The sequence below is a fragment of the Pleurodeles waltl genome, chromosome 8, assembly GCF_031143425.1.
Source record: "Pleurodeles waltl isolate 20211129_DDA chromosome 8, aPleWal1.hap1.20221129, whole genome shotgun sequence".
NCBI classification, from domain to species: Eukaryota; Metazoa; Chordata; class Amphibia; order Caudata; family Salamandridae; genus Pleurodeles; species Pleurodeles waltl.
This window is the reverse complement of record NC_090447.1, coordinates 1447024973-1447097061: the sequence shown is the minus strand read 5'-3', so window position 1 is coordinate 1447097061 and position 72089 is coordinate 1447024973. Positions and strand designations below refer to the sequence as shown.

At 45.1% G+C, this 72089-nt stretch overlaps 1 protein-coding gene across 1 annotated transcript; it reads left to right on the top strand.

The window, feature by feature from the left end:
• Nucleotides 1-16487: 16487 nt before the first annotated feature.
• LOC138248748 (putative gastrointestinal growth factor xP1) lies at nucleotides 16488-35479 on the top strand. The gene is made up of 4 exons (XM_069202608.1): nucleotides 16488-16629; nucleotides 17766-17897; nucleotides 30146-30247; nucleotides 35382-35479. The coding sequence occupies exons 1-3, from the start codon at nucleotides 16551-16553 to the stop codon at nucleotides 30211-30213; spliced, it is 279 nt and encodes a 92-aa protein (XP_069058709.1). The 5' UTR covers nucleotides 16488-16550; the 3' UTR covers nucleotides 30214-30247; nucleotides 35382-35479.
• Nucleotides 35480-72089: the final 36610 nt, after the last annotated feature.

Below are 72089 nucleotides of genomic sequence, written 5' to 3'. Positions count from 1 at the left end.
CCATATTTAAACAGCAGGAGAAACCCTGCAGGGGAAAGATTGCCCTGGTAAATTACTCTTCCCAAACTGAAGCCGGGTAATGAGAACACATCTTAACTGTGATTCAAACAAATATACATGAACATCCTACATGTTCAAATGAATAAGCTACCCTGAATATACCCAATGCTAGTATGCTCCCAAATCCATACCAGTTATTCAAAACTGAAGATCAACCATACTCAGTTCTTATTTTTGCCCAACAGGACAAGGACAACTCCTAGAGAAATGTATATTATATGAGATGCCGCTTCATGCTCACTAATCCTATTCAAAATCTGCTTGAATACTGGTGGAAAAACCAAAACTTACTACCACACATGCAACCAAGATCGAGAGCCAATCAATAGCATTCTAATGGAGCCACCTCACAAACAAGCTACAGGTGAGCCCTTTTTACGAACTGCCGTAAACTGATCCAGGCCTCTACGTGAACATGAATAGGAAAATGTAATTAAACATAAAAAGAAGATGGGAAGTACAACAAGTGAGGAGTGAAACCAACCAAAAACACCATAATTCTGAACACCTCAATAAAAAGATATTGAACCAGTGAATTAAGAAAAGAAAAATATTTGCGCACAGTAATCTAATCCCAGCTATTAAATCCACTATAAAATATCATCCAGATGACCTTCTGTCATGTGCTCAAAAGAAATACAACGCTGATGACTGAAACTAGCCTGGAAGGACAGGAAACGTAACCAGAGCTGCAAACAAGTAAAACGAAAAATAACAAATATGTCATAAAGGAACAATTGCATGTAACTTTGAAGGAACAGACAATTCACGTTACATAGCTTTGGTGGTCAGTACAACCCTGGCGGTCGGTGTTAAAGCGGCGGTAAGACCGCCAACAGGCCGGCGGTAAAACATTTGCAATTACGACCGTGGCGGAAACTGCCAACAAAGACAGCCACTTTAACACTCCGACCGCCACGGCGGTACAAACACACAGCGCAGCGGTCACCGGCAACAGAAAGGCGGGAGACAAAGTACCGCCCACACTATTATAACAGCCAATCAGCCACCTTTTCCGGGGCTGATTCTCCGCGGAAAAGGTGGCGGAAACAGGAATCCCGAAGGGAAAATGCTCACCTCTACACACCCCACGAGGAACGAGGACACAATGGACCCGGAACTCCAAATTCTACCTGCAATAGTCTTCCTGCTCGTCTACCAGGAGCACGAACGCCAGCGGCGAAGACCACGGTGAGTACTGCACCTATGACACAGGGGAGGGGGGAGGCAAAAAACAGGGACACACACACGCAACACCCCCACCCCCACCCACTACAACACACACACTAATGCATATCAATACATCACAGTTACACCCCTCAAACCCCCGCGGAAGAATGCAAAGACAATAGAAAATGAGTGTAACCATTGCAATATATTAAAAGCACGTAGGCAGAAATATATATATATATACACCATGTACATAATATATAACAAGCATAGTAGTCCAGGAAGTGCTCTAAAAAAGTCACTGGAACACTGGGACCACACGGTATGGGCGAGGCCCACACAAGATCCCCGACCATGACGGAGAGAACACTGCAGGGGCATCAGAGAGCAACTAAACAGGCACCTCAGGGGGAGGGAAAGGGAGGGCACCTCAGCCGCTTGAGTGCACGATGCCAAATCCACGAGGGGGCCACATGCCCACTGCTTTATCCTGGGGAGTGCAAAGCCACAGTCTCTCAAATCTCTACAGTGGGTGGGTTGCCCACTGCTTTATCCTGGGGAGTGCAAAGCCACAGTCTCTCAAGTCTCTACAGTGGGTGGGTTGCCCACTGTTCCATCCTGGGGAGTGCAAAGCCACAGTCTCTCAAGTCTCTACAGTGGGTGGGTTGCCCACTGCTTTATCCTGGGGAGTGCAAAGCCACAGTCTCTCAAGTCTCTACAGTGGGTGGGTTGCCCACTGCTTTATCCTGGGGAGTGCAAAGCCACAGTCTCTCAAGTCTCTACAGTGGGTGGGTTGCCCACTGTTCCATCCTGGGGAGTGCAATGCCACAGTCTCTCAAGTCTCTACAGTGGGTGAGTTGCCCACTGCTTTATCCTGGGGAGTGCAAAGCCACAGTCTCTCAAGTCTCTACAGTGGGTGGGTTGCCAACTGCTTTATCCTGGGGAGTACAAAGCCACAGTCTCTCAAGTGGATAACAGTCACCACTGGTCCTGGAGGGGGCATGGTGCCCAGAGTGCTTCATTCTGCTAAAGACAGAGGTAGTGGATGAATCTCTCCACTGGTTCTGGAAGGGGCATGGTGCCCAGAGTGCTTCATCCTGCTAAGGACAGAGGTAGTGGATGGATCTCTCCACTGGTTCTGGAGGGGGCATGGTGCCCAGAGTGCTTCATCCTGCTAAGGACAGAGGTAGTGGATGGATCTCTCCACTGGTTCTGGAGGGGGCATGGTGCCCAGAGTGCATCATTCACCCTGTGATGGACTCAGTTTCGTCAGTGCCCTTGGCGCTCATGGGCCAGCGGTGCTTGAGTTTGCGGTGCCCTGTTCAGCGGTGCTTGAGATGGCGGTGCCCTGTGCAGTGGTGCTTGAGTTGGCGGTGCCCTGTTCAGCGGTGCTTGAGTTGGCAGTGCCCTGTTCAGCGGTGCTTGAGATGGCGGTGCCCTGTTCAGCGGTGCTTGATATGGCGGTGCCCTGTGCAGCGGTGCTTGAGTTGGCGGTGCCCTGTTCAGCGGTGCTTGAGATGGTGGTCTCAATTGCAGGCGCTCAGCTGCTGGCGGTCCTTCATGGCCCAGCGGGGCTTTTGCTGGCGGTCCTTCATGGCCCAGCGGGGCTAGTGCTGGCGGTCCTTCATGGCCCAGTGGGGCTTTTGCTGGCGGTCCTTCATGGCCCAGCGTGGCTTTTGCTGGCGGTCCTTCATGGCCCAGCGGGGCTAGTGCTGGTGGTCCTTCATGGCCCAGCGGGGCTTTCGCTGGCGGCGGCCTCCAGGGCAGCTGGGCTGTGGCTGGCGGTGGCCTCCTGGGAAGCTGGGCTCGGGCTGGCGGTGGCCTCCTGGGCAGCTGGGCTGGTGGCAGTGGACTCCAGGCAGGTGGGCTGGTGCTGGCGGTGGCCTCCTGGGCAGCTGGTCTGTGGCTGGCGGTGGCCTCCTAGGCAGCTGGGCTGGTGGCGGTGGCCTCCTGGCCAGGTGGGCTGGTGCTGGCAGTGGCCTCCTGGGCAGCTGGGCTGGGGCTGGCGGTCCTGTCCTGGGCAGCGGGGATGATGGCGGTCTTCTCCACTGTGCTGCTCTTCCCAGACTTGCCTGGTTTCTTGTGGCCGTTCCCCACCTTGGAAGGTGTCACAGCTGACTGCACACTCCCACCGGGAACCATGGGAGCGGTTTTTGTGGCTGGAGTATTCCCCCTCTTCCGCCGGGCACTGGCCAACTCCTGATCCTTCACAGGTGGGGGACTGTCTGTGCTGTGGCTCCGTGCCACACTGGCTGCCCTGGTGGCCGGTGCACTCCAGATTCCGGTGACTACAGGCACCACTGGTCCCGGAGATGTTGTGGCTGAGGTGCTAGTTCTGGACCTAGGAGACAGACGGGGTGGGGGAGGTGTGGGAAAGAGGTCAAGGGTGGACAGGCAATCTTTTTGGACACACTGGGACGGGTAGCTGGAGGGGGTTTGGGAGTGGCGGAAGAGGTTGTGGTTGTAGGAGGTGTTCGTTTGGTGACTTTGGGTGAAGGTGCATGCGCTGGAGGCTGTCGTGAGGTGGATGGCTGTTGGGTGGGTGTGTGCCTGCGTTTGTGTATCTTGGGAGGGGGCGTCACAGACACACTGGGAGAGAACACAGGGGACGTGTGAATGGTAGTGGGGGTGGTGACTGCACGTGAGCGCTGTGTGGTGGTGGTTGTCCTGGAGAGGGACGTAGTAGCTGTAGAGGTAGTGCATGCAGGTGTGAGTGTAGACGAGACTGGGAGGGAGGAGGGAGAGTAGGAGGGGGACACAGTGGAGGCAGTGGATGTTGGTGTGTCTGCATGTGTGTGATGCTTGCGTGAGTGCCTGGGGGATGTGTGGTGCTTATGTTTGCCTGAGCTTCCCTTGTGTGTTGCCGTGTGCGCATGCTGGTCCGTAGGTGTGTTTGGGATAGGCTGCGGTACAGGGGATTGGGTCGGGGTGGAGGAAGTTGGATGGGGGAGGCTAGAGACAGGGACAATGGCTGCCAACAGTGCTGAGGCCAGAGTCTGAAAAGCTCGCTGAAGGGCCGCCTGACCAGAATGAATGGCCTCCAGGAATTTATTTGTTTGTTGCAACTGCCTCTCTACACCTTGGATGGCATTCAAAATGGTAGACTGCCCAACAGTGAGGTACCTGAGGAGGTCAATGGCCACCTCACTGAGGGCAGCAAGGGCGACTGGGGCAGGGCCTGAGGTGCCTTGGGCAAAGGTGATGCTCACCCTCCTGGGTGAGTGGGCAAGGGGCAAAGGCTGAGGGGCTGCTGGGAGGGTGGTGCTGGTGGGGGGGTGGCGGCTGTACCTGTAGATGCGGGGGACACAGGTGTTGCTGCCACCACAAGGGAGCTCCCATCAGAGGACGAGTCCATGTCGCTGGTGTCAGCTCCTGTCCCCGCCGTGGAGCTCCCCTCGCCCTCCGTCCCACTGGTGAACTCTGAGTCCGTAGTCTCGCCCTCCAGGGCCATGTGGGATGCAGCTCCCTCATGCTCCAGTGCCACTGCTCCTCCGCCTGATGATGCTAATGCACACAAGAACAGGGAGACCACAAAAAGGGGGGGACAACAGAAGAAAGACATGTTGAGTACATGCATTACCGCTACCGTTGGCCGACACGACAGACACAGAAGCCCCCTGCACTACGCCGCGCACGTGGGCTCCACTATTCAATTCCTGGGAAATGGCCTACAAGGCTATGGATGACATCTGCACACATAGATGAAACAGGGGCATGACTAGGTGCACTTGGCACTCTACAGATGTGGGGTGAGGTGCCATATGACCTGCTTTACGAAGGGGCCTTGCCTACGGAACTCGCCCTGGCCTAGGGAACCCCACAGCCCACCTAACCCACCCAGACACCTCCACTGAGCACAAAGTCAGCAGAATGAGAGTGTACTCATCCCCTTGTGTCTGCTGTGATGCCCTTAAGTGCCCATCCAACTCCGGGTAGGCCACCGCCAGGATCCTGAACATCAGGGGGGTCATGGTGCTCCGTCTGTGGTAGACCCCCAGGGTCCGGACGTCCTTGGCGATGGCACGCCAAATATCTTTTTTCTGGTGGGCGCTGACCTACATGAAATTTACATGGGAAACAGAGAAGTTATTACCAACTGCACAGTCAAAGTGATTGGCCCCCATCCCTACCCTTGCCATGTGGCACATGCATTCACCGTCTTTCATGCACGCAGCACTCTCCCCCCTTCCTTCTTACATCGAGCCCTCTCCGCACAGGCATAGCCCAAACAACATGCTTCCTGTGTACTTACCTGTTTGTGTGGAGGACCGTAGAGTAGCGTGTACTGGGGGCGGACCCGATCCACGAGCTTCTCCAGCTCCTCCGATGTGAAGGCAGGGGCCCTTTCCCCAGACACTCGAGCCATTGTCTTTTCCAGACCGAGGTCACAGCAGCACGTGCAGTGTAGGTCCTCTCCTGTCGAAGATCAGGTATCGAGTGATTGAACAGACAGAAAATGGCGGTCACGTCCACGGCGGTGCGTACCGTCACTGCCGGCGAACATTGTCATTGGCTCCTGGGACCCATAGGGTCCAATGTAAACAAATGCAGCATTGCGCCGCGGTCTTCGACCGCCTACCGCGATGGTGTACAACGCCAGCGCAGTTACCTCACATCCCATTGTCCCACTTTACAGGTCAGGCAGCCGACATTTCAGGGGCCCACACGGCTTCATTTTCAACTGCGTCACACATACCTAGGCCTAGACTCTACACACATACAGGCCATCTTTGTGTAGGAATTGTGTTTGGTGTAAACTGTGGGTACGTACCTCTGAGTTGGTTGACTCTGTGCTCGCTGTTGTCCTTCATAGGCACCGTCCACTGGGACATGTGAGGAGATGGCGGCATCCTCTGGTGTACCGACCGTTGGTGGACCTGTCGACAATGGAGGAGTGACATGTGATATTCACATACAGGCTTGACCCTGCCACAATCCAGGAACTGTATACCCAGTTGGAGCCAGACCTGATGTCAGCGATCCGCCATCCCACAGGAATCCCCCCTCAAGTGCAGGTGCTGTCAGTGCTCCATTTCCTTGCAAGTGGGTCTTTTCAAACAACAGTGGCCATAGCATCAGGGATGTCCCAGCCTATGTATTCCAACGTATTGTCCAGAGTGTTGTCTGCCCTTCTGAAACACAAGCGGAGCTACATCGTTTTTCCTCAGGTGGATGATTTGCCTACAGTGAAAGGTGATTTCTATGCCCTGGGCCACATCCCCAACATCATAGGTGCCATTAATGGGATCCATGTGGCTTTGGTCCCCCCCACAGGAGTGAACAGGTGTACAGAAACCGGAAGAGTTATCATTCGATGAATGTACAAATGGTATGTTTGGCCGACCAGTACATCTCCCATGTGAATGCCATGTTCCCTGGCTCAGTGCATGACGCCTACATCCTGCGGAATAGCAGCATCCCTTATGTGATGGGTCAACTCCAGAGGCACAGTGTGTGGCTATTAGGTGAGCACCTGGAAGCAAGTCAGTGGGAATGGTTGTCTGGGGATATCCCTACAGGTTAGTGTGTGTCTAAAAGCTGTCCCTCGCCATTTGCAGGTGACTCTGGTTACCCCAACCTGTCATGGCTACTGACCCCAGTGAGGAATCCCAGTACAAGGGCAGAGGAATGCTACAATGAGGCCCATGGGCGAACTAGGAGGGTGATCGAGCGCACCTTCGGCCTCCTGAAGGCCATGTTCAGGTGCCTCCATATGACAGGTGGATCCCTATTTTACTAACCAAAGAAGGTGTGCCAGATCATCGTGGCCTGCTGTATGCTTCACAACTTGGCTTTGCGACGACAGGTGCCTTTTCTGCAGGAGGGTGGTCCAGATGGCGGTGTTGTGGCAGCTGTGGAGCCTGTGGACAGTGAAGACGAGGAAGCAGAGGAAGAAGACATGAACAACAGGGACTCAGTGATCCAGAAATATTTCCAGTGAGACACTGGTAAGAGTACAGACCTGCCTACTACATGTACTTAAAAACTACTACCTCTCTACTGTCTGTCGTTTTCACCCAGTGTATGGTCACTGAGTTGTCACTTTCCCTTACGATTTCACAGATGTGGGTCCCACTGTGTGACATCTGCTTAGATTCCTCATGGACTAGACCGGTGTGACATAGGTATGTTGACATTACAAATGAAAGAGCATTTTGTCACTGTAATTGCCAATACACTATTTCGAAATCACAGACAGACTCCAGATTGTTTAGTGCTTTAAGGGTGTTTATTTAAGTGCTCAATATTGGAGGGGATTTTAAAATGGTGAGGGGTGATGGCGGAGGAATGTCCATGGCAGAGTCCAGTCTATTAGTCTCACAGGTACATTGCCCATATGGGCATAGGAAGTGGAGCTGTGGCAGTTTAAGTATGGACAGGGTGACAAAGTGGGACAGTAGGATGACAATCAGGGTGGTCCCATTTCTTGACGGGGGTCTTGGCATCGTGCTCTGTCTTTGTCCTGGATCTCAGGGACAGTTTGCGGGGTGGTTCTCCCTCTGCAGGGGGTGGGGTGCTGGTGTGGTGGTCCTGTGGCGGGGCGTCCTGTCCACTAGCGCCAGCGGAGGTGGTGGGCAGTTCATCGTCCATGCTCGTGTCAGGGGCCCCGTGTAGTGCCACAGTGTCCCTCCTGGTGTTGAGTACTTCTTTCAGCACCCCTACGATGGTGCCCAGGGTGGAGCTGATAGTTCTGAGTTCCTCCTTGAAGCCCATACCCTGTTCCTCCTGCAGGCGCTGGGTCTCCGTTGCCATCGTCTCCTGGGAGTGGTGGTAGGCTCCCATGATGGAGGAGAGGGCCTTGTGGAGAGTGGGTTCCTTTAGCCTGTCCACCCCCTGTCGCACTGCAGCCCTCCCAGTTCCCCTGTGTTCCTGGGCCTCCGTCCCCTGGACCGTGTGCCCACTACCACTGCCGCCAGGTCCCTGTTGTTGTTGGGGTGGTGAGTTATCCTGGGTTCCCTGTAGAGGTGGACACACAGCTGATTGACGTGTCCTGGGGACGGAGGTATGGGCCCGCTGGGTGGGTCCTGTGCTGGTGTTTCCAGATGGGGGAAGGTCTGTGGTGGCCTGTGACTGGGTGAGGGAAACCGACTGTCCCGAGGTCCCCGATGGGCCGGGCTGGTCATCTAGATCCAGTTGGACAGAGGTGCTGTCATCACTGTGGGCCTCTTCTGTTGGTGGTGTGGACATGTGTGGACCCTCCTGTCCGGTGACGTTGGGTAGGGGTCCTGCAGGGGTATAAAAGGATGGTTATTACATCTGTGTGTGTCATGGTGTGCAATGGGTGGGTGACCGTGTACCCCAGTGCTTGCATTCCTGTGTGGGACCTTGTGTGATGATGTTTTAGTGGGGTGTATGGGTATGTGCAGGGGACATGCTTTAGTGATGGGTGTCCATGCTTTGTTGTTACATGCAGGGCTTGGTGTTGGGATGGGTGGTTTGTGATGTTGGGACATATGTGAGGAATTGGGGTGCTGGAGGTGAGGGTGAGGGTGAGGATTTGGGTATGTGCTGGCATGCAGGTAGGGTGGGGGATGTAATAATTAAGATTTGACTTACCAGAGACCATTCCTCCACCTACTCCTGCGAGGCCCTCAGGATGCAGAATCGCCAAGACCTGCTCCTCCCATGTTGTTAGTTGTGGGGGAGGAGGTGGGGGTCCGCCACCAGTCCACTGAACCGCCTGGTGGTATCTTGAGACCACGGAACGCACCTTCCCCCGTAGGTCGTTCCACCTCTTCCTGATGTCCTCCCGATTTCTTGGGTGCTGTCCCACTGCGTTGACCCTGTCCACTATTCTTCACCATAGCTCCATCTTCCTTGCAATTGAGGTGTGCTGAACCTGTGCTCCGAATAGCTGTGCCTCTATCCGGACGATTTCCTCCACCATGACCCTAAGCTCCTCCTCCGAGAACCTAGGGTGTCTTTGCCATGCCATGGGTTGGTGTAGGTGATGTGTGTGGTGATAAGTGTGCTGATATGTAGTGGTGCGTTGTGTGAGGTGCGTGGAAGTTCTGTGGGTGATGGTGTTGTGTGCCTGTGGATGCAGTTGTTCTTGCTGGTGCTGTCTGTCTCTGGCCTTCTTTCGGAATTTTTTGTCGTAGGGGTTTGTGGGTGATGTGGGTGTGTGTTTTATATTGTAATGGGTGTGTGGGAGTGGTGTGTGTATGTGTATCAGGTGTGAATTGTCCAATGTGGCTGTGTGTAGTAAGAGTGTGTGTATTTTGAGCGTGACGGTTTGTACCGCCAATGGAATACCGCGGTTGAAAGACCGCCACGTGGATTCGTGTGTCGTGATAGTGTAGGCGTATTTCTGATGACGTGATGGTGGAGGTTTTGTTTTCGCCAGTTTATCACTGACCTTTGGGGTGGCGGACTTGTGTGGGTGTCTGAATTTTGGCAGATTTCGAAATGTGGGTCATAATACCTGTGGCGGAATTCCGTGGACGCGGCGGTGTGTTGGCGGTCTTTTGCACGGCGGTAAGCGGCTTTTACCGCCAATGTTGTAATGAGGGCCTTTGTGTCTGTATCAATCTGACATGAATTGTGGTGTTCTTGGAAATGTTATGTTGGCACTTTGGTCTTGATAATCATTGTTTTGAGAAATCAAAAATATGTTTGAAATGCTATTTTTTGTTTTAGCATTTGTTAAATTTGGAGAAAATGCATTTACAGCTGTGCACACTGTATCCAAGTGTTGTGGGGTTGGCAGAGCACACTACAGTGCGGTAGGCAATATTTTGTGAATTGAGTTGTTGCATGATAAAAAGTTGTGATTGTTGATACTGGTGTACATTATACATTCATTTAAAAATAAACCTATTGTCAGGCCTAAACCTCCCTTTCTAGTACATATATGTCACCCCTAGGTAAGGCCCTGGACAGTGCAGAGGGCAAGGTGCAATGTATTTAAAAAGTATGACATGTATTTTTGAGTTTCACAGGTCCTGGTGGTGAAAAGATTTTCAATTTGTTTTTCACCAGTTTAAGGCCTATCTCTTCCTGAGGTTAACATTGGAATTGCCTTATTACACTTAATGCGCATATGCTCCAAATGTGAAGAGATGACCCTTTGAGGTTTGGTGTCTCTAGAATCACAATTTCAAATCCTAACTTATATGAAGTTGGATTTTAAATTGCAATTCTGAAATGCCACATTTAAAAGGTTTTTTGCCTTATCCATTTGGTACGTGCAGCCTCTCTCTGTTCATATGACTGGGTGTAGTTGGCAATTGGTCATGTGTATTCCTCCTAGACAGCCATACAAAATGGGAGCTTAGGTGTGACTTGATGGGCCACCCTGGGAAGGATAGGAGGGAGGAGCTGGACTCAGCCTCACTTACATCTGAATAAGCTGTATCTTGTTCCCACTCAAAGGGCTGCATACCCCCTGTAGTTAGTCTGGAGCCAGGGCAAGAAGGACAGGAGATCTGTGCACTTAAAAAGCATCTATTGGAAGCCTCCCCCACATCAAAGGCACCACTGGGTATAAGAACTGGGTCTCAGACACCACCACTTCAGTACACGTCTAGATCTGTGGATACTTTGCCATGAAGAAGGACTGCTGTGCTGCTGCAGGACTGCTACTCTGCTGGACTCCTGCTTTGCTGTGCTGACCTGTTGCCTGCTGCCTCTTGCCTGGAAGTGAGAAGGACTGGACCTGCATCTTTCAACCCAGAGTGAGTCCATGGGTTAGTTGGCTGGCCTCCAGATCTAAAGTCTGAGGGACACAAAAGACTTCCAACCACTCTGCTTCTGCACCTGGACTCCGCCATCTGTGAGTCCACTCTGCCAAGTGGTGCCACCCCAGTCCTGGAACCTTGGAAGTGGGCCTGAGATGCTTCCCAGTGTAAGAGACACATCCTCTCTGCTGAGCGGCACATCCTTGAGTAGAACCAATGCATCTTCTCAGTGGGACAACGCATCCTCGAGCAAACTGATGCTTCACTGCTGCACAAATAGGAACTGGCACAAATGACTTGCAACGCCGCCGCATCCTGCATCTTGGGTTCAGTGCATTGCCTTCACAACAGCAGGTGAAAAGGGATTCCCCAGAGCAGGCTCTCGTGTCTCTTCTGGACGGCAGCTTCGTCGACGACACCGAAGTGCTGCATCGCCGCCTCATCAATCATCAGGCCGAACGCATTGCCTCGGCTGCACAACACATCCCTAAAACCCGCCTTCACATTGCAAGCACCATTGAAGGGATCCTCGACATCGACACAACAGGACCTCCCACTGCAGCCTTGCTACGTCTCAAAACCGATGCATCACCTCAGCTGTGTGACACATCTTTAACTTTGATCCATGCAATGCTCTGTTGCAAGGATTTAAGATACTTTGTTCTGCAAGCGTAATAGGGTTTCTGTAGACGGCCTGTGCTCCATTGGTTTGGCCTAAACCTTTGACTTTATACCAGTCTGGTGCGACCAGGAATCCCCAGTTGACACTTTTTGCTTTTAGGCAGAATTCCACAGTTTATTCATTAACTCAAGTCCTACTGATTGAATTTTTGTCTTTTTGGTCTTGTTTGATTTATTAAATTAAGTTATATTGCTCTAAACTGGTGTGGGATCCTTTTTGTATGTTTTTTTCACTCTGACACTGTTTAAAGTGTTGCACAAACATGGGAGGCTCCTCCACTACGGCAGAGGAACGTCTCCCCCCGCCAGCAGCAGCTGCTGCAAACCCTTTAATGCAAAACAATAATAAACTATGTTTATTATTGTTTTGTATTAAAAGGGGAGGGGTGGGATGATGGACTGTGACGAGCAGTGAGGGGAGTGCACTGTGCACTCCCCTCAGAGCGCATGTGTGTTTGGCCAGGTGTCTCGGGCCGACCAAACACACATGTGTGGTGTGCTCTCTCCAGGCTCAGGCTCAGTCTGCCTGGGAGCACCTTGGCTGGGCGCTACCAGCCAATCCTTATGCTGCTCTGAGCAGCGTCACGATTGGCTGCAGAGCAGGCTGGGAGCTTGTGCCTGCACTCGATTCGAGGACGGAGGAGTGGCGCAGTGCGGCATTAAGGTACGTTCTTTTATTATTAATATTATATTTTATTTCTCCCCCGCCATGCGCTGTCCCACGCCTTTTCACTCCCACAAGCCTCCACCTTGCACAAATACTTTATACATTGCCTTCAAGTTAAGGCCTGAATCCACCCAAGGGTGAGCACAGGTTACTTTGGAGTTTGCCTGTGCCTTACCCTGACAAGAATTGTGGTTGCTGCTTAACCAGGGCTCACACCACAGTCAACCAACAACCCAATTTCTCACATCCTGTTTGCTCTTGTGTTTGTTCCTCACCTGAAGCATAGCTTCTTTGCCATCCATTTGATAGGGTGACTATCATTCCACTGCTTACGTTCAGGAAACTTCTATTTTCTTTTGCTGTTAGCACTAATGGAAGTGCCTGGGTATTCTTATTCTCTCCTCTATCTTTCCGCCTTCCGATTCTTCCTTCCGTTTTACATTTTCCTCTCCTATGCACCAGCTCACCCTGTCATGTTCAGCTTTTTTATTTACCTTCCCACCCCTCAGCTATGAATTTCTTTTTCTCCTCGCTCCTCTGTTAATCCACTGTTTCTCACTGTCCTATTTTTCTTTTAATTTTTTAGGACGGCCCATCCGATGCAATTTGCTACTGGAATGCCCTTTCTGTAACTGTGCTTTTGTGCTCCCTTTTTATAAATGTACTGTTCCAAGACGTGCATGTGACATCTTGGAGCAGTAAGTAAAACAAAAGCCAAAACAGCCACCTTTTCATAAAGTTTGCACCCACACAATAGCATTTTAGTTTTGTTCTAAATTGTTTTTGAGTGTGTTCAGGCAAGTGGATAACTTTGCGTTAGCTGGCAATTTGCTGGAACACTGCTTGGAGCTGTCATAAATGTGTGTTTATATATATATATATATATATATATATATATATATATATATATATATATATATATTTATATAAATTTATAAATTGTTCTCACCCAATCGGAAAGAAAATCCAGACACAATCGGTCAGTTTCAAACTATATTAAATAAAGAGAAAAAATGTACTTCCTCCCAACGCGTTTCAGCCGTAGCCTTGTTCACGGATGGGGGTATATTACACATTACAAGAATAAATACCTTTTACAAATATACAAACATAGACAAAGGACTCACACCATAGTGCTCATATGTATCACCCTAAAAAACATAGGTGCCATCTTGTAAAGGTATATAGAACAACATGCTTCAAGGAAGATACCACAAATATAGTTTCTTCTGCTATCTAATTATCAGTTTGCCTAATATATTTATCTCAACATCATTATTTATTTCTAAATGTATAACAATATATTGCAAATTACATATTCAACACTTGAGCAAGTGGCCTTCTATTGCATGTTAATATTTCCCATTAATTCAATACCTTTATCAAGATAAAGTGCTGTACACATAAAAACAACCCCAAAGAGAATTACAATTTCCAATAGAGATTAATAAAAAATTTAACGCATTTTTAAAAAGAATTTTTCTCAACCTCTAATCATAGAAGCTCGAAGGTTCCAAAACGATAATCAATTAGCTGCCAAGGTGAGTATTCATTTCTTCGCTCAAATTTAACCCATTCGGAAACAGAGTCATAAATTTGATAATATATTTAGATTAGAGAACACGTAACATTCTCTGTCTGTCTCCACCTCGTGCATTGAGTTTAATTTGATCACAAACCACATATGAAAGTAGTTTTTCATCACCTTGATGTACTTCATGAAAATGTCGTGCCACCGGGTAATTACGGTCAAAATTACGAATGGCTCTCACATGTTCTAACATTCTCTTTTTTGCTTTATGAATCGTACTTCCCACGTATATCTTATCACAGGGGCATCGTAAACAATACACACAAAAATCAGTATTGCATGTAAAAAATCCCTTTATGATGTGTTCCTTTTGGCCAGCGCCCCATATTACAGTTTTACAGTCTTTACTGTGTCTACAGGCCTTGCACTTATGACAGCAGAAAAACCCTGAGATCTCAGATCTCTTGTTGTCAAAATTGGTGCTGCTCAGCAACATATTGGGGCTGAGATTGTCTCTAAGCGACCTACCCTTCCGGAAGGTTAATGCCGGGGTGTTACTAACAAAATCATGTAAGTCTGGATCTGTCTGAAGGATGTGCCAGCTCCTAGTAAGTGCTCGTCTCAGATTAAACGTTTGATTGGAGTAGGTCGTAATAAACCTAATCTTCTCATCGGTAGTAGTGTGTTGGTGCGTACGATACAGTATTTCTGACCTTGTGGTACCCTCAACTTTCCTGACAGCCTGCCTGATAATATTAGTACTGTATCCCCTTTCGGTGAACCTTGAACACATAATCTCGCACTCTTGTTGGTATTTTTCTTCTGTACTACATATTCGTCTTGCTCTCAAGAGTTCCCCATATGGTATACTCCTAATCAGGTTGGGGGGATGAGCACTCTTTGCATTCAACAGGCTGTTCCCTGCTGTTGTTTTCCTATAGAGCCTGGTATGTACCAGGTTATTTTGAATATTTAATTCAACATCTAGAAACTGAATAGAAGTACTACTGTGTTGTTCACTAAATTTAAGATTGCACTGATTGTTGTTCAAAGTTGTCACAAAACTAAGTGCCGAATCTACATCACCTTTCCAGATGATAAAAATATCATCTATATACCGACACCATAACACTACATTGTCCTCATAGTTAGTTATATTGGAGGCTGCTTGCTCCTCCCACCAGCCCATAAATAGATTTGCGTAGCTGGGGGCTAAGCATGTACCCATCGCGGTTCCCTGGGTTTGCTTGTATATTTGACCATCAAATAGAAAATAGTTGTTTGTGAGACAGTACCAAATCATATCGCAGATCATTTCAGTATGCATAAGATACGATAATGATCTGGCTCGTAGGTAGTGTCTAACTGCTTTGAGACCCAATTCGTGTTGGATGCAGGTATAAAGGCTGGTGACATCTAAAGTCAAAAAAAGAAAATCATCTATAAATATATATATATATATTCAATGTTGCAGGGACGTTATAATTAGGTTGAATTATTACTGATAAAAGACCATGGAAATTCAGCATTTATAGCTATACCTATAGGTATACTTTGTGATAAGAAACCATAACTTGTATCCCAAAGTTACTTTCCAGCACAACTTATAGTTTCTTTAGATAATTGTAACTATAACTCCTGAATTTCTCTGGTTTTGTATGGGTAAAACGTCATCCTAACTATAACGTCCCTGTAAACTTTGTTTTTTTCAGTGAATTTCTATGGTTATTTTAACACACATTTTAATATTTCTGTCCTGCGACAGTTGCAGCCAACCAATTAGGGCCTTTATTTTCTTACAGATCCAAGGAGGATTCGAGGAGGATCGTCAAATCCACCGATCAGACAAAAAAAAGAATTTTTTGGCCCATGAGAGCTCCATAAGGGACACCTCCATCTGCCCTATGGGGTCAGGATAGCTGTGTCCTGACCTCTTTTATGTTTTTACACAGCATTTTTCCCACCCAAGAAACAAAATGGTAGCCACAACTTTTGTGTCAGCTTGTGGCCAGCCAATCAGGGCCTTGCTTTTCCTCTGAATCCGAGAAGGATCCCCGTCCCTATATTAAGACATTTGGTTTTCATTTAATAACTAGAAAACTACTGAATGGATTTACACCAAATCATGTAAAGGGCACTTTCTAGAACAAGAGCTAGCTTTTGGCCTAATTAGGTGTAAGTCCGTCCAGCAGAACGGGCTGTAGTTGTGTTCAATGTCCCTATGGTAATTAACATGGGGAAAATGCGTTTTGGGATGCCCCTTTTTTCTCAGCCCCCACTTGACGGATCACCCCAAAACTTTCCAGACAGCAGCTGAAATGAAAGTCACATTTTTTTTAGAAAAGTTGGTGAAGATTCATCAACTGGCACCAAAGATATAGGCAAGTCAAAAAACGCTTTTTCAATAGAAACTATGTACTAACTATACCTACAGGTGGACCACCAGTAGGAAATAATGCAGCAACGTGAATGCTTTGTACGCCACAATTGATTCTGAACCAAGGTAAAAAATTGCAGCATGATCCAGTATCCTCATTATACAGCAAAAAACATTAGCCTGTTTGTTGTTTGTTTATGTATCATGTAACTGCTGACTTGTTTTAATAAATTATGTGGCTGACGCGAAAGAGACGCTACTTATGTAAAGAAATTAAACTATATAGCAAACAGATCTGAGGATATAAAGGTTGCAGAAACTTCTCAAACAGCAATCCATATTCTGAATTTGACCAAACAGATTGAATTCAGGCTACACTAAACCATGGCTCACAAGATGTTCCATGTTCTTGCCCTGGCCCTTATTATAGGAGTCATCATGACGAATGTACAAGCTGATGAAGGTAATGTATGATTCCTTTATCCATTTTCTATGGATCAACTAATTTTGAAATAGATTAAATGAGCTGAAAAACGTTTTGAAAATCAAGGCTGATTGATGTGGTTTTTAAATACCACTACATAATATTTTATTTTTATTTTCACATACCTTTCAGAAAAGATATTGTCTTACATTATTATGTTGTGGTCTAAAGGGATCTTTTCACATATATTTGTAAACAGCCAGAATTCTTTGAAGTCCCACTTACTTCTAGGTTGTAATTTTTCAAGATAGGAGACTGAAGGAATGTGTTTGGCTTAAAATGTCATTAAAAGGCAAAGCAAAAACTGAATAAAGTATTAAGGTCATGTTTGGAAAATACAAACACATATGAACAATCGAATAAATGGTTTACCTCTAAAAGTTCTGTTATGTTCCAAAAGTGAAATCTATAACATAACTGTATAAACGTTTCATGGATTGTGACATATATTCACAGTACATATTTTTTTAAAAATCACAGAGACTGATTCATAAAAATGGTTTCACTTGTGCAAATACAAATATCAAATTGAGTTATAAAAAAAAAAAAGGATCAAAATACCCAAGTGTGGATTTCACAATAGGCACTTGTGGTGACACAAGAGATGCATGCCCATAAGTGTGATGAGATATGCGCTTGAATTTGTGCAGGCAGTGATCTGACTGCAGAGTAGAGTAGACAAATAGAAATAAATCTATATGTTACGTGCATCCGTATTCATTATAAAAAGTGTTAATTCAGGACTATTAAGTGAAACTCCATATCCATCACAGAAAATCCTAGTTTTTCTTGTTATTAGGATTTGGTTACAACAAATATCCACATTTTAAGCCCTTTTATACCCAGGGAAGCACTACAGCTTTTTTTGTACTTTTTTAGATGTGAGCATGTCCGCTGGTTGTACATTGTACAAAACATTTATTTTCGACTTCCTCTGAATGACAGCCTTAATATTCAAAGTAGTTGTACACTTTATAAAAATATCTTGGACATTCTCCTTTGAATGTTTGCAATAGAACTATGTTTAATTCAACATTCACACTTTGAAGCTGAATGTCTTCTAGAACAGGAGATTAGGGATGTTCTCTACTTGCTGCTTTCTTTCTTTCTTTCAGAATGCAATGTTGAGCCGAAAAAACGAGTTCAATGCGGAAGTAGCCAAGATCTCAGTGAAGAGGACTGCTTGAGTATAAAGTGTTGCTATGATAAAAGTGTTCCTGATGCAATTTCTTGCTTTAAAAACATTGGTAATGTATTCGGCCTTCCCACCTCTATGTCATAGTCACAGACCCAGTGTTTTGGGGAATGTTATAAAAAAATCTTGCTTTAAAGGTCACATAATAGACGTACTTTTGGGTCCCAGGGACCATTGCCTGCTCTGAAATTTGTTTAAAAAAACGACTTTTCATTTTTTTTGTTTGAAATGCACCTGTTTTCCCTAAAGGAAACAGGCTACATTTCCAAAAAAAAAAGCTGCTTTATTTAACCCCTTCGCTCCCAGGCCTTTTCAGGTGCCAGGACATTTTTTTTAGCTATTTGGGGCAGTTCGCATTTAGGCCCTCAGAAATGTTTGTCCACATAAGCTACCCACGCCAAATTTGCGTCCTTTTTTCCAACATCCTAGGGATTCTAGAGGTACCCAGAATTTGTGGGTTCCCCTGGAGGAGACCAAGAAATTAGCAAAAAAACAGCAAACATTTCGTTTTTTTCAAAACAATGGGAAAAAAGGGCTGCAGAAGAAGGCTTGTGTTTTTTCCCCTGAAGATGGCATCAACAAAGGGCTTATCGTGCTAAAATCACCATCTTCCCAGCTTTAAGGAACAGGCGGACTTGAATCAGAAAAAGACATCTTTCAACACAACTTTGGCATTTTACTGGGACATACCCCATTTTTACTATTTTTTGTGCTTTTAGCCTCCTTCCAGTTAGTGACAGAAAGGGGCGTGAAACCAATGCTGGATCCCAGACAGCTAAACATTTCTAAAAGGTAGACAAAATTGAGAATTTAGCAAGGGGTCATTTGCGTAGATCTCACAAGGTTTTCCTATAGAAAATAACAGCTGAAATAAAAAATATTGAAATTGAGGTGAAAAATACAGCCATTTTCTCCACGTTTACCTCTGTAGCTATTTCCTGCAATGTTAGATTTTCTAAAGCAATATACCATTACGTCTGCTGGACTCTTCTGGTAGCAGGGATATATAGGACTTGTAGGTTCATCAAGTACTCTAGGTACGCAGAGGCAATAAAGGAGCTGCACCTTGAAATGGGTGTTCATTGTATACTAGGTTATAGAGCAATTAATTTGCTGAATTATAAAGAGTGAAAAATAGGTATCAAGGAAACCTTTGTATTTCCAAAATGGGCACGAGATAAGATGATGAGAAGCAGTGGTTATTCACACATCTCCGAATTCCGGGGTTCACATACTAGCATGTGAATTATAGGGCATTTCTCAAATAGACGTCTTTTTTACACACTGTCTTGCATTTGGAAGGAAACAATGTGGAGAAAGACAAAGGGCCAATAACACTTGTTCTGCTATTCTGTGTTCCCCCAAGTCTCCCGATAAAAATGGTACTTCACTTGTGTGGGCAGGCCTAATACCCGCGACAGGAAACGCAACATGGACACATCACATTTTTACATTGAAATCTGACGTGTTTTTTGGAAAATTCCTAGCTGTGGATTTTAGTCTCGAGCTTAGCCGGCATCTATGGAAACCTACCAAAGCTGTGCATTTTTTTCAACTAGACACCTAGGGGAATTCAGGATGGGGTGACTTGTGGGGCTCTCACCAGGTTCTGTTACCTAGAATCCTTTTTCCTCACATTTCGGTGCTGCAAAGTTCTGGAATCTGAGGGGAGCCGCAAACTTCTGTCTACCCAGTGTTCCCCCAGGTCTCCCAATAAAAATGGTACCTCACTTGTTTGGGTAGGCCTAGTGCCCACGGCAGGAAATGCCCCAAAACACTATGTGGACACATCAACATTATCAAATACAAAGCTACCTGTTTTTGCAGGAGGCACATGTGTTTTTGGTCCTGGGCTCAGCAGCCATCTAGGGAAACCTACCAAACCCAGACATTTCTGAAAACTAGACACCCGAGGAAGTCCAGGGAGGTGTGACTTGAGTGGATCCCCCAGTGTTTTCCTAGCCAGAATCCTCAGCAAACCTCAAATTTAGCAAAATAAATCAAATTTTCCCCGCATGTCTGTGTGGGATCACCACACCGGCACAAATTGCCTACCACCCAATGTTCCCCTCAGTCTCCTGATAAAAATGATACCTCATTTGCATAGGTGGGCGAAGTGCTTGTGACAGGCAAGAGCCAAAAATATGTAGAAAATAAGGGGGAACCAAAGAGGGCCCAAAAGGACAGTTTGAGAAAAAAACGTTTTTGGGCTGACAAGTGGAGCAGACCTTTTATCGGTATATATGCGACAATGCTGGGGGGTAGGAATTTTGTGAATTCCTGCAGATTCCGGAAGGCTCCATCACAAAAATGTGGGAAAAATGTGTGATTTCAAGCAAAGTTGGAGGTTTGCATGGCATTGTGGGTAAGAACATGGTGCGGGGTGCATGTGAAGCACACCACCCCGGACTCACCCAGATGTTTAGTTTTCAGATGTGTCTAGGTCTCATAGATTTTTCTACAAGGCAGCGTCCCAAAGTCCAAAAAGTGCAGCCCTCACCATTCCAAGTGGGACGATTTTGAGAGTTCAACAAGCTCTCATGGCCCGAATGTAAAACCAAAACCCCAAAAGTATCAAATGTCCTCTTGCTTTCCGTGGGTTGCCTAAGGGGTCGCTCCCCTTATGTGAAACTAACCGAAAAAAAAAAATCCCTGGTGTCTAGTGGTTTCTGCCCCTCTTGGGGGCAGATTGGCATAACAAAAATAGGCCGATCTGCCCCCAAGGGGGCAGAAATGGCCTAAAGACAATTTGCCCCCCAGGGGAGCGACCCTTGCCTAAGGGGTCGCTCCCCACATGTAAAAAACCGACAACAAACACAAAAAAAGATCCCTGGCATCTAGAGGTTTCTGCCCCCTCTGGGAGCAGATCGGCCTAACAATAATAGGCTGATATGCCCCCAGGGGGGACAGAAAAGGCCGTAAAAAAAAATTGCCCCCCTAGGGATCGACCCTTGCCCAAGGGGTCGCTCCCCTTATAAGTATAAACAAAAAACAACAAAATCCCTGGTGTCTAGTGGGCATTTCTGCTGCCCGATAGCTTCACGATCAGGCAGCAGAAATGCTCAGAGAGACATCAAAGGAAAAGGAAAGACCTTTCCTTTCCTTTGAAGCCTCTCCCACCCAGCACGAGATTGGAAGAAAAATGCTTTTACATTTCTCTTCCGATGGAAGCTGAGCTTCGAGTGCGGTGGGGGCAGCCTCTGATGAGGTCAGCGCGCAATCGCACGCTGACGTCATCAGACGTCCCTGGGGAGTTCGGGTGGGGGCGGTGGAAGGGGAAGCGATTCCCCTTCCACTGCTGCCCATGGGACAGTGGTGCTTGGCCAGTGGGGGCGCGCTAGCGCTGCCCCAAAGGGCCCATAGCAGGACATAACGGTTACATCCTCGCCAGCCAAGCGGTGCAAATGAGGAAGGAACCGTTATGTCCTCGGCACCCAAGGGGTTAGAAGCAGTCACAGGCATGGTGGTCTGCGGTCCCCTGCAGGCCACTATCCCTGTGAGTGCAGTCATTCCCAATGGGGTCGCAAATTCCTACCTACCACATGAATATTGATGCAGTAGGTCATCTGCGACCCCATTGGGAATTCCAAACAGTGTGAGTTACACTGTTGTACATTTGGTTTTGCGACTCGCAATTTGCAGCTCGCAAAGGAGTCACGAATTGTTACAAAACTCACGGTCATACATCTGGCCTTCCACGTTAACATTAAAATTAGGTGCAATAAGCATTTCTGTGAAATTTTAAATCAAAGGTTTTGTGTAAATTGCACATTTCCATTGATTTTGCCCTGTGACATACATTCCTGGTGATTCTAATTAAATTAAGTGGACTAACCAGTGTGGTAATGGAAATACTTTGTGAAAATACCAGTCACATATACATATCTATTTTCTGCAAGTTATTTCTCTTACACTGGAATCGGACACAAAAAAACAATCCAGTATCATTTGCAAATGGTATTATATTATCTGGGTTTGCAGTTAACCCCATCATGACACTCAGAAAGAGATGGTTAGTAATATTTTAGAGGCCCTGAACAAAACAATGCAATAAATCATCATATTGCATTAAAGTAGGATTTTTTTAAAAGGTGATTTGACCTGATCGCTACAATCTGAGGCAAATGCACCCTGTGCAAATTGAACTTGTGGCAAGTGCTTCCAGAGTTTTTAAACTTGATTCACAGACCAGGACATAAACCTGGGAGGCAGTATTTCCGCTAGTTTTACATTCAGTATAAGCAGCAAAGCCCGCACTTTGCGGCTGATAGCTGCATTTCCCAGCCCCATTGGAATTATGAGCTCTCAGGGAACACCTCAGGAGATTCTGGCTGCAAAAAGCAACCAAAATGTGTGGGTGAAAGGATTTTCCAAAATGAGGCATTACTGGGAGAGTCTGGCCCATAATTATTAACTGCCCTGGTAATTCCTCACTTCTAGTTCAGCCTTCATAATCCTATTAGTAATTCCCAATCCCCCAACTCCAGCACTGCAGATTTACCAGCACCTCTAGTATGGGTAATTCTGGGAGGCCAAGTTACTGGGATAAATAGCACGCTGGCCATAATGAGAGCCCAGGTAACATTTGATTCTCAAACACGTGCAAAAGTGCAATTTGCAGTTATTGTGAGAGGAGGCCTCTTTTTGCATAGTTAGCCCCCACTTTTTGCCTGATGTTGATGTGTTCTAGAAATTGGTAGTACCCAGGGCCCCTGCTAAACAGGTTCCCTGTGCCCGAGCTCTTTCCCTAAAACTGTTGTCATGCTTGGCACAATTGGTTACACTCTTAAATACCGCTATAAGTCCTTGGGTAAATGGGTACCCCAGTACCCAGGGCAAGAGATATTAAGAGTAGGCCCCTGGGGGCAGCAGCACTGATTGTGGCACCTCCAAGGGCCCTGCCCCCAGATGCACCTAGCACTGCCATGGCAGGCTGAGTGCACTGGGGGAACCCTAAAAGGACAAACTCAACATGGCACACTTTCTGTGTGCCCTGTCCACCATATACTGCATATGTTATGGATAAGTCACCCCCTAGCAGTACTTTCAGCCCTAAGGCAGGATACACCATACTATATGTGAGGGCATAAATGCATGAGCAATATGCCCCACCGTGTCCTTGCCAAACCTAGGACATAGTGAGTGAACAGAGCTGTCATTTTTCATGTATGTGCTGGGCACTGGTCCAAAACATGAGTTACCCAGCTACATAATGGCCACTCTGCACCCTGGGTTGTTTGGTATCAAACAACTCATAATATTAAATCCAAACTGGTGCCAGTATTGGATTTAACCCTAAATGTACCCACAGGCCACCTTAGAGGTGCCCCCTGCAAAAGCTAACCCTAACTGGCAGAGTTGCTGGCTGATTCCATCCAGCTGCCGCTCCAGACTGCCAATATACAAAACCTGGGGGAGAGCCTTGGCTCTCTGGTTTTGTAAGACAATTCCCTTCCTGGGTGGATGAGCTAACACCCTCCCCTCAAGAATGTGCAACACCCTGGTGGTGAGCTTCAGAGGGCTACAGCCCCTGAAACATGAGCCTCCGGGACTGCTACTAGCAGCAGAGGGCTTCCCCCTTTACAAACACCCATTTTTGGCGGGAGCAAAGGCGGGAAACCAGACAAAGGGTAGGAGGACTGGCCTCACTGACCATGCACCACCTCTAAGGGCTTGCATGCGAAGTGAACCCTCTAATTCAGTTTCTTGGAATGGAGAAAAACAGCCAATGAGGTTTAGGAAAGTGACCCTTCCCACAGGAAGTGGTCACTGTAGTGGGTGTAGCCACCCAAGGGTAAGTGTCTCATGAAACACTACCAGGTTCCCCCTAAAACGTCCACTAAATTCAGTATTTAGTGGGCTCCCTTAGACCAAGAAATAAGATTCGAAAAGGACTCCAAGAAGAAAAGAAGACCAGCACCAAAGAAGCCGCCAGGACGAAAACTGAGGACCTGCTGCAATAGAAGAGGCGCCAAGACCCCTACTTGCTGCACAAAAGTCCAGACAATTGTGACAGCTGAGGAGCTGAACACTGGACTGATCCCAAGAACCCCCAGGGACATCCAGGCTTCGAAGAGCATCCAAGATCTTCCTCCTGAGTGGAGGCACCACTCAAGAAAAGCAGGAAAACTGCAAAGAACAAAGAAACCAGTGAGGGTCATTTCACTGAATCGCTGATATCTCTGCGACTGAAAGTTACAGCCAGACCCAACAACACACTGCTACCAACAACAGCTACCCAGAAGTGCCCCCCAACTGACCCAAGTTTGGTGGCCGAAATAGAGCAATACCCTGGGTCCTGGTCAGTTGACATCGGACCATGTGAAAACCAGCTCCCCCCGAGCTGAAAGAGGATCAGGAGGAAGCCCCAGTTGAGGGACGTCAGGAACACCCTGGACCTCCGACCAGAGTGCCCCCGTTGTCCTGTAAGCTGCCTTCCAAGAGACTCACCTCCAATTCCAGTGAACTCCGTTGCGAACAGCCCTCCAAAACCTCCAAGACGTCCTGCGCCTGGCCGCCCTGGACCTTGCATCGCGGGATCTGCTGTGTGCCACGGGTCCCCAGCCCCTTGCGACCTCAACAGCCCAAGGGGACCCCCAGGCACCACTTTGATTTTGCAAACCAGCTCCTTTTCCAAGTGGCCCATCCAGGTGGCCCTTTGCCTGTGTCAAGAACTTCTCCAACGCTGCTCCCGCCGAAACCAGGAGCCGTCCGAGGCTCTACAGCTGACACGAGGTGCCCACTGACTACTGCAACCACCCTGCAAAAGAAGAGACTGCTAACTCAACTGTGCGATTTTTAGTGCATTTCTAAAAGTGACAGCCTATTGATTCCTATAGTGCGTAAGTACGCACAGAAATACAAACATTATTAAAACTTCGAAAATTCATAACATAAAAAGTACTTCACGTATTCTAAAGATTTTGGTCTTAAAAATTATATAAAAGTCCAAAGTATTTTTTTTAATTCTGCTCTCTAGTTATTCATTGAGTGTGTGTGGTGCATGATTGGATTTGTGAGTGCAGCAAATACTTGGCACATCTCATGGATTAGCCTTACTGCTCGACCAGCTACCTTAAAAATTAGAGCATTAGGTGGTCTGATTTTTACCCCTGTGAACTAACGTGGTTGTTCGGACCCTCTCCATAGTGTGCTTGGTTTTGTACACTACATAGAGGGCCAGCCTCCAACATTTGGCAGCAGCGATGGGATAAAGACTTTGTGCCATATTTATACTTTTTTTGCGCCGCATTTATGTCGTTTTTTGACACAAAATCGGCGCAAAAGTACAAAATACAATTATACTTTGTAAATTTGCACTGCTTTTGTGTAAAAAAATGACGCAAGTGCGGCGCTAAAAAAGTATAAATATGGGCCTTCGTGTTTTTGCTGATACCACGTTTACAATTGTGTTAACACATGAATAACTGTCCAAACTGTCTTTTGCATAATTGTTTTTGATTTTTCTAATTGACTATGATTTTTTACAAATTCCTAAAATAGCTATTAGGGCCTTAGCTAGGTCCCTACAACTTAGTAAAATTGTTTTAACGTTTTGCTTTAGTTGGTTATCCAAAAAGGGGAGTTCTTAATACCAAGAAGGTCCCAACTTTAGTCAATTAAAAATGTCTGATTCAGAGTCCAGAAACCAGGAGCTCAACCTGGAGCCTTATGAGGCATATACGTATGACCAATTAAGGGGACTCTGCAAACTATACAAACTTCAAACTGGAAAAAGCCTAAAAACAGAGAAACTTAGGTTTCTGGTGGCCCAGTATGAAGAAGATCATTACCCAGCTAATGATGATGACTATGAGGTGCATGAAGATCCTGTGGAAAATGGAGATGAGGGTAACTCCTCTTCTCACACAAGCTCTATAGCACCCACAAATAAAGACCTGGAAATTGCCAGGCTGGCCAAAAGAGTGGCTTTAGAAAGTCAGCTTTTGGAGATAGAATAAAAAAGAAAAGAGTTGGGCTTGGCACCCATCTCTAGTGGCAGCATACAAGTGTTGAAAGAAAAGACTTTCAACATTAAACTCCCAAAAAGAGTTGTCCCTCCCTTCACTGAAGGGGATGATATAGTGAAATGGTTTTCTGCCTTTGAAAGAGCCTGTATTGGGTGGGAAATTGAAAAGAACCACTGGGGCACACTGATGTGGGAGTTATTCTCAGGAAAGCTCAGGGACAGGCTCCTGACACTGAATGAGGCAGATTCTAAATCCTATGACCTCATGAGGAGTACCCTAATTGAGGCCTTTGGATTTACAACTGAAGAGTACAGGATAAAATTCAGGGAAGCTCGAAAATCCCTAAGCCAAACCTGGGTTGACTTTGTGGATTATGCAGTAAAAATGCTGGGTGGTTGGTTAGCTGGGAACAAGGTAACAGATTATGATGGGCTGTATAATTTATTTATGAAAGAACATCTGTTGAGTAATTGTTCCAATTATAGACTACATCAACATTTATTAGACCTGGGCCCACTTTCCCCTCAGGCGATGGGGAGGAAGGCAAACCAATGGGTCAAAACAAGGATTACCAAAACTACCACTGGTGGGGGAGACCAAAAGAAAGAGGCCAAAAAGCCCCCCCAAGGGAAAGATGGGAGCCAGGGCAAAAATAACAAAGAGTCTTCTCAAGGCCCCCAGAAATCTTCACAGGAGGGTGGGCCCAGAGACTACTCACAGTCCAGGGGAAGATACAAAGTGAAACACTTTGACGGAAGCAAGGCTTGGTGCCAACACTGTAAGACAAAAGGGCACCGAACTGGAGACTCTGGCTGTAAAAACAAAACGAATGCCTCTAGTCAACCTGCAGTAAATGCAGTTGCCAATAACCAGATGGGGTCAGAGGTGTGGCCAGACCATGTCAGTGTCCCCACAGAAGCAACATTTGTCACTGAGGGTGGGGTAGATCTATCCTGTCCTGCCTGGCCAAGTAATATGACCAAATACAGACAGCACCCTGTGATTAATGGGGTGGAAATAGAAGCTTTGAGGGATACAGTGGCTAGCATCACTATGGTGTCTCAGCACCTGGTCCCCACAACCCAGTTCCTAGTAGGGAGGTCTTTATCCTGTCACCAATGCTGACAATGAGACCAAGTTTCATCCCATGGCTATGGCAAACTTTGAATGGGGAGGAGTAGCAGGGCAGAAATAAGTGGTTATGTCCTCATCCATCCCTGTAGATTGCCTACTTGGTAATGATCTGGAGCATTCCCCCTGGGCTGAGGTAGAGCTAAAGACCCAATCAGCAATGCTTGGAATCCCTAAATGGACTTGTGTCAAGACTAGGGCACAGAGCAAACTTCAGAGAGAAAAAGGAGAGCTGGATCCTGAAATAGTGGATTGCCTCCCAAGGGAAAAGGACAGAAGACTGGAGGACCAGCTTCACAACAGATCCCAAGACAGGACCCCTCTCCTCAGGAGGAGAAGGAGTCACCCACCTTAGAGGGAACTCAGCCTGAGGAGCTTGGGCCTTGCCCCCAGAGCTATTGGGCCCAGGGGGATCTGTTCCAGGGACAAAGAGAGTGTCCCACTCTTGAAGGCCTGAGACAGCAAGCTGCTCAGGAGGAGCTAGGACATGTCAGTGGTACCCACAGGGTCTACTGGGAGGAGGGGCTCCTGTTCACTGAGGCCAGAGACCTCAAACCTGATGCAACCAGGAGGGTGGTAGTGCCCCAGAAGTTCAGAGACTTCCTTACCACTTTAGCCCATGACATCCCCCTAGCAGGGCATCTAGGTCAGAACAAGACATGGAGTAGGTTGGTTAACCACTTCTACTGGCCAGGTATGTCCCAAAAAGTGAAGGACTTTTGCCAGTTCTGTCCCTCCTGCCAAGCCAGTGGCAAAGCAGGTGGGCACTTAAAGGTCCCTTTAATTTCACTGCCTTTGGTTGGGGTTCCCTTTGAGAGAGTAGGGGTTGACATTGTTAGCCCCCTTGACCCTCCAACAGCATCAGGACATAGATACATCCTAGTGGTAGTGGATCATGCCACTAGGTATCCTGAGGCTATTCCCCTTTGGATCATCACTGCACCTGCAGTGGCCAAAGCCCTCCTGGGTGTCTTTACCAGGCTGGGGTTCCCTAAGGAGGTAGAATCAGACAGGGGGTCAAACTTCATGTCTGCATACTTAAAACATATGTGGCAGGAATGTGGAGTGACCTATACGATCACTACCCCATACCATCCACAGACCAATGGGCTGGTAGAAAGGTTCAACCAGACCCTAAAAGGCATTAATGGAGGACTCCCTGAAAATCTCAGAAGGAGATGGGATGTCCTACTTCATTGCCTGCTGTTTGCCTACAGAGAAGTGCCACAAAAGGGAATGGGTTTTTCACCCTTTGAACTTTTTTTTGGGCATCCTGTTAGGGGACCACTGAGTCTTGTAAGGGAACGCTGGGAGGGACCTCTCAAAGAGCCCAAACCGGACATTGTGGACTATGTGATTGACCTACGTTCCAGAATGACTGAGTACATGGAGAAAGCCAGCAAAAATCTTCAGGCCAGCCAAAAGCTTCAAAAGCTTTGGTATGACTGTAAAACGGCTATAGTGGAGTTCCAACCAGGGCAGAAAGTTTGGGTGTTGGAGCCTGTTGCTCCAAGGGCCCTACATGACAAATGATCTGGGCCCTAACCCATTCTCAAAAGGAAAGGAGGGGTCACTTAACTAGTGGACCTAGGCAGTTGTAAAAACCCCAAAAGAATCATTCATGTCTACCGCCTAAAACCTTTCTTTGACAGAGCTGATGTAACCATGGTCACATAGTCACTCATGGTCACAGATGAGGGACAGGAAGATGAGAGTGAACCTCTCCCTGAGCTCCTCTCCAGCAATCCTTAAGATGGTTCTGTGGATGGAGTGATCTTGTCAGACACCCTCTCAGGACAACAGCAGACTGCAGAAAAGTGCTCAAAGAGTATGATCGGCTTTTTTCTCTGACCCCTGGAGAGACAAACTGGTGTACCCATAATGTGGACACTGGTGACAGCCTGCCTGTCAAAAACAAAATTTACAGACAGTCTGACCATGTCAGAGAAAGCATAGAAGCTGAAGTTAAAAAAAATATGGACTTGGGTGCCATTGAACCATCTGAGAGCCCCTGGGCCAGCCCAGATGTGATAGTCCCCAAACCTCGCTCCATTGGTGACAAGAAAGAAATGAGGTTTTATGTGGACTACAGGGGCCTCAACTCAGTAACCAAAACTGATGCACACCCAATTCCAAGAGCTGATGAGCTCATAGACAGACTAGGGCAGCCAAATATCTGAGTACTTTTGATTTAACATCAGGGTACTGGCAGATTGGCCTGACCCCAGGAGCAAGACAGAGGTCATCATTTTCTACTCCTAGTGGGCATTATCAGTTCACTGTTATGCCCTTTGGACTAAAAAATGCACCTGCCCCTTTCCAGAGGTTGGTGAACCAAGTCCTTGCTGGACTGGGAACTTTTAGTGCAGCTTACTTAGATGCTATAGCTGTCTATAGTTCCACCTGGCAGGTTCACCTGATCCACCTGGGAAAGGTCCTTGAGGCTCTGAAAAAGGCAGGCCTCACTATCAAGGCCAGTAAGTGCCAGATAGGGCAGGGAAACATTGTGTACCTAGGCCACCTGGTTGGTGGAGGCCAAGTACAACCTCTACAATCCAAGATTCAGACTATTCTGGCTTGGGAAGCTCCTACAAACCAGACCCAAGTCAGGGCATTCCTTGGCTTGACTGGATATTACAGGAGGTTTGTGAAGGAGTATGGCACAATAGTTGCCCCCTTCACAGAACTCACCCAGAAAGATTAACTGGACAATGAGTTATCAAGATTCCTTTGACACTCCGAAGAAAGCCATGTGCTCTGATCCAGTACTTCAAGCACCAGACTACTCAAGGGAATTCATAGTCCAGACAGATGCTTCAGAGTTGGGAATAGGAGCAGTCCTCTCCCAAAGGAATGATGATGGACATGTTGCTTTTATTAGCAAAAAGCTACTCCCTAGGGAACAAAAATGGAGTGCCATAGAGAGGGAAGACTTTGCTGTGGTTTGGGCCCTGAAACGGGACATAGGCCACACCGCCACACTCGTTATACGGCGGTCTCACCGCCCCCTGTCGGTTTGTCAAAAGACCGTCGCCGGCGTGGTGGTTCAGTTCCCGCCATGGACGGAATGACCCGTGAATCTTTTCCTGTCTCGCCATTTCTACTTGAAATTCCTATGACTTAGTTTCACTCTACCTGCTTTTCATAAGAGCCACAAAACATGCTATAACCTATTCAAAGCTTTTATTTCTGTCTATAGACACATTCTTTGGAAGCCGTCGCACTACGATCAGGAGAAGAACCACCAGGAGAAGAAGGCCTGGCTAAATGTGTGGCTTCTTGGATCACTCGTTTCAGCCTGGTAAGAATGGGTTAACTCCATAAAGCATTAAGTAGACATACATGATTATATTGAATATACAGTATCAAGCCATGTACATCTCTCTATGCGGTGTTATATTCACATTTCTAGAGAATGACGTTGTAAAAATGATTTTAGTCTGAAAGAAGCTGTAAGGCTAGGATTACTCTCATGTGATTTAGATTTCTAACTTTGGCACGATTTACAAAAGAAACAGCAGTAAATAGGACAATTTGTAAAAGTCCTTAATGCAGATTTTATTGGTTGCTCTATCCTTAGGGACTGCACAGGTAATTCTGCACCTGAAACTAACGATACATTGCTTTTTGGACATTCTTGGGTGCAGAATTAACACACTCTTACGTGTTTTCCGCTGATGAATCGAAAACTATTGCAGAAAATAGTGTTTCTGTGGTAATATCGATATGCAATTCCAAAGCTGTGGGTTGTTGTCTGTTACTCTACATCTCGTGAAATGGTTTCACAGAAAACTGTGAGGGTGTGGTTTTGCCACACATCCCGGAATCACGATTCAGATGCAAACTTCTCTTGCTTTCCCAATCATAAATTCAAAAGTCTCATAATGGCGGCAGAAACGGGAAATCTTCATGAATGAGTCATGCAGAGTTGTGACTTTGCACAATTAACCTTTTTCAAACATACACATTTTTTTTACCTAGAAACACATTCTCCAATGTCCCCTTTGATTTTGGAGTATTTTCTTCTGTTTCAAACACTAGAGCGGCATTTACTCCTGCTTTTCTCAGGGTGGGAAATCACCTGACATGTACAGGATGGCCCACTCTAAAACTGCTCTACCCATAACTTTACAGCAATTAAACATCCTCTTTGAAGATTAGTGTTGAAATATTCATTTCAAACACCTGTTTAGCAACCCAACATATACCTTGGCCAGATAATGCACTGATCACACACAACAAAAGCTAGCATCCTCCTCACCCACTCTTAAAAAACCTGAACTCCAAGGCCCCAGTGCCATACACACAATCTACAGAAGCTATCACAACCCTCGCTCAGGGAGTCCTTTGCACAATTCTGCTTCTAGGTTCCAACAGAAACAAGCATTTACAATGCAACGGGTCTCGCGTTTGCTCATGTTAGAGCTGATCGCGTTGTAAACTCATAACACGACTTTTCACCTATCGGGCAAAAGTGCATTTATGTACAAAACCCGAAAAAGTTAAAATAACTATGTAAAGCGCTCAACTTCTGCCAAGCGAGATCGCGCTAGGAAATTTAGAGAAAAAGAAGTCCACAAGCCCGATGGAAAACAGCGAACCTCGCATGTTTTCTGTACTTGGTCGTTGCGCTCGAGGAGGGCTAGCCACTGGAAAAGGCATGACATATGCCTGCCTTCGACTAATGAAAGCAAGCAGATTTTATTAGCTAAGCCCACGAACCAATAAAAAACACTGATGTGAAGTTGACAGGGCTCCAAGCCCTTTTCTAAATACTAAAGCGTCTCGCTGCGATACGCATGCGCGAGCGCATGCAACGCAGACTCGAGCCTAAAAAGTGTCGATCAGCTGTTAAAGACTGTGTGCACCACCGTTACGAGAACACTTGGCACAGCAGTTTTACAGAAACAAGTCATATTTCTTGGGACAGCTAATAGGTGATAACACTTCGATTTTAGAACAGGAAAAGGTGAGAAATGCTCCTGGAGTGCAGATAGAGGATATTGTGGCATATCAGAGGGAACCTCAAGTTCTATAAAAGGAGCTACATATTTTTTTTATCAAATCCAAACCAGCCACTATGCCACTTATTTTAATTGGCAAATAATGTATTCAGCTGGCAATACAATATTGCATGAGGATGATGTAACTGAAAGAAATAGGTACTATCTACAAGCCGCCCATTCATTTACTTCTCAAAACTTACCATATCCCAAGTACTATACTGAGGAAATTAAAGAATCTATTCTCATGGTTGCACCAAGCGTGGCAGAAACCATTAAAGACCTCCACATTACATTAGTACCTGACATATTGGAAATAAATAATGCATCTTTTTAGTAGGCCAAAGCATTTTAGGAACAAATGTATGCCTTGCTGAAGAAACAAAAATTGGTTTCAAAATGTTTAGCAAAAAAGCTCATCTCCATAATGCTGTTCTTGCGAGCAATTAGGCAAGACAAGGTAATATGGCAGCTCTGACACTAAGTGGAAACTTAGTCTGAGACTGTCAGTTAAATGTATAGTCCCTTACATGTGCCAATTCTGCTTTTACGGACCTTAAAGATAATTTCTTGGTGTCTCTTGCTATTGGACAATCTGATGTTTTACTCTTTCTGACCAATTGGACGCATTTGACATAGTGGGCAATGAGCTTCTTTTGAAGCAGCATTCAAAATGCTTTTGAATTTCAGAGACTGCCCTAAGATGGATTTGATCCTTCCTGTCACACCCCTGTCAACTACCAATTGCCAATGGCTACCTCATTGATTAAATACATTCTATGTCGTCCTTCTTTTTGGTTGCGTCATTCCCAAAAAGTGAAAAATGTTGCAATCCACATTGATATCACCTCTTCTGCCTCAAAACAAATTGCAGCTGCCTTGATTAGTACCAACTTTCAAATCATGTTGCAAAGAATGGTGCTCTCAAGCCTGCAAATGGACAACAATGTGAACTTTAATAATACTCTTGTATATCCCAGACAGGAATATTGCAACACAGTTTATGGGGGGAACGAAAAAATGAAGTACAAACCTACATGGTTGGGGAGTTTTTTTTAGAGCAGGGGTGATATGACCTGAATACTTCAGTTTAAATTGAGCCTAGGCACGTATTTCTGGAATCTCTGGAGTTTAGATTTTTTTTTTCCATACCATGTAAAGGCTATGGTGCAATATTCCAACCTAGGTACACAAGAGCCTTATTACATGCCAGGACGTTCTTGAATGATGACAGGTTGTGTAATGTTCTCATGAAAGTGGACTTGCTTCCCACTACATTTGCAGCAATAGTCATGGTTTATACATTCTGAACTAGCACTCAATTCAGAGAGTGCAAGCAATATGGAGGCGAAATTCTAAGGGGGTAATGCCCACATTTAATGAATATACAGTTCTTTCACCTGAAACTACTACACAGCCCGCACCCCTGGATGACACCTCTGTTTCTTTCACCCCTACGTGTCCTAGATCCCCCTGCCAACTTTCCCATTCCTTTTGCCAGAACATTTTGCCTACCGCTGCCGCTGCCCCCGATTTCCGTATTTCACGATCTCTTTTGAATCAACACAACCCTCTCTTGTTGTAGTGCTCTCTTTTCTTCACAGATCTCTCTTTGTCTCCTTTGGTTTGTTGCTAGCTTTGTGCCATGCTATGTAATTCTACTTACATACATACTTATATACATTCAACAATCCCCAGAAGACTGCCACTCACACTGAAGACTTGGACACCCTTTTAGACTTCACCAACCTCAACTCTCCTCTCCTCTTCTGCAGCCTGAGCCCTACTAATTGCACAATACGAGCCCTATGCGGAGATGGAAGGGATTTGCCCTCTCCATGTGGAGAGATTGGGAGTGGCACAATGGCAGGATGCAAGATGTGCAACACAGCAGCCTCGTGGTCACTACGTCATAGCTTGAATTGTACAGCCTTCAAGAGACCTTATCAATCTCTTCACAGTGTGCAGTGAGAAGACCAACACCCACCCTGGTACAGGAAGTTAAGGGAGGCATATTTGGGAGCAGACATGGTGAGGTCAGAGCCGTTAACAAATACTATTAGTGTTGGATTAGTGCCTGGAGGCAGGCTGAAAGAAACAGCTCAGAATAAAGAGGTGGAGAGATGGGAAGGTTAGGGTAAGAGCAGTACAAACAATGACATGATTGAAGATGGAGATGAGGCAGTCTGGCTCTGGTGCGGGCACCCGTGAAAGAAGGGGAGGACAGTCAAATGTTGAATTGGTGAAGTTAAAGTGGGTAGTAGGATATGCTTTAAGAATGTGGACATTAATAAAAGGGGGTGGGGGTCTGGAGTTCCTGTAGGGGCAGGAACTGTTTAGTGCAGTGGTTCCCAACTTGTGTTCCGGGGACCCATGGGGTCCTAAAGCACCCTCAGGGGGTCAAACACTGCTTAGTAAATTAAATATTAACAGATTAATAAAGGGTATACAGTATAAGTGTTTATGAATAAAGTGGCTCAATGTACAACTGAAAATTTTAAGCATACTATAAATGTCAAGGAATTTAAAATTGAAGGCTAAAAATTAAATTAGTATCCTCAGATTAAGTCATGGGAGCACTGTAGGTGCATCAAACAGAAAATGGCATGGATGTGTTGTGGTTTCAATTAAATTTAGAAAAGCTCCAACCTTCCTATTAAATGTACATTTTTGTAATTTATATTTGCGAATTAAATAAAATGTTTTATCATTGTGTATGTGTTTGATGAATATTTGTTTCGATATTTTTTGTGTATTGTTTTGTGTTTGCATTTGCGTTTTACCAACAGTGTTTACGCTGGGGTACCTGGCTTCCAGTAATGACTCAGTGGGTGTCCCCGGACTCCAATAATGATTAAGAGGGGGTTGCCAGGTTCCAGTAATGATAAAGTGGGGGTCCACAGAAGTTAAAGGGTTGTGAACCACTGGTTTAGTGGAAGGTGAGATTAGAAATCTTTTTAGGGGATTAGAATGCGCTGCTAAACTGAAGGTTTGTAGAAATTGTGGCTGCTGCTTGCTTCCAATAAAGCAGCTTTTTCCACATAAGACTAGCAGGTATCTCAAAGACTCCAATAAGACTGATTGTTGATAAAATGAATAGTTGCAAACCTTTGCCTCATTAGCGTCCTTAACATTACCTGGCATCGCAATTATGGTCCAGAAATCAAACAGAGCAATAGAGCTGCAACTCACTTTAGAAGTATTTTACATATTTAAAATCAGACATCAGTGACACTATGTTTAAGTCCAATTTTCCGCTAATTGCATTAATACAGCAGTTAAACCGCATCCACACAGCTATCACTATTCTCCAATAGGTTTAGCACGAACCAAAACACCAATATTGGACCGAATATGTTTTGTTCTCAAGAAAGGTTCCATAGGATGGTCTATTGGTGCCAGCTAATTATTTTCCTTTTTATTTTTTTGCAGATTTCCTTGATGTATATCGGAAACGAGACGAGGCTGTTAATGTCTACCAGCTTTTCCTGATTTTATTGGCTGGCTTATTAAATAATATTGCAAATTGAGTTCTAGCCTGAGAGTGTTTTTATTGGAATTCTTCTTATCCATATGGTTGTAAACCCAAGACCAAGTATTCCTTGTTCCTCAATTACTTAATCTTAACTCTGACTTTGATTTCTTTGTGCCTCACTCGCTTTCTTTTGTTTTTGGTTGGCGACATCAACCAAGCATTTAAAGTGAGGTTGGTATGCTGTGTATATTATGCAAGCCATCACAACGACCCATGCCCACATTTCCATGGTCATGGTACTGAATTGATCTTCTCGCTGCTCCACAATGGCACATCTATTTATCCAAAAAACAGTTGCCTATTATTATCTAATGGTGTGCACACGTTTTCACAGTGGGATTTGTGTAACATACCAGCTTCTGCATGGGCAAAAGCAGACAAATGTAAAAGTTAAGAAGACCCCGAATCTTGCTAAACTATCAACTCCGCTTTATTTTTGAGTGCCATATAAGCTGCATTCATTGACACTCATGCTAATAAAGTGTCTGAACTCGTTTTCAACATGTTCAGTGATAAGAGTCAACGTCCAATTTTATATCACTACTGTGTCATTTTTATCTTATAGTTCAGTATTTCACTACTATCCAGAACACATCACTCTAAAATGGAAAATAAACAAATTTGTGATAAATAGCTGAACAAGATCAAGGGCTTGCAGGTTGCTGTTGCCTGATTGACATTTGAAAACCCCCATTGCTCCCCCCTTATTGTATGTCATAATCTGGAAAGAAATACGCAAACTGCTCACTAGCAGATAGTGTACAGAAAACTCATATTGTCTAGTATTAAACTAAACATGTCCCACGGATGAAGGAAATGTGTTAAAACGGGACAACATAAAACACAGCTTCTTGAAGCTCTTAAACATACATCTGAAGCATCCTTACAAGAGAGAAATCTAAATGTGTAAGCTTACTCTTCATATTTGGGTACCTTTTCTGCTGACGATTCACCATTTATGAGTGAAATATTACTCAAAAGTGTACACCTACTCGTCTACACCCCCAGAAACAGGGATGGACCCAAATTTAGTGTAAAGTTGCTACACCCAAAAAGGAGTAGTAGTAATTCCAGCAATAAACATGGCCACTAATACTATAAGACCCTCTGATAGAAAACAACATGGATGCAGGGACTTAAATAACCTATTTTGAAAAAAAACAAAAAATATATATATATTTTATATTATGTTTAGGACCCAATTCCCAGAGCATTTTGGGTTTTGCTCATAACTTTGACGCCCTTTGATGAATCTTTGCGAAATGTTCAATAGTAGTATGCTACTCACTTCAGCTGCTGTTTTAAAAGTTTTGGGATGATCCTTCAAGCAGGGGTAGAGAAAAAGAGTGGGTCCCAAAACGTTTTTCCTCATGCCGTTTCCATAGGGATTTGAAACACAACTGGAGTCTGAACCACTGAATGACATTACAGTAAATTTGTCAGAAAGCTAGATCTTGGTCCAGAAAGATCTATTTTTGTTACTTGGCACAAACCTGTTTGGTAGTTTTGGAATTAATAAAGGAAAAATAAAATTGTATATCTAGGGACGCGTATCCATCTCAGATCCTCCGTGCTGGGCATACAGATCCTCGAACCAGAGCAAGGCCATGATTGCCAGGCCACAACCTGAAGGAAAAGTTGCTGCTGCTATTTTGTTTACTGGCTTGGTGTGGGAGAAAAAAATGAAAAGTGGCATAAGGAGTCAGGATACAGGTATCTTGTCCTTCTAGGATATATGGATGGGCAAAAATGTGCGCAAAATTGTTTTTTGGCCAATACGTGTACCCACTGCGGAGCTTAGCGTGTCCCCTGGTGTAAATCCACGGATCCACATGGAAACTTGAGTTTCTATCTGATAGACAATCTGATTGTTGCATCTTTCTGGGAAAACTGTGGCGACAACTGCACAGTACCATGATTGGTTGGACCCACCAAAAAATAACTTTATATTCGGAGGTTTGTTTTAAGAACTGTTTCAAATTACCAACTGACTGGGTTTGCCCTGTTATTCTGTGGCAATATTTCTAAAGTAGTGAAAGATATGCTTCCAAAAGATTATTCAGATTTTCAAGACACTTTTGACAAAGAAAAGACAACAACCCTGCCACATCATCGAAGCGTCCATTGTCAAATTAACCTGAAAGCAGGAGCCACCTTGCTGTGTAGTCAAACATGTGCCTTATAGGATCCCAAGACCCAGCATCTAAAGGGGTACCTGGATGAGCTTTTGACATGTGGATTTATTCATCATTCAATGTCACCTGATTCTTTACCCCTGTTTTTTATGCCAAAGAAAAATTGGTAACTAAGAGCTTGTATAGACTAGTGTGCCTTAAATAAGGTGACAATAAAGAACAGGTAACCTTTAGTGCTCATACCTGTCCTCTTGGATCAGGTAAAGGATTCTACCATTTATACCAAATTGGCTTTGCATGGGGCACACCATTAAATCTGTATTCATAAGGAAGATGAATGGAAGACTTCCTTGCACACAAAATATGGGTTATAACAGTACTGTGACATGCCCTTTGGCTTGTGCAATGCTCAGGAAGCATTCCAATTCTTTATTAATGAGGTCCTTAGAGAATTTCTTGATGTTTATATAATTGTATATAATGTTAGCATAATAGCTTACTGTAAGACCAAAATAGATAATGTGCAGCATGGACGAGCAGTATTGCAAAAACTGCGAGAGAATTGCTTATTGGAGAAGTTGGAAAAATGCACCTTTCATAGTACACAAGTTAACTTCCTGGGTCATAATCTCCCATTCAGGAATTCAGATTGACCCAAAAATGGTAGAGGCAATCTTAAAAAGTCAACACCCACCATCTAAAAAAATATATCCAAACCCTGCTAGACTTCTCAGACATTAACTCTCAAATTACTAATTTACTACAGAAAGCAATCTCTTTTTTCTGGTGCAAGGAACCAGGGCAAGTGTTTGCATTTCCAAAAGCAAAGTTTACTTCTACTTCAATACTAAAGCATCCAGACCCTCTCTTCCTTATCACGTGGAGGCTGATGCTTTGCAATATGCTGTGGGAGAGGTATTGTCATAAAGAGAGGAGGCATTAGGTCAGCTACATCCCACATCTTTCTTTTCAAATAAGCTGCTCCCTGCAAAACAGAGGTGAAATTGAACTTTTAGCAATTAAATTGGCATTGCAAGAATGGCAGCACAACCTTTTGGGGGCAAGGCATATAGTAACAGTATACCCTGACCATAAAAACATGCAGTCTTTCCATTCAACTAAAGCCTTAACTCCATGTCAGATGACGTGGCTGTTTATTTTTTAGCATGTATGATTTTGTAATCACCTATTGACCAGTGAGTAAACAGGGAAAATCTTATGCGCTGTCGAAATAACCCAAAAAAGTTGAGATAGATTCCCCAGATGAGGCAGTACTGAATAGTCTACTTCTGGAAAGGATCATTTAAAGTGATTCACTAGAATTCTAGGATACCCTGCATTTAGAGAGCAGGAAGCTTGATGCTACCAAGCAGCAACAGCAGCCAAACTGTTACAGAAAAGAGAGTTCCTTCTATCTTGAAGGACAATTGTATGTCCCCTCAAATTAACTAAAAAACCAACTCCTCACGTTGAGTCAGTCAACTTCTCTTGCTGGTCATCAGGGAGAACTGAAAAACAGGCATACTTATTCACACTACTTTCAGTAGGAACAGTTGACCAAGGACATTTCTGCACTTATACAAAGATGTCCCACTTGCGCCACTACCAAAAAAGATAATTCCCAACCAGCAGGCTTATTACACTCCTTGCAAATACATTCCATGCCTTGTCATACTCTGAGCATGGATTTCATCACTGATATGCCCCCTGCTATGGGGAGGAGGGTTCACTACAGTTGGTAATAGTTGACATGCTGACTAAACAGGCCCATCTCATCCCATTTCAGAAACCACCCAGGGGCCCCTGACTTGCCGACAACTTTGTAAAACAGATCATATGATTACATGGCATTCCATCTGCCATAATATCAGACCAAAGTTTGCCAAGGTTTGTGTAATGCTTTAGGCATAGGCCTCCATGTGTCCTCTGCTTATCACCCACCAGCATATGGGCATAGGGAAAGAGTAGAGTAATCACTAGAACAACCTTTACATTGCCTTCTGTCTTCTCACACTTCAGATTGGGTGCACACAATAAGTTAAGGGAATTTGTTTACAATAATAGTACCTATGCAACTACTGGAGTTTCCCCTTGTGATTGAAATCTGGGCTATCCCCAAACTCAATCCCTCTTGACCTGTCACATGAGTCTGATTTAATTCCAGCAGTTAGAAACCATCATGTTCAGCTACAACATATTTGGTCTGTAGCTAACGAACATTTTGCTAAATACAAAACTCAAATGAAACAGCAGGCAGACACTAATAATAAACGGGGTCCAGGGTACTGTGTGGGGGATCTAGTATGGCCAGCCATGAATAATTTACACTTAGCTGGCCCCAGGAAGTTGCAACCACATTTTGTGGGTCCCTTTCCCATCGGTAAAGTTGTAACCCCTCTATCAGTGGAATTGACATTGCCTGATGATTACCAGATCGCCCCTTTGTTTCATGTACCCTCATCAAACCATTCAAATTCCAGGGGGAGTTGAGGTACACTTCCCCCTGTCCGTATTGATGGCCACCCTGAGTATGAGGTACAGAAGTTCCTGGATTCCAAGAGAAAAAAAGGTAAAGTCGTTTATCTACTGGATTGGAAAGGCTTCCCTCCGGAGAGCACGTCCTGGGAACCAGGGGCTCATGCTCACACCCTTGTTTGAGCTGTTAGTTTTTATGTCCAGGTCCCGATAAACCACAGCCAGTTGGTTGACTTTTGGGAGGGAGAACTGTTGCGCCATGCACTAATCTGAACCCTACACTTTCCCCACACTTGCACAGTCTGCACTCTGTACTTTTCCCACATTTAACTGTTTGGTAACCTTGTCCTTTCCTGACCACTTTGCACATACTAGGGCCATCTAATGATGGTTCATTCATCCTCCGAGACATAGGCCAATCACATTGCATGCATCAGGCCCTTTAGCCCTTTTTAATCAGATATTATTTTCCCCTGTGGCCCTACAGGCCTCTCTTTTGTTAGGGCTCCTTGTGGCCAAATGGATAGTTCTCCTTCCTGGAATTCTAGAAAACATGCCCTTCCCAAAATCTTGCAAAATTGTGGGAATGGTGGGAATCTTGTACAGAGCAGTGTTCAATGGACAAATCATTGCAACCTTGCTTGGCTTACTCAGTCTTGAAACGAGAAGAGCTCGTGTGAGACTTGTGCTTAAACTTACCTGAGATTATTCCAGCCCCCTCGTTGGATCCTTCAGCTCAAGCCTCCTTCTTGAACTGATCATCAGATCTCGATTCTGAAAAAAAGAAATTAAATCTGTAAGCAGTAGTATTGCAGCACCACGCCTCTGGAAAGGATAACTAACTAAAATAGGTTAGTGTGAAGTTTTCTACAACATTTAGCAAGATTGCCTTTTAAACAATTAAAGTGAGTTGCAGCGAAACAACTCGAACATTTAACATTTACTTCAATGTTAGACAAAGTGGAGCTTACTAAAGTACAAACAAGGGGAATAGGTTATTCTAGTGATGTTATACGGTCCAAATCCTCTACACATGATTGAATAATCACAGATCAAGAGGCAAATCATCTCTAGGACAATAAATACATATATTCCAAATCAATACAATTGACAAGGACAAGATGACAATATATATATATATATATTAATGATTTTTTTTTTTTAGAAATGGGGTCTTTGGTTGGCAGTCAGGCCAAGCAAGGACCCTCTCTCTAGTCAGGGTAATTCACACACAATGCAAATTATCCTGTGCCCACCCTCTGTTAGCTTGGCACTGAGCAGTCAGGCTTAACTTAGAAGGCAATGTGTAACGTATTTGTGCAATAAATCATGTAATAACACAGTATAAACACCACAAAACTACACCACACAGGTTTAGAAAAATATAGAATATTTATCTGATTAAATGCAGGTCAGAACGATCAAGATTTGAAAAGTACACATTGAAATATCACTTTAGAAAATGATAAAAAGAGTCTTAAGTTCTTAAAAAGCAATAAGTGTCTCTTGCAAGCACAAAGTACCTGGTTTGTGTCTAAATTATCCACAAGGGGCCGCAGAGGAGGCGATGAGTGGAAAACGGGGAGGTGTGTGTCGGTTTCTCCGGGTGCACACAGACGATGCGTTGGTGCTTTTCCTCACGGCAAGGGCTTTGCATCGATTTCTGGCATGCAGGCTTGGATCCTCTTTGGGTTGCTGGGGGTTTGCACGCCCCGGGGACGATGCAGAGAAATCTTGGGTGTGCAGGACAAAGTCACAGGAGCTGCATCAATCTGGTGGGTGATGCAGGAAACTTTTTGTCGCACAGCAGGCGCTGCATTGATTCCTCTTCGCAGGAAGTCAGGTTGCATCGTTCCGGCTCAGTAATGCATCAATCCAGTGAGTTGTGCGTCAAAGTTTTGGATGCAACGCTGGCGCTGCGTCGGTCTCCACTCGGGGAGCCGGGCTGCGTCGTTCCGGTTCAGCTTGCAGTGATTTTCTCACTGTGGTGCAGGCTGGCGGTACAAACTCGGGGATTACGACCGCTGCGGAAACGTCGTGGTTGCACCGCCAGGACCGGCGGTTTCCCACAACATTGGTCCCAGCGGTTGTAATCCCCCAGGGCAGGGCTGCTTGCAGCACTGCCCAGGGGATTACGAGTCCCTCTCCTGCCAGCCTTTTCATGGGGCTGGAGGAAAGGGGAGTCGCGGGCCCCCTGCCACGGCCCCATGGAGCTTTTCACTGTCTGCATAGCAAACAGTGAAAAGCGCGACGGGTGCAAGTGCACCCATCGCACCGCCGCTACACTGCCGGCTCCATTTGGAGCCGTCTTTCGTGTTGCGGCCGACATCCCCGGTGGGCCGGCGGGCAGAAACTTGGCGGGAGTGCGTCCGCATTGGCGGCCGTATGGCGGATACAACTTGGCGTGCTGCGGAGGGCCTAAATATTTTCTGATCAAGTTTCAAATACAGTTCAGTTACCGAATTCAACAGTAAAAAAAAAACATTATGGAGGTCATTATAACATTGGTGGTAAATACCGCCTACCGCCGTGGTGACTGCCGCCAATATACCGCCACAGCGGCTACCATCCATCCGCCATATTATGAGCACTGCCTGACTTCAGCCACAATAAGGGCAGAAATCCGGCAGTGCTCATAGTGGCGGAAGGTGGTAACCTGGCGCTGCTAACACCAGCACTGCCACGCCAGTAGAACACCGCCAGCCGTATTATGACAATTAATGTAGCCTGGCGGTGTTCTGCTGGCGGTAGCAGTGCCCCTTCCTGTTCCCTGCCGGACAACCTCCTTGCCGGACAAGGTAAGTTGGGCGTCCGATAGGGGAAGGGGGTGGGAGAGTGGGGGGTGTTGTGTGTGCATGAATGTGTGAGTGTTTGCGTGAATGCATCTATGTGTGTTGTGTTGCATGCGTGGTTATATGCGTGTGAGTGAATGTATGTAAGAATAGTAAGGTGAGTACGTGTCGGCATGTCAGTGTGATTGTGTGTAAGAATGTGTGCGAGTAAGTCTAGAAGTATGCATCTATGAATGCGTGTATGCCAGTGTGTGTATGAATGCGTGTATGCCAGTGTAAGTGAATGGGTGTATGCGTGGTGCGTGTGGGTGTCTGTGCACATGTCTGCGGGTGTGTGCGTGTTTGGGGGTGGGGGTGTGTGTGAATGTAACAGAGGGGGTGGGGGGTGAATGAGTGGATTGGAGGGTTAGTGTGTGTATGGGGGGTGAGTTTGGATGGAGGGGGTGTGGGGGGTGTCAGGTGAGTGTTGAGGTGATGGGGAGCCACCTACCAGTGACAGGGAAGGAATTCCCTGTCACCGGTAGGGCCTACCAACATGGTTTTCATGGCATTGTAACGCCATGAAAACCATGGTGGTAGGCCAGCTTATAATGCCATGGGTGGTACTATGTCGGCCGCAGGGCTGGAGATAGACATCTCCGGGCCGGTAGCTCGTACCGCAATGGCGGTATGATTGGAGAAGTGGCGGGTTGGCTGCAGCCAACCCGCCAATCTCATAATGTGGCATGTGGTAATACCACCACATTGAGACACAATGAGGGCCTATAACCTGTAACCCAAACTTAATTCCCCCAGTGTGACATCGCAATCTGTGAAAAAAGTTGCATTCCTCCTTGGAGTTCACACCAATAGTAATGCTATCACATTTGAAGATTCACTACATTCATCCTTGCTCAGTAGGGTTTTGATGTCCTCACCTTGTTGTGGGTTGATCTGTATTTCAGCTACCTGCCATCCAAGTCATCCTCAGTATGGTCCAGTTCCACAAAGTGGCTGGCAACAGGGGCATAAGGACTTAACCTAATTCTACCTTGGTGTTGATAAAGATGAGTTTTCATGTTTTCAATTGTTTGCCCTATGCAGATCAATGGGCATGGGCACCAGATAGCATAGACAACATGGTTAATATTTCATTTAGAGAAGCCCCTAAGGGTATGTGTCATAACACCATGTGTAAACAGTTTTTTGTATATTTACACATCAAAAAACTTCTACACCGAAAATGCCCCACAATGCGGTCATGATCAAAATAAGAACTAATATCTGGATATTTTTTTGACAATGTAGTACTGGCGTAGACCAATGATTATGTAAATTTTCCAGTGCTGAAGAAGAACATAGACAATTGGTTTGTCAGTCTAATGGAGGTGATCAGAATCCAATTATTTTTAATGGTCTTACTTGCTGTATTGCTCTTAGTACAAAATGTGGTGACACATAAAATACTGTGAGAATTGGGTTGACTGGGGTGTGAGCCCTGGTCAAGCAACATCCACAGTCCCTTGCAGGGTGAAACACAAAAAGTCATCAAATTAGCCTGTGATTAACCCTGGGTAGCTTAGCACAAAAAGCAGTCAGACTTAACTTAGAGGCAATGTGTAAAGTATTTATGCAGCAAACAATCCCAAACCAATTTAAAAACAAAGAGTAAAATTTAAAATCTAATGAGTAGAACCGGAGTTTGTAATTTTGAAAGTTTAAGGTTAAAAAATAGTGCCTTCAATATAAAAGCCCTTCGAGTCACTTCGGTTAGTCCTGGGAGCAGGTGTAGAAGCAGGGCTGGCCTCTCAGTGTTCAAGGCAAGCAACAGGAAGAAAAAGCAGTCCTTCCAGGTACAGCAGAAGTCTGGAAGAGTGCACAGCAGGTGACAGCAGCAGGCAGTCCTCTGAGAGTCCTTCCACAGGTGCAGTAGTGAACGGAAGAATGGGTCTGAGAGCCTCATTTTTATTCCCTGGTGCTCTACCCTTAAAATGTGGGAGACGTTTCTGCAAAGGTTCTTTAAAGTTCTGGGAGTTTCCTGCCTCCCCTGCCCTGGCACCAAGCTCACTGCACTGACAATACAGAGTGGTTAGTCCTTTTGTGAAGACAAAGGGCACAGCTTATTCTGTTGCAAGTCCCCTATTGTGAAGAGACAGGGCACAGCTTATTCAGGTGCAAGCACCCGCCTTCCCCCCATCAAGCCTGTTAATGGCTCATTCAAGCTCTGCTAATCCCACTATTCTGTGACTGTTTGGGAGGAATTCACAAAGTCCTAGTTCACAGCTACACCCAGTTATTTGATCCAAGTCAGGCTACAGGCACAAAGGACTAAGGGAAGGAAAATGGCAACTTTCTAAAAGGGGCATTTTCACAATTGAAAGAATAAATTTGACTTTACAATTAAAGTGGATTCATCATTACTAATTCATAGGTACCAAACATGATATATATATCCCTCTCATTAAGGAATTAAATTAAATTAAATTAAATTAAATTAAATTAAATTAAGCTTATTAAATATCACATGGGAGGGATTGGCCTCACAGTAGTGAAAAATGAATTTGGATGCATTCTCACTGTCAGGACATATAAAACTTAACAGTGCATGTCGTACCTTTTAATTACAGAACAACCTGCCCTATATGCTACCTAGGAACTTCCTTAGGGGTGATATACTTGTAATAAAAGGGGAGTTTATAACTTGGCAAGGGAGTTTAAATGCCAAGTCAACATGGCAGTGTGACATTGCATTCAAGCTGCAAAGGAAGGCCTGGGACATGTTTTAGAGGGCTACAGAAGTTGGTGGCACAATAAGTGCTGCAGGCCCGCTGTGCACCACTCCGGGAACACCCAAAGCAGCTTTTTTGGGGAGAGGCCAGGGACATCTATCCAGGCAAGGGAAAGAGCAGACAAAACGATGATACAGTACCCCAGGAGATCATCAGACTCAACAAAAATATTACCAATGAAGTTACTGAAGGATGACTCTAATTCTAAACACTGTGACATCACATGGAGCATTAATTATTTAGATACAGCACCAATTTTCAATCTCTCTGAGCACCAATTATCTTCAGAAGAGTTATCCTTGCTAAATAAGGGCTTGTCATTTGTATACACAATTTGTCCCAATGTCTTACATCTACAAACTGAAATACTATGCATTTTTAGGAAAATTCGCCTAAAGGCCTTTTTTCAGAATAGCCCTTATACTCCATTAACTCTAATACTGATTTTCAGCCACCATCCAGTTTCATTCCACCATGTAATACTTTGCCTTCAGAAATTCAGACCTTTGAAACTATGGTTCTTAAATACATTGCTACCTTAGAGCAAAAGCATTGATTTATTCCTTCTAATCTCTCCACTCTGGAGAAAGGGGCCTTTGGTGATCTCAAACTCATTGAAGCATTGATAACCAATTATTAAAGGGGACTTTGTTGTTATACATGATATAGACTTCTATCAAACTGAGATTTATAGACAATTGGCCAACACAGATCATCACCTCAGATTGAACTCTGACCCCACTAAAGAGATTCAACATTTGATTTGCACAATTACTGAAAGAGGAAAGGCAGAAGGGTTTCTTAATCAAAATAGGTTTCTGTTCCTAAACACCACATGCCCCAGGACACCTGTGATTTATACTTTGCCTAAAACACATAAGAATGGTAAAACACACCCTGGATGGCCAAATATATTAGGATGTGGCTCTATTTCAGAACCACTGGGACAATATGTAGATTTTATTTTTTTATTAAGGATTTCATACCAAGGACTCCATGTTACTTCAGGGATAGCATGGGTTTGATTAATCAGCTAGAGCATATTTATTTTTATCACAACACTAGCTTTCTTTGTACCTAGACGTTTAATCCCTTTATACTAACATTTCAAAAAGAGGTTATTGCGTGGTTGAACAAGTCCTCAATAAACGGGTAAGTCCCTATTCTGTTACTTCCTCTTTTATTTTGAAACTCCTTAAATTATGCCTCACAAGAAATGTTTTTACTTTGATGGTCAGTATTATCAACAAGCGAAAAACGCATCAATGGGGGTCGTTATTGCCCCCAATTTTGTGATACTGTTCCTCTGACCCCAATCCATTTCATGGTAATGTTGTATGGAAACGCTATATAGATTACATTTTCATGATTTGGTGCAGCCCTCTGGAGATGCTGATTGAGTTTTCAGAAGGGCTCAATACAAACTGTAGCGGGCTTAAATGTACCTCGACACACAGCAGATCACAGATCCCCTTTTTCAACCTTTTGATAAAAACTTCAGAGGGTGAGTTATATACAACATTTTACCATAAACCAACAGAAAGAAACACTCTTTTATCATACAAAAGCCATCATCCAAGGGCACTGCATGACTCAATTCCGTACTTACGGTTTCTCCTGATTAGGAGGAATTGTTTTTTTAATGACGATTCTTTCCAGGAAGCCAAAACTCTCTCCTAAAAATTGATTGCAAGAGGATACCCCTGCAAACTTGTGAAACGCTCAATGAAGGGAGCCTAGTACTGCCCTTGTGATGTATAAATGTCTCCTAAAGTTAAAGTAAATAAAGATCACTTAGTCTGTGTGACAACCTTCTCCTCTGTTTCCAATCAATTAAAAAAGTGTATTTTGAGATGTTGGCCTATTCTCAGCATGGGTGACCTACATATTGAATAACTTTTATTTGCATTTTGCAAAAGAAAAAACTAGAAAGATCACTTGGTAAGGGTGAATCTTCCTCCTAGACGAACCAGCCATACTCAGCATGAGGTCTGGGGCTTACCAATGCTAGTGGGTCGCATTGAATGTGGGTAGTGCAGTGTGTGTCAATTTACTATTGAAACAAAATAACTTGTTTATGGCAATACCAACGTTTGTTTACATGAATTCTCTAATTGTAGTACAATGAATGTTGTTTATACAATTCTCTATCCTTGCAACTCAATCTATATCGGACAGACAACACAGAAAATCCGCATATGCATCTGCCAGCACAGAAGTTGCCTAAGATGTTCAGTTACCAACACTCCCCTAGTAGACCACTTGGTGGCAAATAGACATTCGGAGATCGACCTTCGTTGGCAAGTCATCACTGTCATCTTGCTACCACCCAGTGGTGTAGACATTAATGCACTCCTAAACAAAGAGGAACTCATATGGATTCTGCATGCTAATAGTTATCTAAGTGGCCTTGAGCGCATGGAAAATTGGTCTGCTCGTGTTTAACTGTGGGTTCATGCCTCACTGGTTTTTATGAATGAACATTAAGCCTCATGTTGAGCTGGCATCATTGAATCCCTTTCTTAATTCTATTGCTTTTCACCATTGTTTCCAGTATTATAGATTGACCTTCGCAGCCACTTTTTTCAACTTTTTTGGTTGTCTTTTTCCTTTTGTATAATTGTGGTCTTCAGAATCAGGTTTATACTGTATTATTCTCTCCACTTTGAGGTTTTAACTGCCCTCCCTTTTGGGTACCCAAATGAATATTTCATCTTTGCCCTCCACTATTATTTGGCTACGTTCTGTGTTGTACATACACTAATCCTTTTTACTTGAATATGACAGTTAGTCAATGTCACAACCCTTTTTTATTGAAAATGGTCTATGCTTGATGTCTCATCTGCAATTGCTTTCATGTTAATAATTTTTTCCTTTGGTCTAACACACTACCCTTTATTTTTGCCACGTATGTAAATACCATTATGTGACAGTGACACTTGTCTGCTCTTGCATGCACAATGTTCCTGTTTCACAATGTGGTGCTATTTATGACCTTTACTTGGCTCTCGCAATCATTGCTTATTGTGACTCCATACTACAACTTGCAATATTAGCCCCTCCAATATGGCACATGCTGCCCCGTAATTAGCTGAGTATCTATATATTACAATGCGGTTTTGATGGTTGTCTGCCTCTTGTATGCACTCTATTCTTTAATTTGTTAAGCAGACCAGTATAGCATTGCAGTGCTGTTTACAAACTTTTGTTGATCTTCATAATCGTTGGGTATTATGACTCCAAATGGGAACATGCTATTCAGCCTTTCCAATATGGCATGTGTTCTCTTATGCATTCCCCCTGGCTAAACACCATCCTCAATCGTGTGCTTCATATGATAATTTGCGGTTTATATTGATGTCTAGTAATTTCTACAGCCGTGGGGGCCCCAGTTTTTTGTGCCTTGTAGCTAAGACTTGCCTAATTTTTATGTAACTGTATACTTTTTCTCAGTTTTTGAGTACTTTCTAAGATAACGGTCATCATTGCAGTCTTAGCCCACCTCTCACACAGTATTCTATTTCACTGCCCCCTTACCAACCTGCTATTAACCTTGAGGATCACTGTAGTCTTCGTCCGGTACTGATTGTAGAATAGGACCCGTATACTGGTGGTATTCTACCTCATTGGTAAGTGGCATTCTATTGCTTCATTTGTTCAGTGTGTGTATGTCCTTACGACTAATCCTCAGTTTTTCTTGTTGTGGCAATTTTTCTTTGTAGATCATTACCTTGGCTTTCAAACATTGTTAATTCCATAAACAGCAGCAAAGTACACCTTTGGGCACTTCCCCAATTTTTGTATCCCGCAATGCTTTATCAGCCCTTTAATTCCATAAGATAAAGTATATTTTTTTTGATTATAGGTATTTCATTAAATCCTGTACACCACAAGTGATCCTAGCTTGTTTGCTTATTGCTCCGATTTGCTTTATTTAATACATGGAATCCTACTTTGTGGCCAAGATTCTATTGTGAGTAGTTATTAATTTTTTGCGTTTAGAATGTGAGGTTCACAACTTCACCTTCACTTTTTCTTATGTTTTGTATGTGCTGTACAAGTACTTTCTCACTGTTTGCTTGCCACTCACTGTTTATATAATTGTGCCTGAAATTTTGCCGCATTCATTTTTTTGGCAATGAAAAAATTTCTAATTTTAATATTAAAAATCTTTTTCCACTTTTTTCTTTTTGAGAAAATGAAATAACTCAATCTTACCACTCTTTTATGTTTATCCTCAATATTTTCTGTCGCCTCCCTCCCTCTCTCCTTTCATTTTCCTTCTTTTTCCTTTCAGCTGCCATATGGTTATGATGGATGGTAACCCATTTGTCCTTCCGCGGCATAATCCCATGAGTCCCGATGATGATTCTGAGTATTTTGCTTTAGAGATCGAAACGTCATTGACAATTGTAGCTTAGCCCATTTGTATACCTGTAATTTGGATCTTTGTATGAGTATTGGTACTACTTGAATTTGACACAAATTTCTAGATTGTACTGTGTCACCTACTACTGGTTATTGACATATGCCGTGATCATTATTTATTGCCCATTGTTTGTGAAGACAAATTCTCATATATATAACTATTGAACCTCAAACAAATTATTTAGTTTTTTTCTCTTTAATACTAGCTTTGCTGGAATTTGTATACGTTATGTTATTTTCTTATGTGTATATCCCCATTCCTTTATTTTTTTCGGTGATTCCTTTATTAATAAATAATTGTACTTTGATATTACGCATAGAACTCATTGTATTTCTATGTTTGAATTGTTAACTATATTTTGCTGAAAAGGGACCCCTGTTCCTTGAAATATACTTGGACCCCTGGTCCCTTTATATCTTTGGGTTTCCCTTGTTGTATGGACACTGGCCCACTAGTAGCAATTAATTTATAGGCCCTGGGTATATGGTATAGCACTGGTCAAAAGACTCACAAGTAAATTAAATATGCCAATTGTGTCTAAGCCAATTCAACCATGTTTTAGGGAGAGAGCACAAGCACTTTAGCAATGGTTAGCAGTGGTAAAACGCAAAGAGCCCAAAGGCCAACAAGCAAAATTCCAGCAAAAAGAAGGAGGAAGAAGGCAAAAGTTTGGGGGTGACTATGTAAGGAGGACCATTACCAACAAATACGATTAGTTTCCTTTATGGATCTCTTTATGATTTTCCTAGAGTATACTCTAACCACTTATTTAAGGGTTTACTTAGCCTTTGCACCACCCTTGCATAATCTAAGGTGAGCAGAGTAATGCAAAGGCTTCTTTGGGATTTACAAAGCCACATACGGTCTAATTTGCGGAACCTTGCATGGCTGTGTAAAGAAATGTAATGCAATGCAGCAGCTTGTGCTGCATTGTGCTACATTTCTTAATGATAGGCATGTCCTTGCATTGATCAATGGATTTCAAACAATTCCAGATTTACTTAGTTTTGTGAAAGCTGGAATTGTTTGACGTTTGTGCACCTACCACAAGGAGAAACCTCTTTTTTTCTCTTTGTTATGTCCTCTTTGGATTGTTTTATAGAAGACTATCTCTTCCTCCACAAAAACAGCCCTGTCTATTAAGCAGGCACCCTTGCACCATGATGCCCCCTACCCTAATTTTTAATACTGCCCTGGGAAATGGGGCTCAGAGGTCTCTCGAAGGCTTGGGGAGGGGTGGCTGCATGCCCTTTCCACTTAATTTTAAATACAGGTCCACAGGATGAGATCCCTGCAGCCTCTTGAAGCCTTGGACAGAGAGGCTGCATACCCTCCTTCGAAAAAATTAGCTTGTGCCTCCCCACGGGCCCCAGCCCACCCATTATTTTTTTTTATAAAATGAGGGAGACCGCAATTTATTTATTTTTTAACAAAGATGCAGATCCTTCATGGATCCGTGGTTCACATAAAAAATATTTTTGGCCCGGGGAGCACGGTAGTCCTGGGGGGTCAGGGTATTTCTACCCGGCCACCCTATTTTTTTTAATTTACTTCTTTGTATGACAGAGGAGTGAGTCCACAAGTCCTAAAATGTCTGCCAACACATCTTTGTTGTTTGGGTATCAGGCATCAGATCTCATCTCACTTATATTTGTTAACCTTACTTTCTCTTAAACTACTCGATGGAATTATACTATGTCACAAATAGCATGCTTTCTGGACCAAGATCTTGCTTTCTGCTAAAGTTGGTGTAAATTTGTTTAGCCATTTTGGCTGTATTGCTGTACAATTTTCCTAGAGAAAATTGCAAGAGAAAAGTGCACTTTGGGACTTCACCTTTTTCTCATCCCCCACATGAAGGATCTAGAAACTTTTCAGGAAGGATTTGAGATGCATAAACCTTTCTTTGAATATTTTTGTGAATATTTGCCAAAACATTCCAAAATTATTAGCAAAACAAAAATACATTTCCTATAGAAACCTAATCCTAACTATACACAGATGTGACCACCACTGTGTCATGTATGTGTTTAGGGTTAAAAAGATGGTATAGCTAAGTGCTGATGAAGCCACACAACATGTAACATTTAAAGAAAACACTGAAATTCACCAGTTATAGTTCATTAAGCTAACTATAACTTGAACCCCTGTCATGAACTGCGTATGACGTCACATATTACATCACACATAACAGGTTAAATGGCATAGCTGCTGACATAACTGATGACATCACTAATAATATCACTGATGACATCATCTAAGGTGCTAATAACAAAATTACTCTATAAACTCTTCCAGCATTTAAAAAAAAATAAGTTGGTAGTGAAGAGCCAACAATTATACAGTATATAGCATAGTTTGACTCTATGTTATGTTATGTTATAGGACTTTCTAAAGCACAGTTAATACCCTGAGGTGTATTGGTGCTGGTAAGTGACATTGAAAAGCAGCAAGAGGGACAGAAGTCTAGGGAAAGTTAAAAAGCCAAGTCATTAGCCATTTCCAAAAAAGATAGTAAGGTAAGAGTGTTCTTGATATCAAGACAAGATGCATTCCAGACTTTTAAGGCACCTACTAAGAAGCACATGCCGTCCAAAGCTGATCGCTTGAACCTAGGGTCTACATTCCATCTGGCATTGTTTGAGCATAAGGTTCCGCATGGGGAGTACCAAGTGAATTTGTGTTGAAGAAATTCCACGGCAAGACCAAGAAGAGCTTCATCAATAACACAGAGAGATTTGAAAGAGATCCTCTGTCTAGTAGACAGCAAATGAAGTTTTCTGATTGAGTCTGAAACTGAGTGGTTTTTCTGAATCTTTAGAAGGAGTCTAGCTGCTGCATTCTGTAGCGTTTGTAGTTTATTTAAAATGTGCTGGTGAGCATTGAGATAAAGACTATTACAGTAATCTAATTTGGCCTACAAAAGTGACATAACCAAGGTCTCCTGCAAATGAACATAAATATAGGGGAAAATCATTTTGAATATTCTAGGTATGAGAAAGGCAGAGGGTGTCTGTGCATTGGCTTGATCGTGATTGCTTAGATTGTCATTAATGAGAATGCCTAAGTTGCATGGCTTCCTCACAGGTATGGGTAAAGAACCCATGAGCCCATGTCTTGTGGCCAGCAAGTTGGGGACCAGAGGGAGGAACTTGGCACCATAAAAATCACTTCTGTCTTATCAGAGTTTAATTTGAGGAAGTTCTAACCCATCCATCTGTTAACTGCCTGCATACATTCACATTGCCTGGGGCCTCTGCCTGGCTCATTCCTGGCTAAAGATACAACAATTTGTATGCCATCTGCATATGAAGTTAAAGTAAAGCCAAAAGAATGAGCCAGCTCAGCGAAAGGGGGTACATAACCATTGAAAAGAATTGGGCTAAGCAAAGATCCTTAGGGGACCTGCTGCAGCACGGACAGATCCCAGCTATCGTCACTGACCAAGGATAGTGGATCACACACGCTTCAGGCCGATGGACCGACCTGACAAAGTTAGAAGGGGATGTCAATGGTACATGTCATAGCAATCACATAAACAATAATAAACATGAATAGTCAATCGGATTGCAACCACAATAACCACACCGTTTTTTGAAGAAGGTTTGTAAGTTTGTTTCCCTACATTATCAGAGCTAAGGTCACGAAAATAAATCTTAAACATAAATGGTAAGCATAAAGAGACGTAAATGGCTGATTAGAACGACTTGAATATCTGAGTGTAATCAAGGCAAGTACACAACTCAATTTGAGCGTTATCACGCAGAACAATAGCACTAAGATCTGCGCTAGGGTAATCGAGTACATGAGAATGATAATCAGTACATCAACACAAGTCATAAGCATGGGAAATCAGAACACCCTCACTAACCTCTAATTAGCATTAGCATATTTAGCTTCATGTAAAAGATTTCGAAACACACATTTAGAAAACATACTAGCTCGGATTATGCAAACAAATTACAGTGCAATTAAATCAATTTCAGCTGGTACCTGAAAAACAAAAGGCACATAACAGTTTACATTAATACATTACCAAGAATAGGTAACAACGATCAGCACTGCAGCAGGGGGACACTATCAGCTGCCAGCAACAGGATACAGGATTGGGTTGGGTAATGGTTCAGACTTTGGATTCTAAGTTGTTCTAAACCATTTACATAGCAAGTGCATGGAGCACAATAATATCAGAAGTCTGCATCATAACGCACAACTGCCAAAGGAACGTAGAATGAACCTAAGAATTAAGTGACAGAACATTAAATTAAAATCCAGTAATAACCCTATTGGTCAGAACATGAAGTGTTAATCAAACAACCAATAATAATGTAGACCATTATCTAAATGTTGCACATTTCTAGTTCATTGAGCCCCTATTCCTCGATAGTTAATTGGCAAAGTTGCTAACAAAATACAATTCTAACAACTTTGTTTTCCTCTTTCATCTCGTCTGTGGTTCCATTGTTCCATCATGTCAATCAATCAATCAATCAATCATTCGCATTTATAAAGCGCGCTACTCACCCTTAAAGGGTCTCAAGGCACTGGGGGGGGGGTCAGTGCTCATAGAGCCAGGTCTTGAGCTGCCTTCTGAAGGAGAGGTGATCGGGTATGCTGCGAAGGTGGCTGGGTAGAGAGTTCCAGGACTTCGCTGCCAGGAAAGAGAAGGATCTTCCTCCGGCGGTGGCTTTGCGGATGCGGGGTACGGCTGCCAGGGCTTGTCCGGTTGAGCGTAGAGTGCGCGGAGGAGTGTAGAAGGAGACGCGGTTGTTGATGAGTTTAGGTCCGAGGTTGTGCAGGGCTTTGTGTGCGTGGGAGAGGAGTCTAAAGGTGATTCTTTTGTTGACTGGGAGCCAATGAAGTTTCCTCAGGTGTCCGGAGATGTGGTGGTGGCGGGGTATGTCCAGGATGAGTCGTGCGGCAGCATTCTGGATCCGTTGCAGTTTCCTCTGCAGCTTGGTGGTGATGCCGGCGTACAGAGTGTTCCCGTAGTCCAAGCGACTGGTGACGAGGGCGTGAGTGACGGTCTTCCTGGTGTCAGTGGGGATCCAGCGGAAGATCTCACGGAGCATGCAGAGGGTGTTGAAGCATGCTGAGGTCACCGAGTTAACCTGTCTGGCCATGGAGAGGGATGAGTCCAGGATGAAGCCGAGGTTGCGTGCGTGGTCGGTGGGTTGGGGAGTGCTGCCTAGGGCGGGAGGCCACAAGGAGTCGTCCGATGCGTTGGGAGTAGGGCCGAGGATGAGGACCTCCGTTTTATCTGTGTTCAGTTTCAGCCGGCTGTCTGTCATCCAGTTCGCTACTTCCTTCATGCCTTCGTGTAGTCTGGTCCTTGCTGAGGTGGGGTTGTTGGTGAGGGATAAGATGAGCTGGGTGTCGTCGGCGTAGGATATGAGGTCGAGTACGTGTTTGCGTGCGATGTTCGCCAGGGGGGTCATGTAGACGTTGAAGAGAGTGGGGCTGAGGGAGGATCCTTGGGGTACGCCGCAGATGATCTCCGTGGCTGTAGATCTGAAGGGGGGCAGGCGGACTCTCTGAGTTCTTCCGGAGAGGAACGAGACGATCCATTCCAGGGCCTTGCCTCTGATGCCGGTGTTGCTGAGGCGGTGTATCAGGGTACGGTGGCAGACCGTGTCGAAGGCTGCAGATAGGTCCAGGAGTATGAGGGCCACGGTTTCTCCCTTGTCGGTCAGGGATCTGATGTTGTCCGTGGCTGCGATGAGGGCGGTTTCGGTGCTGTGGTTAGCCCTGAAGCCGAACTGTGTGGGGTCGAGGGAGTCGTTGGATTCCAGGGCGGTGGTGAGTTGAGCGTTGATGATTTTCTCAATCACTTTGGCGGGGAACGGTAGGAGTGAGATGGGTCGGTAGTTTTTGAGTTCGTTGGGGTCTGCTGTGGGTTTCTTTAAGAGGGCGTTGAGCTCTGCGTGTTTCCAGCTCTCTGGAAAGGTGGCGGAGGTGATGGATGCATTGATGACGTCTCGGAGGTGGGGTGCGATGATGTTGTTGGCCTTGTTGTAGATGTGGTGCGGGCAGGGGTCGGAAGGGGATCCAGAGTGTATCGAGTTCATGACTCGGGTGGTTTCCTCGGTGGTGGTTGGGCTCCAGGTGAGGATGGTGGTGATGTCGGTGGCGGGTTCCGAGGGGGGGTTCGTGTTGGTGGTGGTGAAGCTGTCGTATATGTCGGTGATCTTGTGGTGGAAGAAGGCAGCGAGGGAGTCGCAGAGGTCCTGTGAGGGAGGGATGGAGTTGTTTTCTGCGTCCGGGTTGGAGAGCTCTTTGACGATGCCAAATAGTTCCTTGCTGTTGTGGGCGTTGTTGTTGAGTCTGTTCTGGTAGGCTGTTTTTCGTGCGGCGCGGAGGTGTTGGTGGTGTTGGCGGGTGGCGTCCTTGAGAGCTGACATGTTCTCCTCGGTCTGGTTGAGGCACCACGTCTTCTCGCGGGTGCGGCATTCTTTCTTGGAGTCCTTGAGGTCGGGGGTGAACCAGGAGTTTTTCTTGTGGTTGTTGGTGTTAGCTTGAGTCTTAAGGGGGGCCAGGAGGTTGGCGCAGTCGGCGATCCAGCTCGTGAGGTTGTAGGCGGCTTTGTTGGGGTCGGTGGTGCTGGTGGGTTGGTTCTGGGAGAGGGTTGATGCGAGCTGCTCTGTGGTGATTCGGTTCCAGTGTCTTCTTGGTGGTTGCTGGGTGTGGTGATGCACGGTGGTCTTCTTGAAGCTGAAGTGGACACAGCTGTGGTCCGACCAGGTGAGTTCGGTGGTGTGGCTGAAGGTGGTGTGTTTGAGGAGGAGAAGATGGGGTCGAGCGTATGTCCGGCGTAGTGGGTGGGGGTGTTGACTAGCTGTTTCAGTCCCAGGTTGGTGAGGTTGTCCAGTAAGGCGGTGGTGTTGTTGTCGGTGTGGTTCTCCAGGTGAAAGTTGAGGTCTCCTAGGAGGATGTAGTCGGTGGATGAGAGTGCGTGAGGGTTGACGAAGTCTGCGATGTCTTCGCTGAACTTGGTGCGTGGTCCTGGTGGTCTGTACATGAGGGTGCCTCTGAGGGTGGTCTTGGGGTCGCTGTGGATCGCGAAGTGGAGGTGTTCGGCGTCGGGGAGTGAGTTGTCGGTGTGTGTCGAGATACGGATGGAGCTTTTGTGTGCGATGGCGATGCCTCCTCCGATGCGGTTGGTGCGGTCTTTCCAGATGATTTTGTAGCCGTCGGGGATGGCTATGGCAATGTCGGGTGCCGAGGAGGGGTTCATCCAGGTCTCGGTGAGGAAGGCGATGTCCGGGTTCGTTGAGTTGATGAGGTTCCACAGTTCGATGGCGTGCCTGTGGACGGATCGGGTGTTGACCAGGATGCAGTGGAGATTGCTTCCGGGGGAGTCGATTTTGACGGGAGCGGTGTGAGTCTGTTGACTGGTGAAGCGGCAGTTGCTGCAGGTGAAGGGTCCGTGGGTTCATTTCGGGGTGGCGCGGTAGCAGTCCGCCGTGCGGCCGGGGTTGAGGATGGCGAGGGTGGCGGAGTCGTAGGTCAGGCGGGGGTTGCGGGGCCAGGGGTTCGGGCGCTGGGTGCGGTCCAGGCGCGGACAGGCGCAGACGGGCTTGCCTTAGGCGCGCCAGCTGCGCGGCCTCGCAGCGGCCGCCATTTAAGGGTAGCCGGGGAGGCGGGGTCAGCTGGGAGGCGGGAGGGGGGGCGGGTAGGTGGGAAAAAAGCGAGAAAAGCAGCGGTAGGCCTCGAGAAAGGCGAGGAGGCCTGGGAAAACAAAAAGTACCAAAAAGGGTACAAAAACGAGAGAAAAACGAGGGAAAAGCGGCGGAGGACGAGGGGGAAGGCGGGGGCAGTTATAACAACAGGCACTCAGGATACACGGGAGAGAAAGGGGAGCGCGATCACAAACGGGCAAACAGACGCTCAGGGGTACAGAAAGTGAAGGGGAGCGCGATCACAAACGGCCAAACAGACACTCAGGGGTACAGAAAGTGAAGGGGAGCGCGATCACAAATGGCCAAACAGACACTCAGGGGTACAGAAAGTGAAGGGGAGCGCGATCACAAACGGGCGACAGCACAGACACTCGGGCTACAGGCAACACCACAGACACAGTGAGAAGGCAGGCACAGAGGGTCTGGTGGCGCTGTGAGGGCAGGGGAGCGAAAAGTGGGAAAAGCGGCGGTAGGCCTCGAGAAAGGCGAGGAGGCCTGGGAAAACAAAAAGTACCAAAAAGGGTACAAAAACGAGAGAAAAACGAGGGAAAAGCAGCGGAGGACGAGGGGGACGGCGGGGGCAGTTATAACAACAGGCACTCGGGATACACGGGAGAGAAAGGGGAGCGCGATCACAAACGGGCAAACAGACACTCAGGGGTACAGAAAGTGAAGGGGAGCGCGATCACAAACGGCCAAACAGACACTCAGGGGTACAGAAAGTGAAGGGGAGCGCGATCACAAACGGCCAAACAGACACTCAGGGGTACAGAAAGTGAAGGGGAGCGCGATCACAAACGGGCGACAGCACAGACACTCGGGGTACAGGCAACACCACAGACACAGTGAGAAGGCAGGCACAGAGGGTCTGGTGGCGCTGTGAGGGCAGGGGAGCAACCTACCCTGAGGTCAAGGGTCGCTACCACTGCCTCGCAGCGGCCGCCATTTAAGGGTAGCCGGGGAGGCGGGGTCAGCTGGGAGGCGGGAGGGGGGCGGGTAGGTGGGAAAAAAGCGGGAAAAGCGGCGGTAGGCCTCGAGAAATGCGAGGAAGCCTGGGAAAACAAAAAGTACCAAAAAGTGTACAAAAACGAGAGAAAAACGAGGGAAAAGCGGCAGAGGACGAGGGGGACGGCGGGGGCAGTTATAACAACAGGCACTCGGGATACACGGGAGAGAAAGGGGAGCGCGATCACAAACAGGCAAACAGACGCTCAGGGGTACAGAAAGTAAAGGGGAGCGCGATCACAAACGGCCAAACAGACACTCAGGGGTACAGAAAGTGAAGGGGAGCGCGATCACAAACAGCCAAACAGACACTCAGGGGTACAGAAAGTGAAGGGGAGCGCAATCACAAACGGGCGACAGCACAGACACTCGGGGTACAGACAACACCACAGACACAGTGAGAAGGCAGGCACAGAGGGTCTGGTGGCGCTGTGAGGGCAGGGGAGCGACCTACCCTGAGGTCAAGGTTCGCTACCACTGCCTCGCAGCGGCCGCCATTTAAGGGTAGCCGGGGTCAGCTGGGAGGCGGGAGGGGGGCGGGTAGGTGGGAAAAAAGCGGGAAAAGCGGCGGTAGGCCTCGAGAAAGGCGAGGAGGCCTGGGAAAACAAAAAGTACCAAAAAGGGTGCAAAAACGAGAGAAAAACGAGGGAAATGCGGCGGAGGACGAGGGGGATGGCCGGGGCAGTTATAACAACAGGCACTCGGGATACACGGGAGAGAAAGGGGAGCGCGATCACAAACGGGCAAACAGACACTCAGGGGTACAGAAAGTGAAGGGGAGCGCGATCACAAACGGCCAAACAGACACTCAGGGGTACAGAAAGTGAAGGGGAGCGCGATCACAAACGGCCAAACAGACACTCAGGGGTACAGAAAGTGAAGGGGAGCGCGATCACAAACGGGCGACAGCACAGACACTCGGGGTACTGGCAACACCACAGACACAGTGAGAAGGCAGGCACAGAGGGTCTGGTGGCACTGTGAGGGCAGGGGAGCGACCTACCCTGTGGTCAAGGGTCGCTGATCATGTCAAATCTTTGCACTCAGCAAGAAACTTTAACTACTTGTATCATTTTCTCACAGCCTTGAGGAAAGGACACACAGTAGTGACATTTCTGGACAATGGGACAGTCAACTCTAAGAAATTATGTCATTAGAAAACTCTCTGCCAAAACCCACTAGGGGTAGATATTCCCACATCTACAAACTATTAAACACACTCTTTTAAGCAAATATTTTGAGAAATAAAAGACATTTTGTTTAACGCTAACGCTTACGCTGACGCTTGGCTTTATTTGACAAGAGTAAAAACCTAAAATGGATTATGATGGCCATTAATAAAAGTCACTCTTTTTCATTGGCATCATTTAAAACATGCTTATTAACTCAACAAAATCAGTACATAAATATGAGTCATCGATTTCTATTTAGTAAATTTCTGCTCTCTCAATCCCTCCTTTGATGACTAATTATGTCATCACACAAACTCTTAAATAAATTTATTTATTTCCTTGTAAATTTCAAAATGTTGTTTCTTTCACCTTTTTTAATGATTTTACTTTCTCCCTTTATCTCCCCCATAAAATTTGTCCATTTGAACACCAAATCTCTTCTATCTTTTATTAAATCTTCTTCTTCTAATCAATTTAATCAATCTGTAAATTCTCCAAGTAACAATTAAACAAAACACAAATATTGAGACCCATTTGATTATTTTTAGTAGAATTCCTTCTCCTACGTTGGCAAACCATTTTCCCACAGTTGCAATACCCTTGCCAGCTTTCTCCCAGATAGTAGTTTCAGTTAGTTCTTTTAATTCATTGTTGTTTGTTAAATTGTTAATCAAACCTCTAACTTCTTTTGAATTGTCCGGTATGTATGAACAACAGTGACTCAGACCAAGTAATTTGCAAACTCCGCCCTCTTTTGCCAAAAGAATGTCTAGCACAAGGCGGTTTTGAAGAGCCATAGCTCTTGTAGCAGCCAATTCAGTATCTAGGAGAATAATAGCTCCAGAATAATTCGTCAACATGTTATCCACAACTGTAGATAACTTCTGAATTTTAATTGAATTCAAGACTACTTCCACTGAGGAAATAATTGTTCCAAATATATCTCCCACAATGCCAGAAACTGTTTCTCTCTTGTGTCTCGTTTGTATCTTAGTCAATGTAGGAACTTTATTAAAGTCCTCCAGCTGGTACATTTTCGGAAAGACTATTCCCAAATAACATGTGCCATACCATCCTCTAGGAAGACGGTAATAAGCATTCCTCCCACAGATGTAATAAACACCTGGTATTGGAGGGTCCTGTCCATTCAACATAAAGTCCCATTTACTCTGAAACAAAAACACATGTCTACATTCACTCGTTCCCACAAACACTCTATCAATACGACTTTGTGGCCTATATATACAAAGCTTTCCCTCATGCTCAGCATCCAATGTTAGTTTTCCCTCTTTAGTAATGTCAGTATAAGCATAAGCATAATCAATCCCAGGTCTGCGGTTAATCATTCCCTTATCTATATTATCCTTAATCTCCCTTCTTCTATCGTCTAGAAACTTATTTTCTACAGGAGTTAGTAGACAGGTTAAATTATTACGGTGTGCAAAAGCAGTCCCAAATGTTAGTGTCAGCTCAAAGAAACCCCTCACAAGAACAATGTTATTATCCTTGGCTATTTTATTCAAATAATCAATGACAGGCACAAACGAAAACACAACATCATAATTGGAAAATAAATATTGGATATACTCTTGATTATAAAAACAAGTTAGAAAAAGACTGCAACTTATAGCGTAATTTAAGGGTAAGCTATGATAGGAAATTCCTTCCTCCACAGAGGCTGGAATCTGCGTACACACATAACACGTCCATCACTTCAACATACTCATGCAATAGGCGATAGAAAACATTAGATGAAAGCTCTTTCTCCTCATGTAAGTACTTGAGATCTATTCTAAACTTATCCTTAGTAAGTGTTTTAGCAGAACTCTCCAAAGAATTGTCAGTACTAAGTTCAAAAATACTTACTACATCATGGTTGGCTCCATTCATCTCGTAAACAATCAGACCTACAAACAACAATAAGCATATTAACACACTTGCTACCGCCAAACTAATACCTATACAGTTACAACAACTAATTCTACTATATTGATTGCTAAAGTTTCTCACGGTCTCTGAATAACCAGAAGCAAAGATATAGCTATGCAGCAAAAAGTAAAAAACAACAATAAACAAAAATTCAAACTTTTTCAAAAATGTTCAATTATTCAGCAAGCAATCCCTCCTAATTATTATTATTTTTTTTAAGTTCATTCACACTGGACAGTTTTCTCGTCAAATCCGATATAGCAGCTTGCCAAAATCAGTATTGAAGCTTGTCAAATTTATGTTATCAGTGTTTCTTTTTAGGCACAACTCTCCAAGTCTTTTCTTTCCCTTCAATTTATCAAAGATCTCAGCTTTATTCTTCACGTGGCAAAATGAAAAATCGGACCGTCTCTATCAAAACAAAAACTCAAAAACTCTTCTTGCCATTCATTGGTAGTTACATATGCCCATTCCAGACCGGAATATCTCCCTCCTGCTTGCAACTTTCTTTCTCTTTGGCCTCCTGTTACTCTCTGCTTCTTCTCCACTAGTATTCTCTCCTTCATTCAACTCTTTTTCCTCTTGTATTGGTGGAACTACATTCACTCTCTCTCTCTTCTTGAACTCTCCTCTGGCCAATTATCATCTTTCAATGGCTTTCTTATCAATAGTCTCTTCAAAATCGAATTTGAACCTGAACTTGAACTCTTCTGACAATCCCGCAACAGGTTTAGGAAGAGTCAAATCCAATTGGGCGGGATCTGTCTCGATTCCTTCTCCAATGGGGTCAGTCACTTGTTCAGTCTGGTGTATCAGATCACCTGCTACTGAGGACACCCTCCTCTGAGCAGAACTTCTCTCGTTCAGTCTTCTTTGAACACTGTCTTTTGAGGACACCCTCCTCTGATCAGAACTTCTCCCATTTGATATTTCTCTTGGTTCTTCTTGCTCTGATTTTTCCACTACTCTGTTGAGGATTCACTTTCCTCTGATGTTCCCCTCTCTCTCATCTGTCACAGGAGTAGAGCAATCTTTTCGAGCATCCTCTGGTAGCTTCTCCAGTGCTTTACTCTCTGGACCTCCACTGGGATTACTGTTAGCTGCTGGTAATCTCAACAGCCCCTCTTTTTCTTCTGTTGGATTTTTCACCTTCCAGGTGTGACTCACATGCACCCAGTTTGGCAAACCAGCACACTTCACAGCTGTCGTCATCACAAGTATCAATTGGAATGGTCCTTTCCACTGTGGCTCCAAACACAACTTTCTCAAGTGCTTTCTGATGATAACCCAGTCACCAGCTCTCAAGTTGTGACCTTGACCTTGAGTTTGTGGAATTGTGTAGCTTCCACCTGATGAGAAAAAGATTGGACCACATCAGCTAAGCCTTTGCAATAGTCTAATACCATGTCATCTGTAATATTTTCAAGAGCATTTGGAGGAATTGCTGGCAGCCTCATTGATCTCCTCATCAGGATTTCATGAGGAGACAAGCAAGTCTTCCTGTCAGGAATACTCCTCATTGACATTAGAACTAGAGGTAAGGCATCTGGCAATATCAAATTCGTTGATGCACACATCTTTGCCAATCTGGGCTTTAATGTGCCATTCATTTGCTCTACAAGTCCTGAGGCTTCAGGGCGGTAACTACAACAAAGTTTCTGCTGTATGTTTAAAGCTGAACATAGTAATTTTATCACTTCATTGTTGAAGTGGTTTCCTCTATCTGATTCTAAAGAGACCGGGAAACCGAACCTTGGAATCATCTCTCTGAGAAGTAACTTAGCTACTGTAGGGCTATAATTTCTCCTTGTAGGGTAAGCCTCAATCCAGTGACTGAAAATGCAAACATTCACCAACACACATCTCAAACTGGCTCATGCAGGCATCTCAATAAAATCAATTTGTATCCTGCTGAAAGGAACTCCTGGCATACCTATGTGTCCCATGTTGACTACTATTCCTTTTCCAACGTTCATCTGCTGGCAGACAACACATATGTGGCAAACTACTTCGGCAAATTGTCTAAATGTTGGATTGAACCAATATTGTTTAAAACTCCTAATCATTGCCTCTCTTCCCACATGTGCTAGACCATGATAGTATCTGGCCATCTGAGCCAGTAAACTGTTTGGTAGATCCACTTTCCCTTTTGCTATTACCCAGACATCATCCTCTGTCTGGATGCATTTCAGTTTCACCCACTCTCTGTTTTCTTCCTTTGGTACATTCTTCTGCAGTGCCTTTAACTCCTCCATAGTATCAACAATTTGCGTTGTGAAATTTGAATACACCTCATCATGTTCAGGCATCAATTCCCACTTTCCCTTGAAAGAGATACCATTTAAGGCACAGAATTTTGCAACCTGATCTGCGTAAGCATTTCCCAAAGTCACATAATCCTGTCCCCTTTGATCTGCACTGCATTTAACCACTGCAATCAATCAATCAATCAATCAATGCATTTATAGAGTGCGCTACTCACCCAAGAGGGTCTCAAGGTGCTGGAGGGGGGGGTGGGTTACTGCTGCTCGAAGAGCCATGTCTTGAGGTGCTTCCTGAAGGCGAGATGTTCCTGGGTAGTTCTTAGGTGTGCGGCGAGGGAGTTCCATGCTTTGGCTGCCAGGTAGGTGAAAGATCTTCCTCCGGCGGTGGTTCTGCGGATGTGCAGGTTGGTGGCGAGGGCGAGGCTGGCTGAGCGGAGCTGACAGGTGGACGTGTAGAACGAGAGGCGGCTGTTGAGGTGTTCGGGCCCATGTTGTGGAGTGCTTTGTGTGCGTGGGTGAGGAGCCTGAAGGTGATCCTCTTGTTGATAGGGAGCCAGTGTAGGTGTTTCAAGTAGCCGGATATGTGGATGGGGCGAGGGATGTCGAGGATGAGCCGTGCAGAGGCGTTCTGTATGCGTTGTAGACGTTTCTGAAGCTTTGCAGTGGTACCTGCGTATAGGGTGTTTCCGTAATCCAGTCAGCTTGTGACGAGGGCACGGGTGACTGTCTTTCTGGTTTCGGCGGGGGTCCATCGGAAGATTTTTTGGAGCATGCGTAGGGTGTTGAAGCATGATGACGAGACGGCGTTGACTTGCTTGGTCATAGTGAGGAGGGGGTCCAGGATGAATCCGAGGTTGCGTGCGCGATCCGAGGGGGTTGGTGCGGTGCCCAGAGCCGTGGGCCACCAGGAGTCGTCCCAGGCAGAAGGGGATTGTCCGAGGATGAGGACCTCCGTCTTGTCTGAGTGCAGTTTTAGGCGGCTGAGCTTCATCCATTCCGCGACACGGTCCCGCAACATCTTTCATTCCTTCCTGTAGGTTGATTTTGGCTGTGGTTGGGTCTTTGGTGAGAGAGAGTATCAGCTGGGTGTCGTCGGCGTAGGAGATGATTTTGATGTTGTGTTTGCGTGCGATGGCGGCAAGGGGGCTCATGTAGATATTAAAGAGGGTTGGGCTGAGCGAGGAACCTTGGGGTACGCCGCAGATGCAACTTTCCCAGGCTTCTGAACAGCTTGGATCAATTTGTGTATTCTCTCCCCTTTTCTTACAGGTGAACCTGATGAAGTTAAGAAACCCCTCTGTGACCAAATCTGACCAAAATCGTGTACAATTCCAAATCCATATTGACTATCTGTATAAATCGCCACTTTCATCTTGTCTGAAATTTGTCATGCTCTGGTAAGAGCTACCAATTCTGCTATGTGAGCAGAGAACACTCCTTGAAGCCACGAAGCTTCCAGTATGCCAGTAATCGTGCATACCGCATATCCTGCTCTCAATGTGCCCACATTATCTCTTAAGCAGGATCCATCAACAAAGATAATTTGATCACTGTCCTCCAGACAGGTATTTATGATATCTGCTCTCGGTTTTGTGCATAGTTCAGTAATTTCTAAACAATCATGTTCTGTATCATCCATTTTATCTGAATCAATTCTCTCCACAGGTAGCAAAGTTGCTGGATTAAGCACTGTACATCTCTTAATGGTCACATTTGGTGCACCCAAAATCACTGTTTCATAATGTGTCAATCTCGCATTTGTCAAGTATTGTGTCTTTGATCATGTCAACAGAATCTCTATAGAATGAGGTACCATTACCGTCAAAGGATAACCCATCACAATACTCTTACTTTGGGTTATACTTTGCCCAACTGCTGCAACTGTTCACAGGCATCCTGGTAGGGCTGCTCGACTGGATCCAAAGTAGCTGAAAAATATGCTACTGGGCTCACTGAGTGAGAAAGGGTGCTAAACTATCTCGCTGACTCTTACTGATTGCTCATGACCAGAAAGAAAGGCGTTTGCAAGGCCCAAGCTGAGCCACTGATTATGATATTAGCCAGTCGATCTAGCAACAGCTGGTGGCTGACCGTATCAAAGGCTGTCGAGAGATCTAGAAGTAATAGAGCCATGATCCTTCCCTGATCAACCGCCAGCCTGATTTCCATGGTAGCCTTAAACAAGGCTCTTTCTGTGCTATGGCCGCATTGGAAACCAAATTGGGTAGCAAATCAAGAGTTTGTTATGTTGGATGTACTCAGTGAGTTGTATGTTCATGATTTTTTCAACAATTTTAGCAGGCAGTAGTAGGTGTGAGATTGGGCAGTAGTTATTTGGGTCTGTAGGGTCCAAAGAGGTCTTTTTAGCAAGGGAACGTTCTGAGGCTTTTTTCCAAACCTATGGGAACATTTCAAACTGAAACATATGACCAAAATGATAGTGAGTAGAGAGACAGCACTCTCTACCACAAGCTAAGCCACTTTAGAGGGGCATGGGTCAAGAGGGTAGACGGAAGATGTGGAGCAAATTAGCCTAGAGACCTCATCAACAGAGGGTTGAGTACATTTATTGAAACCCTTTGGTTTTGAGGGAGATGAGGCATGACTTTGTTGCTGTTGGAGGATGTAGTATATGAGAAATATATAGCCTCCATCTTATCCCTAAAAAAAGTGGCCAAGGAGTTGCAGAACGATTAGGTCATAGGACATAAAAGGAAAGTTCTTAGATAGCATAGAGACCACTGGGAATAATTCTCTAGTTGAGTTTTTTGCCCCTGTAATCCTTCTGGTGAAATATGTGGCATTTTCCTTAGCAATGAGCGTCTTATAATTGGCTAAGCGTAATTTGTATTTGGATTTCCACCAGAATCGTACTCCATCCTCCATCACCTTGTATGAGTTCTCTGAGCTCGGTGGAAAACCAATGAGCTGATCTGGAATTACGGCTAGGACTGATCTTTATTTGCTGGTGTTACATTATTGACTGCAGTATTAAGCCATAACCTGTATTGATCGACTGCAATGTGTGAATCCGTGGTGAGAATCGGGGTAGAGTCTCTCAGAGCTTTAGCAAAGAGGTCTTTTTGGGTGTTATGCCAAGCACGGGCTATGGTGGTGATGGCCATGTCTTTGTTGTTGGAGCTGGAATGTTTACAAGTGATAGTGAAAAAGATTGCACTAGGATCATACCAGACTAAAGGAATAATTTTAACAATGTCTACTGACTTATTGTTGGTGAAAATCCCAGTAAGGGTATGGCTGGCCTGATTGGTAGCGCCATTAACAATTTGGGGGAGATCAAGCTCATCTAAGGTCTGGAGGAGATCTAAGGTATCAGAGTCCTGGGGGGCATCTAAATGAAGGCTGAAGTTACCTAGCAGAGCTAAATCATTGGCCACAATGTGACATTCAAGAAGGCGGCTGATCTCCTGTGTGAAAAATTGTCTCGGGCAGAGTGGACAGTAGATTAGCATGCCATTACAGGTTTGGGTATTTAATATCTCTGTATTAAAGGAGACTGCTTCACAATGATGAGAGATGACAGAATAAGGCTTAATTGCCTAAGTCAGCTCTGTGTACTATTGATATAACCCCCCGCGCTTGAGTGCCCTATCCTGTCTGATAATGGAGTAACCCTGAGTTAATGCTGACAGCAAATCGGGTGTTGTTTGTTGGATCCACCCAGTTTTCTGTAATGAGCGCCATGTCAGGTTTGTGCATGTCCATAAACAGAGGCAATTCAATGCTGTGTTTTACTAGAGTTCTGGCATTGATGAGTACACAAGATGAGGTATGCGTGGACACTCTTGCTGATAAAGCTTTGCTAGGCGCTAGTGTGCATTATAAGGGGGCTGTCTTTGATGCAAATCCAGCGAGCCACATTTCTAAGACTAGTCGTTGGCTGTAGGTATGACAATTAAGCCTTGTGCAGGGCCTCGGTGATTCATAATCCATTACATTATCGCTTGTGATATCACCCTTATTAATGAGGAGGAGTACTTCGTGAGTGTAATGTTGCAGGCCGGATTCTTGCCTCAAACGACCAGTGGGTCCGGCGCTAGGTGCAGTCCAGGCACAGACAGACGCAAACAGGCTTGCTTTCTGTGCACCTTTTGCTCGCCAGAGGCAAGCCTGCAGCATGACAAGCATGAAATGCATAGGCAATAAAGTAAAGGTTGAAACAGGGTCCAGCAAGCCCTGTAATCAGTAATAGGTTCACCTGCAGCTGAATATTACTGACAATTAAATCAAGCCAAAAAAACTGTGAGAAAAACAAACTCATAAGATAAAGAAAAATGAAGGAATCTGACCTTTGTGTACCATGTGAGGTATCCAGGAGCCAGGCACCTCCCAAAAGATGGAAGACAAACTGCCTACAAGAAAGGAAATAGTGAGTGAGTGCACCTTCAGGGTCACAAAGTGTGCGGACATGCTGTTGAAGGCTTGAAATAGCCCGCAACCGAATAAGGGGGCATGGCAGGGGCTGTGGCTTGCATGCAAGGCAGAGTGACAACCATGAAATGTTTGTGCAATAAAGTTGAGGTCAAATTAGGGTCACGCAACTCCTGTAATCAGTAACAGGCTCCCCTGCAGCTGAATACTACTGGCAACTAAAATCAAGCTAAAAAAACAGTGAGAAAAACAAACTCATAAAATAGAATAAAAATGAAGGAATCTGACCTTCGTGTACCATGTGAAGTATCAATGAGCCAGGCACCTGCCTAAAGATGGCAGGAGACTGTCTACAAGTAAGGAAATGGTGAGTGAGTGTGTCTTGAGGGTCACAGAGTGACCCTATGTATATGTGTGCATGTATTGAATAGAAATAGCATAGTCCTGGAGATAAGTCTAGTGCAGCATGGTATATAACATGGGGCACACTATAATAAAGACTAAAGTTTTGCACAGAAAATGTTCAGACCACAAAGCAAACACCCCTGTATTATGACACTATGGCCCTCAACACGACTTCGGCGGTCTGTTGTTCAGACCACCGAATCCGCGGGCGACAGCATACCGCCAGTGCTGGCCGTATGCCTGCCGTCCTATTACGACATTTCCACTGGGCCAGCGGGTGGAAATGGCGTTTCTGCCCGCGTGCCCAGCGGGAATGTCACCACAACATTGATGCCGGCTCGATTAAGAGCCAGCTTCCATGTTGTGGTGCGTGGGGTGCAGCAGCACCCGTCGTGCATTCCACTGCCCATAATTCGGGCACTGGAATGCATGACGGGGCTGTGCATAGGGGCCCCTGCACTGCCCATGCCAAAGTCCCCTTTCCGCCAGCCTGTCCATGGCAGCAATTACCGTCATGGAAAGGCATGGGCATTGCAGAGGCCCAAGGGGCCTCCCGAGTCCCCTTACCGTCAGCCTTTCCATGACGGTAATTGCCGCCATGGACAGGCTGGCGGAAAGGGGACTCGTAATCCCCAGGGCAGCGCTGCTTGCAGTGCTGTCCTGATGGATTACAACCGCAGGGACCGCCATGGCGATTGTCTGCCGGTCCCAGAGGTATGACCGTGGCAAAAGCGCCACAGTCATAATATTGTGGTAGTACCGCCAGCCTGTCGGCGGTACTACCGCCACATTCACCCTGGCAGTCTTAAGACCGCCAGGGTTGAAATGAGGGCCTATGTGGCCTCCATTGGTGCATGGCTGCACAAAGTGCCCCAAAGCATGGAAAGAGGAGAACAGCACCATTTCATTGTAGATTTGACACAGTTCTGCTCCTTCTTCACTGAACAAAGCACAGCATAGCAACTTTACTTACTGCTTTGCCTTGCGTGAACTCTTATTAAATCTGGGCCAAAGTCTTTTTACCACACCTAAATAAAATTTCACTTCCTTTTTAGGAATTTAAGGCCTTATTTCTATACTTGTCTAACACGTCACTTTGCCTTTATCTTTTTTCAGTGGCCGTAGCCACTGCTCAGTTGTACATTAGATCACAGTTTCCATAGGAAGATTGTTTTTTTTCTTTTGCCAATCATTTTGTAACCATTTGACAAATCTCCACAGAACATTTCTGGAAGCACCGTTTACCCACCTCAGCTACTTCCTAGGAAGTTTCACAATGATTCTTCCTTCAAGTGGGGGCCGAGAAAAACTGAGGTCCTAAAACATATTTTACCATGTAAATTGCAACAGGAATTGTGGGAAGCAATATGAAAAAAAAGGCTGAACCGAGTTGCATGAAACTCAGCAAAAATCTAGATATGGGGTAAATCTGGTCAGTTGTTTTTGAGACATTAAGTTTCAAAATATATTGCTATATGGACAGTTGATCCTGCAGAAATTCTGTAGTATTCCAGCGGTAACATAAATCTAAAAAAATTGCATTCTGATTGGTCGAGAGAGCTTTTTTCCTGTCAGTCCGTTTGGTCCCATGGGACCAGAACTGCTCCATCAAAACCAAGAAATCTGAATTGCTGACTGCAACATGAACTGAAATTTACAGTTGCCATTTCATGACTCAGGTACTCGGTCCCCATGTCCTAACTTAATGAAAAACATATAATGTATGGGGGCAGTCTATGGGTGACCTGACACCTGGTCTTGTATAGAGGCCCGAGAGAGACCCTTCCTGTGGTACTTTAGTAGGACACAGCTTGGCCTCAGTGTGGTGCATGCAACTATTGTGGGAGCAATGGAACTCTGAGATCATGCAAGCATCAACAAGTAAAAGTTGCATGGTCTGGGGTACTGGATGCAATACTGTAGGAGTACTGCAGGGCAGAGGGGGTCTGGAAGACGATTACTTCTTGTGGGCGGTAGCTACCCGTGAGGGAATGTGGACAGGGCTTGGCTGCAAGTCGTGCACAGAGGGGGGTTGGCTTCTCACAGGGTGCTCAGTGGGGTATTTAGGTAAATGTGAACCAAAAACCAAAAACCAATTAAATAAACCCCCCAAAAATAAAGTGATGTTATAGGTAGATAAGGTAATAAGACTTTACTTTACATTTAGAAAAACTCTAGAAAGTTCCTGAAAAAAGTTAAGAGACATTACAGTTAGGTCTTGCAATGATATAAAAATTCATATTTAAAAACCAAAAAAAACTAAAGAAATTCACCAGTTTTACTTTCCAGACCTAACTTGCCCCCCCCCCACTGTGTATTGCTTATGACAACACATTTCATCACTCCTGATATGTGGCCACTCCTGATATTTTAAAATACATCTTTGATGAGATCACTGTTGACTTTGGAAATGACATCATTGATGACAAGATGTTGAGGGTCTCTCACGGAAGGTGCACCCTTTGCAGGCAAAACCAGGTTTGTTCCCTCAAAGTATTTTCCCATGCTGAAGACTGTTTCAGGCTGACTTCATGGTAAGGGGTCTGGCACTGTGTAGCCATGCCCAGCTATAACTTTCAGTATTGCCCCTCCAGTGGATTTTTAGAATCAAAACATTGACTATGTCCACTTAAAAAAGCCTTGAACAGGGTGGCAAATAAGCAGCTATGAAAATTTAACTTTGTTCCTCTTAACACTTTAAGCACCAATACCAACAGCTTGAGTAGGAGCTCAATGGCACCATATGTACCTTCAAAGAACCCTTAACAGCTTCATTTTAGACCTAACCTACTTGAAAACCTTGAGCGCTAAATAGTAGATAAAGTACCTTAACTAGAGGTTGAATGACAGCAGACAATATCTCTGTCATCCCGTGGGTCATCCTCCTACAAATGGAGAATTGCCCACCAGCCCTGAGGTCAACACTGTACATTGACAGGATTCAATGTCATGGCGCATTCTGTCACTGTACCAAGTTTGATGGACGTTGCAGTTAACCATGATGACTGGCATCAAACTTTAATTAACTCCTAAAAATGGGAGTTTGTTTTTAAACAATAAAGAACTAATTGCACACACACCCTGGGTCTCTTGCTGGCAGATTCTTCCTGGCATTGACGGACAGGATTACAAAGCTTTTTCCCCCGAAAACCCTAAACAG

Excerpts from the sequence above, each read along its gene's own strand:
- LOC138248748 (XM_069202608.1), top strand. The coding sequence starts at position 16,551 with ATGGCTCACAAGATGTTCCATGTTCTTGCCCTGGCCCTTATTATAGGA. Across the intron at positions 16,630-17,765 it reads GAATGTACAAGCTGATGAAG|AATGCAATGTTGAGCCGAAA; the intron begins GTAATGTATGAT and ends TCTTTCTTTCAG. Across the intron at positions 17,898-30,145 it reads TTCTTGCTTTAAAAACATTG|ACACATTCTTTGGAAGCCGT; the intron begins GTAATGTATTCG and ends TTCTGTCTATAG.